Genomic DNA, 51,895 nt, shown 5'->3' with positions numbered 1-51,895 from the left:
TATTCATCACATCTAATCAACAATACTCATTCACATTTGCAAGAATTGAAAAACACTCCCAATATGTATTTAAACCACCTTATAACACCATGCAAGCCACCCGCTTGCTCCAACACAACAACCCACCACAAAACCAATCACAAACATCACAAGTATAAAGTGTTTATAAGTATTGAAATCGAATAAAGTAATATTCATCACATCTAATCAACAATACTCATTCACATTTGCAAGAATTGAAAAACACTCCCAATATGTATTTAAACCACCTTATAACACCATGCAAGCCACCCGCTTGCTCCAACATAACATACCACCACAAATCCAATTTCCAACATCACAAGTATAGAGTTTTATAAGGTTTTCAACTAAAATTTACTTACTTTGCTCAAGCTAAGCTTACAACTTTCAGAAAAAATCCAAAGTTATTGTAAACAATATGTATTTAGCCTGCAAAAGAAAAGTAAAATTTATAAGTACTTAGGGCATATAACTATTTATTTTCATTATGTAATAATAACACTACATTGTTTTATCCTCAATGTTCAAAATAACATGAATTTCTAAACTCAAAATACTGTACATTGAAAAATGTACTCAAAAAACTAGAGTTACAGTATCCACAACTTGGCATTGCAACAAAATACTATAACTATTGAGTTTCTGACATAATAGTACAATTTTGCCATTACCAAACCAATTAATAACATTGCTCAAGGACTGTAGCACACCATTCACACCACAATTACTTAAGGGGGAAAGCAAATAAGAAATTAAATGCAACTAATTGTGATTCAATAACTTATTTGTTCTTCACTATAGAAGACCAAACTTTTATCATGCAATCCAATGAACTAGAGAACAAATACTTATCCAATGAAGTAGGATATCAAAAAAGTAGGCTAGTAGGGTATTCTTAGCAATGCCTAGTAGAATGGTTAGTGTATTTTCTAGGTCTCAAATGTATCAGTCCACTCTTTCTACAATTTCATTGATTTTCTTGTTTTCTTTTACCAATTAAATAAAGACAAAAGGCCAAAGGCCAAAGATAGGGGCATGAAAAGAAATTTTCATTTATAGCCGTAGTTGTGTTAATCACACGAAAAGCTACTGTGTTTCTCTACTATCACTGTGCTTTTGGATAAAGATTGAGAGGTAGTTTATAATAAAACGAGAATTAACATACTTAAGAAGAGGTAGCTGAAATTTTTTTGCGTAATCATTCAACTAAAATTGAATTCTGTCATATCATTGAAAATCTCATTCTAATCTAACATTTGTTTATAAAATAGCCAACGATTCAATGTTCCTAGACCAATATGGTATTATGTCATAATAGCATCTTAAGAATGGTAAAAGAGGAAAAAGAAAAGAATTGTAAGAGATATCAAAGGATGCAAGTCCTAAGATATTTCATTAAACACTGCCAATTTTCATGATCCCAAACCTAGTCTAGATCACCATAAGTGGTAAAGTAAAAATCACCATTCACACCACAACGGACAATTCACATGGTGAATATGACAAAACTTCCAAAACATAAAAACAAAAACAGTAAAAATTGCTTTTAATACCAATACGCCAAAGTCCGTAACAAAGCTCAGCCAAATCTCTCAGCTGCAACGCTGCTTCCTATACTCATTTTATTTGTTACCTGAAAAGTAAAAAGCCAAACATGGAAACTCATCTCACAGTTTACACACATGGAAATTAGTCCAAACCCAAAAAAACACAATAAGCACATGAACCCAATATCTTACATATTTGCACAACTATTATATATATATTGACATAAAAACAATATTCCCGTTAATTGAATCCAAGGACCAAATACATAAAAACAAGAAGCAACCCAATTGCAGAAAATGGATGCAGTTATAGACAAGCTCCATCAAATGTGAGAAAGAGCACAGTTAGTCAGAGTGATCAAACACAAAGGCATCAATGCACAGTACATAAACACAAAAGTCTAATAAGCACCCATTTTTGCAAACTCCATAGTTGCATCAACGTCAAACCCCAAAAGAATTATAAACACAGCACCAGCATGGTAATAGCTTTCCCAATTTTTCCCAACCAAACACACTACAGATGCATTATTTGTAATTTCTACACAGCAATACACAGTTACTTTAAATTCCAGTTTACAGCTAGAGTTGCACCAATCCCAAAACATGAATTCCTTCCCTTTCTCCAACCTACAATAGCAACCAAAGACACCACAAACACCACCAAAACAACCAAAGAACACTTTCAGAAACATACGTATACATAACCAAACCCCAATAGTCATTCAATAGAACCCCCAAAATCCAATACCCAAAACTACCAATATCTTCCCATTTCCCAAAACCCATCAACACCCAAAAAAAAAAAAAAAAATAAATCATGCACAAACAGAGACTAAAAATATGCCACTACCAAATTATCCAAAGAGCAAAATTCGTTGAGTTTTCTTTATTGTTTCAATCATTTTTTTTTTCTAAGTAACCAAACACAGAACAAAGAATATAAGGAAATGGAAATATATATAAAATTATGCTATCAATCTGAGAAGGGAATCATGAAAATAAAAATAAAACATGAGCCAAAGGGAATGAAAGAAAAAGTTAAACAAAAAATAAAAATAAAAAAATAAAACCTTACTGATTCAAGATCGTCGGGAATGGTCTGAATCGGCGACGAATGGGCTGAAATAATACTTCAAAACCGTCGAGAATCGGCGACGAATGGATCGAGATTGGCAACGAATAGGAATCGTCGAGAATCGGCGCCGATAGGAGCTGAAAGGACACTTCAAAGCGTCGCCGATGTTGAAGGACGGCGAAGCGTCGCTGATGCGAAGGACGGCGAAGCGTCGTCAGTTCGAGGAAGGCGAAGTGTCGCCGTTCGAAGAAGGCGAAGCGTCGCCTGTTCGAGGAAGGCCAAGAATCTCCGTTCGAAGAAGGCGAAGCGTCGCCGGTTCGAAGAAGGCGAAGCGTCGCCGGTGATATGGAGACGGTTCGTCTTTCTCGGCCACGGTTCGTCTTTCTCAGCGATTCAGAGAATGGTGTCACCGATGAAGATTTTTGAAGACGGTGGGCTGCTTATCGGCGACGGTGGGCTGCTTATGGGCGACGGTAGGCTGCTCATCGGCGACGGTGCATCTCCATCGGCGACGGTTGGTCCACTTTCATCGGCGAAACAAGCATCGGCTGGGCTTCTTTTCTTTTTTTGGTCTGGGTTTCTCAACGTTTTTTGAGTGGGTGTGAGTTTTTTGGTCTGCTGAGTGGGTGAGGTTATTTTTTGGGTTGGGTTATTTATAGTGAGTTTTAGCGACGAAACCATTTCGTCGCTAAAGACCACTTTTAGTGACGAAACTGAAATTCGTCACTAGAAGTGGGAAACAGCGACGAAATATCAGTTTCGTCGCTAAAAGTGGTCTTTAGCGACGAAAAATTTCGTCGCTATTGCCCTCTTTTAGCGACGAATTTTTGTTTCGTCACAAGAGGATGCAGGATTTTTACACTTTTAGTGACGAATTTTATTTTCGTCACTAAAGAGACCATATTTTGTTCAGATTTTTAGCGACGAAATTCAACTTTCGTCACTGTAGCATACTTTTAGTGACGAATTATGATTTCGTCACTAAAAACATTTAAGGGCAAAACCATTGTTATTTTTAGTGACGAATAGTTTTCGTCACTAATTCTTCCTTATAGTGACGAAATGATTTTCGTCACTAATACTATCACAGCAATACCTACAGTGACGAAATATTTCGTCACTAAAAATTTCAACTTTTAGTGACGAAATATTTCGTCACTATAGTTTAATTAAAATTGCGCCAAAATTTCCCTCCACTGGCGCCTATTTTTTTGTTCACAATAGTGACGAAATTTATTTTTCGTCGCTAAATGTAATAATTTTTTTCACTTTTAGTGACGAAATATGAATTTCGTCACTAAAGCTGTATTTTTAGCGACGAAAAATATTTCCTCACTAATTTTCGTCGCTAAAAATACATTTTGTTGTAGTGAGTCAAATGCTATAAAACACCCCTTATTGGCTGAGCTTGTGCTGGATCATTGCTAAGGACACATGTATCACTCCTAGCCTCCTTGATGTCCCTTTCCTTGTCTATAGCTTGCTCCCCATGTTGTAGCAGAGTCACCCTCCATCCCACTACCTTAACATTGGTATGTCTTCTCTTTCTTCCAATCGTAATATAGTACAATAGCTGTATTAGGGTCTGAAATGGGGGAATCATGGCTTGACACCTGTCCTCATGTACCCAACAATATTCCTCATACTATAAGAGGAACATGTTACTAAGCAATTAGGGCAAGAACCTAAAAAGATAGAGAGAAAGCAACAAAAGTTTGGGTACGAAAGTGAGGTAAAAAGAGAGACTTTCTTTAGGAAGAACATCACAATTGTACAAAAACCTTGACTTTCACATAATAGAGAACATCAAGAGTGAGGGACATTCTTTCCTTCACTCACCCGTGGTTTTTATCCCTTCCAAAGGATTTTCCACATGCATTCCATGCCTTCTTTACTTTCCTTGTTCTGCTTTTACATTTCTTTGGACATTAAAATGTTAAAGTTTTCATTTTTATTGTTCTTGAGCTTTTTCACTTAAATGTATTGTTAGACTCATCACTCTTTCTCTTTTCTAAAGCTTGTTAGTCTAACTTGCACGTACAAGCTCTCTTCCGTTCACTTCTTATGGAAACCCATTATTTATATGTATTATGATTCTGCTGCTTTAACTATGGCTAACTGCTAACTATTTGGACTGACTTTTTTGCCATAACACACACACACATATATATTATATTCTCACACATATATTACTTGCTGTCTCTTTGGGGTGCTTTGTCTTGTGTATAGACTGGCCTTGAGCAAGGTTCTGTAGAGATAGTGGGCTAGGCCTAACTCTCCAACCCACAGAAAGCCTTAGCCCAAAAGCATAAAAGGTCTCCACACTCCTCAAGGGTGTTTAATTGATTTTACCCTTTATTTTTATTTTATTTTATTTTTTTCGAGACTCGTGCACAAATTTCTGTTTATTTTAGCATAATAACTTACTCTTTTTTTTCTTTACATACTTACTTTAAAAATACTTCACATCAAATTATCTACTATGTACTATATTACATTAAAAATATCAATTTTTTAATTGTTTCTCTTTCTTCACACATAATAACTATCATGGACTTTCTTTCTTCATCCTCGAAATACATAAAGAAAAAAAAAACTAAATGCAAATGAATAGTGCCAATGTAAATTTACATTTTTATTGTAACAATTATGTATATTTACACAACTTTGAATAGACTAATTTAAATGAATTTTGAACTTATTTGACTAAAATGTGATATTTTTTCTATTAAGCAATCATTTATTTAAGTGATCTTAGTTTTTACTTTTAAGTACCTCAGAGTCTTGTAATAACTTAAAAATACAATCTTATCTAAGTTTTGATAGGCATTATCATATCTATTTTGTGTTTACTCCTGCACTTACATGTACATATGAGAGTTTACAAGTTTTCTCTAAAATATACTCATTATGCATATTTTTCACTTGTAGGAGATTAAAACTAAGCATGCAAACATGAAGGCAAGAGAATCCAAAGGTTAAGATCAATTGAGAAGTGGCTTTTAACGAATTTAACAAGTCAATGATGTGAGGAACATAAATGGAAAGAGAGAAATATGTTTAAGCTAAAGTTGGAAAAAATCCTAACATGAAAGTATTTTGACCATGTCGAATTGACTTGATTCTTGCAGCCATAAAAAGAGGACTTGAAGATATAAAAACTTTTAGTTTACAAAAACTTCATAATCTACCGTTTTCAATGTTAAAATTGATCTAGAAGTTGACCCACTACTAAAAAATGGGAATTGACATTTTTATTTTCTTTTTTGGGGAGCATGTGATTTTTTAGGGTTTTAGAGTTATAAATATTAAAAGTATACAAGGGTAGCCATGTTTTTTGTTTGCTGGAAAACCTTATTTTTTATCGATTTTTTTGAGAGTATTTATTTTCTGTTGAAACTTAAGAATTTAAGCTAGGGTTAGGGGTGAATCCCCAATGCTATAAATTGTCCACTTATCTATCCAAACATTTTTTTCACGTTTTGATTATTGAAATCAATTGGTCTCTTTTCATAATTTTTTTGTTAGATTTGATGTTTAGTTGCTATTTCTTTCATGAGTATTCTTGAATTTTCCTATTGTTAGAATAGGGTTTTATAGTCTCTCTAGCAAAATGTGATACTCTTGTTAGATATTACTTTTGCCATAGTATTGTCTCTAGGGTATGCAATGTTCTTGAGCTTTTCTAGCAAAGTTGTTATTTTCTAGACTAAATTCTTGGACCAATTGATTAATATAATCAACCAAAGAGAGTTTTATTAATAAACCCTACTTTTAAATCTTCCAATCAGATAGTTTATGTGTTTACTTACCTGATTGTGTACTAAATTGGATTGATAGTGGCTGCTTAACAATATTGGTGTACAAAACCTAACACCCCAGTAATTTTATTATTAAATTTTATCAAACTTTCTTTGTCCTAGTTTCAATCATATTTTCTATATATTATTGGTGCTTTTGACATGTTAAGTGTAACACCCCATAATTTTATTACTAATTTCTTTCTTGTACATAAGTTAAAAAGGAGGCTAAGCATCTATTATTTGCGTACCTAATAGAAAATAGGTGTTGTTGTTATGGATCTAAATCTATGATTATATTATGGGAAAAAGGGTGCTTTGTGTTATTATATAATCTTATATGACCTCACTAAATTCACCACCAATCTATCATGCATCTACACCCTTGTCATTGTCCAAATACGTGTCCAGCAATATCTTATGTTTTGCGGCATCAAGGGAATTATGGTGGCAGATATAGGCAGTGACTAGAATTAGATTAGTTGTGAAAAGCTTACAAAATGAAGCCCGATCGAGAAGTTCAAGCATCAAACAGGGCATTTCAATGCTCCCATCTATCAACTTAGCAACTGCAACTCATCAGTGATGGCACAATTCAATAGCCAAAGCCCACTGACAAAGCTGAAGTGTATCTCAAAGAATCTACCATCTCCATAGGCTTTAATATTGATTGATAAAACTATTTAAGTGTGAAAACAGAGTTTTTAAGTGGGAAATTCATGTATTAATGGACCTATTTTTGGTGTTGCTAGGTTAATTCTACTGATTTATTGTGACTCAAAGGTGGTTGATTTCATTTTTGCTACTAAGAGGTAAGTGCTGTTTACTAAGTTCAGGGTTTTCCCAAAACAGTTTTGATTATCAAACTATCCTTATATCAAAGAAATATGTTGATATTCTATAAATATATTGATATCCTATAAATATTTGATGTACACATTGTATGGAAATGTTGACTATTTGTTATATGAAAAACTTGTAGAACAACTTAAACTTATTTAAATTTGTATGTGTAGAGAAATCTTTGTATTTTTTAGTATTATGACTAGATTATTTATTGTGAGTATCTTGAATTTGTTTTGAATCCTATGGCAAGTCGTGATTAAAAGCTCAGTGTTGTATTAGTCCTTAGCAAGGGACAATCTTACAATAGCTAGTCCTTAACAAGAGACAATCCCAAAAAAGGGGACAATGCACATTTGGTAGCTCCTTAGTAAGGGAGTATACCATTGAGGATCTGAAAAGGGAGCTACTTAGCAAGGGAGTGCACATTTAAGTTCCAAAGGAGCCACCTTAAGAAAGGGGATGAGGGAGTTTTAGTCCCAAAAGGAGATAGCACAGCCTTGTCAACAGAGCGTAAACGCTGACCACAAGATAAGCCTTGAAAATTGTTTGTATGATGGTGTTGGTAGTTATGATGGCTCACAATATAATGATATTTTTTATATAAAATATTTGATATTAAAATACAGATAGTTTTGCAAGTTATAACTTTGATGTATGGAATATTCATTTAAAAGGTTTATTCCCACACCCCAATGTTAGTGAATTCCACTTATTGAGTTATCTCACCCCCTTTTTATTCCCCTTACAAAAACATTAGAGGAATCATTGGAGTAGAGATTCTTGGAAGACAACAGTTACAATTATATTGTGAAACTGAGAATTTCATTATTATTTTTATGGTATTACATATTGTACTGGAGAATTATTTTGAGGATATTTTATCTTTGGTGGAATTAAAACTTTGACAATTATGATAAGATTTTAGGTTGCTGGTTGCATTTATTTAATACTTTTATGGATTATTTAGATTGAATAGATTTTTTTTAAAATGATTTTGGGTGTGTACATTAAGTCCCCACAATTGTTTTCCTTTNATAGATTCTTTTTAAAAATGATTTTGGGGTGTTACATTAAGTCCCCACAATTGTTTTCCTTTTTCTTTTTAAGTAAAAGAAGATATCAACCCCCCCCCCCCCAAATTATTAGTTTACTTAAATCCCAACATACTACCTTCTCCCAAAAATAAAATAAAAATAAAGTGCACATACGCGCTTAAAGGAAAAAAACAAAAAATTGATTGTTGCTGATGAATTTTTATTTTGTTACATATTTCCATTTCTTGTGAAATAAGTTAAATAGATAAAACTAAGCGAGAAGAAAATAAATAATATATATAAATAAACTCTTGTATTCAAGTGGTCATCCACAAGCTTTAGTTGATATCTCTTAGATTTGTACAATTATAGTAAAGCAATCTCCCCCCTCCCCCCCAACACACAAACACACATAAATAACCTTAGAATTACACACACACACACACACACAAATAACCATAGAATTATTGTAGAGTTCATGGGATAAAGTTGCAATAAAGAGTACAATTATGGATATATATCTCCCCTATAGACTTTATACATCCCAAGTAACCCTTTCATTGTCAAAACTTTACACATTCCAATCAGACTTTATTTCTATCACTCACCTTTGGATGACCACTTCCTAAGAATATGCCTCATTAAAACATTTCCAAAGAAATAGCCCATGGGAAGAAAAAAAATTGGCTAAGGAGAAAGAGTATAGTATTCTTGTATCACTTCGAGTGTCTTAGGAATGCCTCATTAAAACCTTGAAAAAGAAAACCCAGTGTGGAAAAAACTTAGTGAAGGAAAAAGACTACAATAAGCACATATCCTTTAGAAAATGTACTCCCCCTCATGAATACAAAGAATTTCCATTGTTCATGATAAAAAGATCCTTAAGTCGACGCATACCAATGTTATGCACCATATATCGGCCAAATTATCACATGATTGTATCTACTTAACATCAATATTGCCGCTCCTCTCGACCTCATTAAAACATTTCCAAAGAAATAGCTCATGGGAAGAAAAAAAAATTTGGCTAAGGAGAAGGAGTATAGTATTCTTGTATCACTTCAAGTGTCTTAGGAATGCCTCAATAAAACCTTGCAAAAGAAAACCCAGTGTGAAAAAACCTTAGCGAAGGAAAAAGACTACAATCAGCACATATCCTTTAGAAATTGCACTCCCCCTCATGAATACAAAGAACTTCCATTGTTCACGATAAAAAGATCCATAAGTCGATGCATACCAATGTTATGCACCATATATCGGCCAAATTATCACATGATCGTATCTACATAACATCAATATTGCCGCTCTTCTCGAGCTCATGTGTATAAAAGAATTTTGGTGCAATGTGCTTGGTTCTATCACATTTGACACAGTCTCCTTTAATTTGAGTGATACAAGTAGCATTATCTTCGTATAATATCATTGGGTTATTTTTTATTAATGACAATCCACATTTTTCATGAATATGTTGAATTATCTATCTCAAGCAAACACATTCACGACTCACTTCATGAATTGCAATAATCTATAAATGATTAAAGGAAGTATTTTTTTTTTTTTTTTTAATGCATGGAACTCGAGTTTACTAAACTCAAGTTCCACGTGGTTTTTTTATTTTTTTTATTCCACTTTAGACTTATATTGGTCGGACCTTGAGTGTAGTAAAGTTGATTTTGAGTTGGAACTCGAGTTTGGCAAACTCGAGTTTCAAAAATAGTCCAACTAACTAAATAAATTCAAACGCGTGCTAGTCACCGAAATTTTTCCTAAAAATGTACTATTTACCAAATTTTGCCTAGAGATGAGAGTTGAAGTGTGAGAGAGATATAGAGAGAGTAGTGTTTTGTGACCTGTCCATAATATAAACTGACAATGTGTGGGTCCCACGATTTTCACAATATTTACAATTGTGCTACTCAGAACTATTACTTAAGTGTTGAATACACCTCTTGATTGGTTTTCTAAATTCATTTTTTATAGAATATTCAATCAGAATTGTGCCACTCAGGACTGTTACAATTGTGCCACTCAGAACTGCTACAGCCACTATATATTTACCAGTAATATTGAATATCCTGTTTCATCTCTTATAGTTATACAGACAAAATAGAAGAACAAGGCATCAGCCCACAAAATGCAAAGCATAGATGTTAAGTATAGGACACACGTAACACAACGTAAATTTTACGTTAACAGCAGAATGTAAAACCCAGAATTTTCAATGTGTTAATAGAGAAAGGGGGCAAAAAGTTTAGATGATATTAGCTGAGGCAAGGTATCATTTGACTTTATGGTTGTGTAAGCAAGGAAGCTTTTGGGGCTGTCATAGGATGTAGATTCACTCTCGCGGACACGTATTCTTCCTTCTCTTTTATTTTATTTTATTTTACTAGACACCTCTTTACTCTCTCTTATAAAACATGTCTCCTCATATGTAACTATCCTCAGCAAAAGCTGAGAGAGTAATGGCTTCTTGTTGCAGCGTACTTTTGACAATTGTGTTCATCTTCACTATCATTGCATCAGGTACATTCCTTCTCCACCCTTTTGCCCAATGTTCTAAGATCTATTTGTATTTTTATGATTAGCAAAAACCACTAGACGCCTGATATATTTTCAAATTCATGGCTCAATTTGTCCCGACATTACACCATTGCATGCATCTAATATTTGACTTAGACACTTAAATTTTCGTGTCAAAGTTGGACTACAAAATTCGAAGGACATTTACTTCCATTAATATGCTTACAAATTTTTGCACACTTTGTGCGACAGTGACTAGAGTATCCAGCAGTACAAGAAATTTCACCATAGTAAATTCCTGCAAGGAGACAATATGGTTAGGAATAACACATAGCGAGAACATCAGTGGTGGTGGATTTGAACTAAAACCACAAAAATCTACTGTTTATACCGCTTCATCTGGGTGGGGTGGACGCATTTGGGCTCGAACCAGTTGCAAATTCAACAAAAATGGCAATGGCACATGCCAAACCGGTAGCTGTGGCAGCACCCTCAATTGCACTGGCCCGAGTAGCCCTCCAACCTCCATTGCCGAGTTTAACCTTGGAGAAATCGATTATTATGATGTTAGCCTTGTAGATGGTTTTAACTTGCCTGTGATAGTTAAAGCTTTTAATGGTACTGGAAATTGTAGCACTGCTGGCTGTGATGGAGATTTGAGGCAAAATTGCCCATCAGATCTTACCCTCAAGGCCAAAGGGAAGGTCATAGCTTGCCGAAGTGCATGTGATGTGTACAAGACTGATGAGTATTGTTGTAGAGGAAAGTATGGAAATCCTGACACATGTTTACCTTCAAACTATTCGAAGAGTTTCAAACAAGTATGCCCGGCTGCATACAGCTACGCATATGATGATCCTACTAGTATCATAACTTGCTCTGGAGCAAACTACGTTGTAGCCTTCTGTGCGTCAAGGTAAGACCATATTTAGCGCAATTGAAAAAAATTTTAAGCTCAATTTTTATTATAAAAAAATATTTAAAAAAAAATTTTTTTTTTTTTTTTTTTTTTTTTTTTTTTTTTTTTTTTTTTTTTTTTTTTTTTAATTCCACGTCAGACTTATATTGGTCGGACCTTGAGTGTAGTAAAGTTGATTTTGAGTTGGAAGTCGATTTTGGCAAACTTGAGTTCCAAAAACAGTCCAACTAACTAAATAAGTTCAAACATGCGCTAGTCATCGAAATTTTTTCCTAAAAATGTACTATTTACCAAATTTTGCCCAGAGATGAGAGTTGAAGTGTGAGAGAGATATAGAGAGAGTAGTGTTTTGTGACCTATCCATAATATCAACTGACAATGTGTGGGTCCCACGATTTTCACAATATTTACAATTGTGCTACTCAGAACTGTTACTTGAGTGTTGAATACACCTCTTGATTGGTTCTTAAGTGTTGAATACACCTCTTGATTGGTTTTCTAAATTCATGTTTTATTGTATATCCAATCAGAATTGTGCCACTCAGAACTGTTACAATTGTGCCACTCAGAACTGCTACAGCCACTATATATTTATCAGTAATATTGAATATCCTGTTTCATCTCTTATAGTTATACAGACAAAATAGAAGAACAAGGCATCAGCCCACAAAATGCAAAGCATAGATGTCAAGTATAGGACATACGTAACACAACGTAAATTTTACGTTAACAGTAGAATGTAAAACCCAGAATTTTCAATGTGTTAATAGAGAAAAGGGGCAAAAAATTTAGATGACATTAGCCGAGGCAAGGTATCGTTTGACTTTATGGTTGTGTAAGCAAGGAACCTTTTGGGGCTGTCATAGGATGGAGATTCACTCTCGCGTACACGTATTCTTCCTTCTCTTTTATTTTATTTTATTTTACTAGACACCTCTTTACTCTCTCTTATAAAACATATCTCCTCACATGTAACTATCCTCAGCAAAAGCAAAGAGAGTGATGGCTTCTTGTTGCAGCGTACTTCTGACAATTGTGTTCATCTTCACTATCATTGCATCAGGTACATTCCTTCTCCACCCTTTTGCCTAATGTTCTAAGATTTATTTGTATTTTTATGATTAGCAAAAACCACTAGACGCCTGATGTATTTTCAAATTCATGGCTCAATTTGTCCCGACATTACACCATTGCATGCATCTAATATTTGACTTAGACACTTAAATTTTCGTGTCAAAGTTGGACTACAAAATTCTAAGGACATTTACTTCCATTAATATGCTTACAAATTTTAGCACACTTTGTGCGACAGTGACTAGAGTATCCAGCAGTACAAGAAATTTCACCATAGTAAATTCCTGCAAGGAGACAATATGGTTAGGAATAACACATAGCGAGAACATCAGTGGTGGTGGATTTGAACTAAAACCGCGAAAATCTACTGTTTATACCGCTTCATCTGGGTGGGGTGGACGCATTTGGGCTCGAACCAGTTGCAAATTCAACAAAAATGGCAATGGCACATGCCAAACCGGTAGCTGTGGCAGCACCCTCAATTGCACTGGCCCGAGTAGCGCTCCAACCTCCATTGCCGAGTTTAACCTTGGAGAAATCGATTATTATGATGTTAGCCTTGTAGATGGTTTTAACTTGCCTGTGATAGTTAAAGCTTTTAATGGTACTGGAAATTGTAGCACTGCTGGCTGTGATGGAGATTTGAGGCAAAATTGCCCATCAGATCTTACCCTCAAGGCCAAAGGGAAGGTCATAGCTTGCCGAAGTGCATGTGATGTGTACAAGACTGATGAGTATTGTTGTAGAGGAAAGTATGGAAATCCTGACACATGTTTACCTTCAAACTATTCAAAGAGTTTCAAACAAGTATGCCCGGCTGCATACAGCTACGCATATGATGATCCTACTAGTATCATAACTTGCTCTGGAGCAAACTACGTTGTAGCCTTCTGTGCATCAAGGTAAGACCATATTTAGCGTAATTGAAAAAAATTTTAAGCTCCATTTTTATTATAAAAAAAATATTAAAAAAAAAAAAAAAAGGTTCCAAGCACTTAACATTTGTAGTTATTAGTTGAGAGTAAAAATAAGTATAAGAATGTTTATCATATTTGAATATGCCATGCGTTTCTTACAAACTTTTTTTTTTTAACCTTTTTTTTTTTGGTTGAATACAGGAATCAAACGGTATGCTCTTATCATGATAATCAACTTTTCTGTAATCAATCAAAGGGCTTAAAAGTAGTCCCTCACAGATGGTGGGTTGCGGTGCTTGCTATACCCTTGATGTTAAAATTATGCGTCATGTTCTAGCAAATTCTATATATAATGTTTCATAATCTAAAACTCTACTCAATCATACTTTTTTTTACTTCCTCCTTTTTTTCTTTTTCTTTTTTTGGGTTGAATCCCACCACACACCCTTGAAATTTATCAAAATGAAACTCCCTTGAAGTTTGTATAAATACAATCATTAAGTTTATGCCCTTTTATGCTGTGATTTCACTAAAGGAATATTTCATTTCGTAAAAGATTTTTACTCAAACTGCGGACACTTTCCTCCTTGAGGTAGTGAAAACTTAACTGTTGCATTTACACAAACCTTAAGGGAATGTGTCATTATATAAACATTAATTTGGAGAGTGTTACTTCATAATATCTCAATAAAGGTCAATGCAATTACCCCATTTTCCTTTTTGGCTGTAAGATGTCCCCCATATCATTCCGCTCTGGTTTGGGTGTATAAATTTTCTAGTTGTATAATCTTCTCTCGGCCAAAAGAATATGAAAAAAGGCAACACCTACTATTGTCTTGTGAAATTAAAGCCAAGAGAGCCCTCCCCCCCAGCAACAGCATTTTGATCCAAGAAAAAGATTAGTATGCAAGATTTATAAACCAAAAAATAAAAACAAATGCAGCTCACCAAGTCCCGTCGATTTTAAATTTCAAAACTTATTTGTAGACACATCTTACAGACAGCACTGAGAAATGTTGCATAGAATTTCATATCCTCTTCAGTATTGCAAGCACACAAGTAACAAAAGCCTTCAAACCAACATTAGTGACTAGCAATAGCTAGTGTTATAGTTTAGATGTAGTTGGATGTGGCAAAATTATGCACAACCCGTGAACCCGACACGACATGACACGAAATAAACAAAGTTATGGGTTAAAACTTAATGGGTTCGTATCATATTCTGATTGACGTGACTGACTCGTTTAATAAACGTATCGGGTTCATGTCCAAACCATGGAACTTGTTTGACTCGTCTAACTCGTTTAATTAAATGACATTTTACCAATATACTCTTCAAATCCTAGGTTTATAAACTTATTAGTTGTTGTGGTTTATTTTCTTTGACATATTATGACTGATTATTTGTGAAATGAAGATATATTTTAGTTTTGAATGATTATTTGCGATGCAATTACACGTTAGTTTAGAATTTTATAATTAAAAAAAAAAATATTTGTTTGGTTTTTCATAGTTTAGATCAATTTGGTTAATACTAACTCATATAAACAAGTCGTGTTAGGGTTGAGAAATCTTAACTTGTTTAATAAATCAGGTTAGTGTTGACCCATATTGTTGAGTACTCATGAGTTGACATGACACAAACTCGACACGTGAATACAAATTGCCACCCCTAGATGTAGTTAATGTCATAAATTGATAGCAACAACTTACCATAAGATGGAACTAGCACATGCAAATAGAGGACCACATTGAACATAAACAAAAATGCAAGTCAGCAAGCTGAGCTGAAATGCAAAACAAGATGAAAGGAAAATTGTGAAATTTTCACCTAAGTAAGCTCCAAGTCCTATCTTTGCTAGTGATTGTTGGTGCCTTTTTTGTCCTTTTGGGCTAGCTGCTATTGATAAGGAAGGAGAGCTGGGTCTGGCTCTCTTTACAGGATATGCCAAGAACCAGTCTATTCACAAAGCAAATAACACTCCAAGGGAATATATATATATATATATATATTTGTGTGTGTGTGTGTGGGGGGGGGGGGGGGGTGTTATATATATATATATATTTGTGTGTGTGTGTGGGGGGGGGGGGTGGTAGAATAGTGATTAGCTCAAGCTCAAACTAATACACATGAAAACAAAGAATAAATACTGCTTTAACAGACATAATCATGAGCAGAAAAGGTGTTCTCAATAGGATGTTTACTAAAAAGAGCTCAATCCAACTTACACAACCTTATAACCAAATAAGGCTACAAAGTTGACTGGTTAATTTGGAATGTGAGTTAAAGTAGTTATCCTTAGGAGATTGTAGAGAGTATGCATTTGGGTTTTCTGAGGAAGGAAAATGATTCCTAGTGATGCATGCTATACACTCCTGTGGTGAATACCCCACTCCTCTTTTTCTCTCGAATGCCACTTTAGCCTTTTCTCTCTTCTATCACTAACTCCTTTTTTTCTCTTAGCCTAGGTTATTGTGTCCCTCTATTTATGTTTATCGTTCCTATTTATACCCCAAAGTCATACCTATGTAATTTCCCCTTTTACCCTTATTCTTTTCTAGTTCTCTATTTACTGCAAACATTCATCCCTATTGTGTGATGTTTGCTACCCATGTCAGTCGGGCGTTCTCCTATTACCTTTTGGCCATGTTCAATAGGATGCCATCCCACTACCCCCCCTGCCCACATTCAGCCTTATACGCTCCCACTAAAGAGCCTCAGCCCATTCCCCCACCATAGAGCAACCCCTCCTATTTTGGGTAAGAGCTAGTTTGTCATGGAGTCATCAGTACTCTCTCTTCTTGAAACTGTAAAGGCTCTCATTAATTCTTTTTGTCCTCCTCTAGCATGCATTGGATGACTCTCACCTCTTCCTTCCCATTTTTGGCAAAGATGCTTTCCTAGCAAAGCATATTCCCAAAAGTGGTCTCGGTGGAATATGAAATCTTTCCCCTCCTCATGAAGCCACACCCCCAGCATTTTGTCAACAGTGGGCCTTGATTTCCCTTGCATTGGCTGGGCTACAAGACGGCAAAGACCCCAACTTTGCTACATTTGTCTCCTCTTCGGGTTTGGTTTTTTTTTCTTCTTTATACAATTACTGCCTATATCACTTGGTGTTACTCTTTGTTCCCTTTCATCTTTTTCCACCAAAGGAGGCTTTGGATTCTCTTTCTCTTTTATATGGATGTTATGGGCTTTATGGGCCTGCTGCCTTTTGTTGGGTTTTAGGCCCATTGTTCTTTACTTTCTTATTTATTGCAAAGGGCCACCTTTAGCTTTATTCATTTTTCCTATTTTGTTCTAATGCTTTACCACAGAATTTGCTTTACTAGACCCTTTTAGAATCTATACTTGGGCTTTACTCTTCCATTCTTTAATTGGGCCTTTGGGCTTTTATTCCTTAACACATTTCTCATTTGCACTCTTCCTCCTAAGGGCCTCTTGAGCCTTATTTTCCAATGGGCTTTTGGATTATGGGCAAACCTTAAAAAATGGGTATCAACATTTAGTCCCCTAAGCATGTGGGGTGTCTTGTAGCCACACGTGTGAATCCTTCTTTTCTTTCCTTCGCAAGGTTTTTTGAACAGTCCCTATATCTTTATTATTTCTCTTTCCTTCTAATCTGTTGCAAACAAACCTGTCTTTCCAAGTTTCTTCCTTTAATTGCTATCTAGACATATAGCCCCTAATTCATTTAATGGGTCGCCTATTTTATAATACGCTTCACCGTTTCCTATTATTTCTCCCACTAACCCATATATTTGTTTATTTCAACTCATCCTCTCTTCCCATTATCATTGTTATTTCTCCTACTAACCCATACTTTGTTCATTTCAACTCATCCCCTCTTTCCATTCTCTTTCTCTGTCATTTTCTTCTCCAATAAATCTATATTTTTCCTTTTTTTTTTCTCCTCTACTCATATCCATTTCCATGGCACCCCACCTCAAATGTTGGCTTTTCCTGCCGTAAAGGGAAAGAACCTTGTCATTGCTAATCCCTCTTCCTTGGGACCAAAGAAAGAATTAGAGGATGACCTAAACTAGAAGTTTCTTAACTGGGATCTATTTTTATCTAAGACCTCTAGTTAAACTTGCTAACTCCCTAGGTGTTTTGGTTCTATAGATTGATAGAGGGGAACAGTCAAAATCAAGCTCTAAGAGTCCTTTGTGTGGGGTATTTTCTTCCCTTTTTCTTTAAATTTCTTTAGTTTCTATTTTATTTTTCTACTTTTATAACCTGATTTGTAGTTTAGGTTTATAACTTAAATAGTTTAGAAGCATGATAAGTTAGATAAGATGTAGTTTCTTTGAGTGTTATTTATTGCGTATTTAGGTAGGGATGCACATGCATGCATACGCATCTCCACGAACATGAATACGCATGCTTATTCATGCGCACACATTTTCAATCCAGAACCCCAAAATTTTTGTTCTTTGACTTTTTCTCGGTCTTGATTAGTTTAAATGTATGTTTAGGTTCTATTTGAGTCAATTTTCACATGTTCAAGCTAGAGGTTAGTAGTATAAAATGTTTGTATGCTTAACCTATTAGATTGATACTTAGGGCTTATGTGCTTTGATGAACAAACACAAACATACATTTGAACATGAATATGCATGATGCATAAGGTTGTAATGCAATAAGGTAAGTGAAAGTAAGTTATGCATGATCACATTAACACACATATGAATTCGATGATGTACATGATATGTTTTATAAATATGATGAGTTTGGTGATGAACATGGTGAATATGCTTCTTGATGATGATATGATGTTGTTTTCTTTGTGATGATGTGTTGTTACTATTTTATGATGATGATGTGGTTGCTGCCCTTGGTTATGTAATGTGTTATGTCATGAGATAAAGCATGAAATGCTTAGATGAATGGTAGGATATAGCATGCCTAGATGAATGCTAATTAGGATATGCGCGTGGATGAGATAAAATGTTATGTTTAGATGCATGTTAGGACATGTATGAAATGCCATGTGATGTATGTGATATACCATGCTTATATGTTAGGGTGTATGCTAGATGCATGTTTGTTTTGTGTGTGTGTGTGTGTGTGTGTGTGTGTGTAGATAACCTATTAGAGGAACCTTTGATGGAATTAGGATGTGGAACACAATGAATGGAAGCTGACCCACGAGTCGGGTAGGGTTGGGTGCTTAACACATTCCCATCCACATACCTAAACTCTAGACACGCGCTCTAGTAAGATCAGGCCCTCCCAGGGTAGTCAAAGGTGAAAGGCGCCCTTAAGGCTCCAAAGCCTTGTATCACTCAAGGCGATAAGGGGCCAAAAAGGCGCTAGCCCGAATGAAGCGAGGCGCCAAATTCTAAATATAGTTTTTTTACATATAGGGTTCCATTCTAATGTATTTGATGTATAAGAATACTATATAAATAAATCTAAATTTGTTCCTAAGGGATAGGAGCTAGTCTATAAAACCAGTTTTTGGGTTTGAATCCCAATAGAGCCTATGTTTGTGATAAACAATTAATACATGCATTGTGCATCATACTCATAAATCACCATTAAAAATTAGTATCCATCCAAAAATCAACTAAGTCTGAATATTGAACCAAAATATTGTTCATAACTTCATATTAGAAAGATAGGGGAGTGTTGTTGTGAGATAGTGAGTTCGAGAAGAAGGGTAAAGGAAAAAAAGAAGTAGAGAAAAGATAGAGAGGAGAGAGTTGTTGGAGACACTCAGATGCCGAGAGAGAAGGGTAAAGGGGGAAAAAAAAAAGCAGAGAGTTGCTAGAGACAATGAAAGAGAACTCAGGAATAAATAAATAAATAAAAATATTACCTAAGAAGTAGAAAGAGCAATGCTTTGCTTTGAAAGTTGCTAAATAGTGTTGTTAAAGAGTGGTTCCCGAAGATTCTTTTGGATCTTTTGTTTTATGCTTTTTTTTTTATATTAATTTATTTTAACTAGCGGGTGACAGCTCATCCCCACTAAAGGATATAGGTTTAAAACCAACCTTGCAACTGCTAAAATTTATAAAAACATGCCATTAGTGGCTTTAAAAGCCAAAATTTACTAAGGCTCTCGCCTTTTGCCTAATAAAAATATATGGGTGAGTGCCTAGGCTCCAGAGGTGAGCCCTTCGCTAAAGGTGCCTCACCTCAATGCCTTTAAGGTGCTTTTATGGCGCCTCGCCTCGCCCGAGCGCCTAGGCGAGCACCCGAAACGCCTTTGACTACACTAGCCCCTCCACAAAGGGTGCTCATATTTATGATTCCTAAACCTAAGCTAGGTGGTAACTCCATTATTACCCTTCACCACGATCCACTTGGCCGAGGCGTACTCCCAAAAAATCAAACAACATATGGTATGGCCGCGTTGTAGGCGCTTATGTGGGAGCAAGCGCTCACAACAAGTGGTTTCCTCGTGGCAAATACGCCTCGACCTAGAGTGGATGGGGCGGAGGGTGAAAATGGAGTTGCCATATGGTTTAGGACCAGGAACCAAATTGGCCTTTTCTCCACATACCAAATTATGGGTACGAAGTTTGGGTATGGCTTGGGAAGGTGTTAGGCATCCAAAACCGTCTGGCTTGTGGGCTAGTCTTCATTATGTGTTGCTAGGCCATGTTTAAATAAAGAAGTTATTAAAAGAGCCACAATCCTTAACCTAAACATACATCATGCACTTAAATAAAATAACACACACAACATATTAAATATCACACAATAACTGAAAAGAAAACACATTAAAACCATGATTAAATAGATACTATTAATATGGAAAACTAATCAAACAAATAAACTCAAAAATATTACAAATAAACCAAACATGGCAAGATTGACGAAGTAAAATACGGAAAGCAAATAAACATGAATAATTAACCTAAATATTGTCAAACAAAATCAAAGAACCCATGGAAAAATGATTAAAACAATAAAAACAAGATTTTTGTCAAATCTGGGTTTAGGGGTGTGTACGCATGGTCAAAACCATGCGCACGCATACTCAATGATACATATGCATCATTTAGCACAAATTCAAAAAAATTACATTTTTATATATTTAAACAAACAAAGATATTAACAAGTATGTTAAAAACCCTAAATATTAAACTAAGAACCAAATATAACTAACCTATAATCATGTTAACACATCAAACAAGAATCAAAATCATTAAACAAAAAAAAAAACATTAATATTCAAACTAGCATCACATAATTAACATGTTAATATAACACAAGAATAAAATAAAGACACAAATAAAACAATTATAAAAACTATGTTAAGAAAACACGTGAATCATATTAAAAAAAAGAAAGAATTCAAGGAAAGAATACTCATAATTGTTTAAGATTATGAGTTTAGAGAGAACAAGAGAATTAAAGAACACAATAGTTTTTAGGAATCACAACTCAAGAATAAAGTTTAATTGAAAAGGGTTTTGAAAACAAATTGGAAAACTAGTTTCTACCTTAGAACTAACTAAAGAGAGGTTTTTGAATTTGTAAAAAATGTACAAAGGTGCTGTGTATGAGTTTTGCTTCTTTAGTCTCTCGAGCTTCTGATATGGATATAGCATGCCTGAGTCCATTTCCAAGGAAGGGCTAATTAATGAAATTTGTAAGTTTCTAAGGAAGGGCTAATTAACTGTTACTTATACTACAAAAATTTTAAACCTTTATAGAATAATTTGAAGACTTGATCTAGGATGCTTGAGGCATTACATATATCCAACTATCAAACTTTTTCCATTTAAATTTTGAAAATGAACTATCAGAAAATTAGGGTTTAAGAAAAGATGGAGGCAAAAAATAAACTCTCTCTAGCTAGAGTTTGGATTGGAGACATAATATGAGTATTTATACGTTAAAACTAGGGTTTTCAGGGCTTTTTAAAGGTTTTTGGACGTTCCCAATAGTTAGGAGTTGGCCCCCATCAAAGAATGATGCTTTGGAGGCCCAAAAATCATGTTCTGAAGGTTTGGAATTGTGGCTACGTACGCAGCTTTCATGCATGTGTATGCATGCTTCCTAAAAACCCTAATTTCGAATGCATTGTTGGCCCAACTTCAAATGGTCATAACTCACTCCATATAAACTAAAACATGCAAAATTTACGTTCAAATTGAAGCCCGAGATGTCTAATTTCCAATAAAACAAATCTAACTCAAAAATGTTTTTATGGATCAAACGTTATGGTTAAAATAGTGAACAAATGTTATCTTTTAGCATCATTTTTTAAAATAATTTGAGCACTTTTGAGTTGTGATTATTTTCACACTATTGTGAACTCTTTAAATACACTTATGGTCCATTTGGATATCGTTTATTTTGCTAAAAATTGAAAACACTATAGCAAAATAATTTTAAAATGTGTGAATAGTGTTGTGTGACCCATTTTCAATGAAAGTTTTGTTGAAAAAAAGGTGTTTATGGGTCTCGTGAATAGTGCACGGGACCCACTGAAATCTCTCAAAAATGCTGGAATGTGCTTCCAAAAAAAAAAAAAAAAAAAAGGTGAAACGCAAATGCAATAAGTTTTCAGCTATCCAAACATATACTTAGTTAACATATTTTAAGCTCATCATTGGGTTCAGGGACCAAAGATTATTAATGAGTACAAAATGAAGTTTCTACAAATTGCAGCCACACCCTTTTGTTCCACACAGGATTTATGTTCTTGTTGAGCTCATCTTAGAACAATTGCATTATCTTTTAGCAAATGTACTGCCCCAGCCATACTCCACACCTGAAAATGTCCTCCACTCAGATTGACCCACCAAGGCAAGCCTTGGGTCCCAAAATAGGACAAAGCCCCACTTCCAATTCATGAAATAAGTAAATTAACATTAAAAGTAGTGGTCTTTCACTTTCGCTTTTTGGCTCCCACTTATCCTACACCTCTCAAATCATTTCACAAGGTTCTCAATAGGGTCTTCTTTCCCCTCTGATTTTGCCAAGCCCATTCCCTTAGCTAAAGTTTCCCTAGATATTAGATAGGGATAGTGGGAATCTCATTAATCCATTCATGTGTGTCACTAATTAGATGACGAGGCATTTAACTACGTTAATAGAATCATAGTTACTCAGGCCGTTTACCCGCGCTTAGTTGAATTTCTTCACTCTAACATTTAGAGCACTGGGTAAAAATTACATTGCCAAAGCATCCGTAGGGACCATTACAATGCTTTGTTTTAATTAAACAGTAGGATTCCCTTTGTACTTTCCAATTCTAAGTCGATTGTTTGATGCTTAAGGAAGACCACTGAGGTGGTCATTCCTAGTCCATCCCCTGACCAACACACGACAACCTACTCTTGCCGTTGGAGTAGCTCGAGTAGCCCACCAATAGCCAACAGGTTTAGGACTGGGACCCTCATGCCCAGCCCTTAGAGCCAATCCTTTTCCCGAGGTGTTATAAATCTATTTTGCTGACTTCCCTTTAATACATTGTTCCATCGACCAGAGGTTTTTCACCTTGGAAACCTGAAGCGGTTATTAGTACGACCATGCGTGGAAGGCACTTGGCTTTGGAATTTCAAAGGCCGCCAAGGGCGCACTAGATACTCCATGATAATTAATGTGCTTCCTAGACCCTACCACCAGCTTGTGGACGCCCCAAAAAAGGAAAGCCTTGTTTAAGGGTTTTTTTTTTTTTTTTTTTTTTCATTTATAGCACATTAGGTCCTTGGCGACGTGGCTCTTTGTGCGTATGTATTTCTAGGGTGAATTTTGTGTGTGTGTGTGTGTGTGTGTGTGAGGTCTCTTTTTCTTATTTTATTTTATGAGTCATCACCAATTATTGATTTTGTATTAGGTGTGATTGGTCACCTATTTGTCTAATTCTTTTTTTGGTTACCTAAGTAACTAAAACCAATTCAAGGGTTATAAATTAATTAAGATAAACTAAAATCTCGAATAAAAAAATCTTGGACTTAGAAGTTTGATTACGAGTGGGAATGGTGTTAGACACCCCACACTGCCTATCCAAGGGATAGTAGCCCATTTAATTTTAATTCCAACGTTAAATTTTTAGTGAAAAAATTAGACACTTGGCATTTGGCCTTTGAAAAGGCTTTGTGTAAACAATGTGTGTGTGTGTGTGTGTGTGTGTGTGTGTGTGTGTGTACATGTAAGTTTATTTATGTAGGGTCTCGTTTCTCTACGTAAACCCAAAGACAATTAATTTGTAGAGGTGGGTTGAAGAACTAGAGTGGACAAGGGAGTTTTTCCGCAAAAGATTATCACTTCTTTTCTTATTTCTTCATCAGCTTTGCCCACATTCCATGCCCCGTTTCATACCCTCACCCTCTATTATATAGCCACTCTCACTCTCATCCCTACCGTCCACGTGCTCCCCATCCGTGGACGTGCTCAAGTACCTGTCACGTCAGGCAGCTGCTTTTCATCTCTGTGTGAGTGGCGGTAGGTCATGAAACACTGTTCAGGTGTCTTCTCCACATAAATGCGGCCAGAAAAGCTGTTGCAATGCATTGAATACGGTGGCAGCAGCCTTTCCCTCAGATATTTCTTCATCCTTATCGTTTTTGAGTGTGCTTTGAGCTTATCTTGATCAGGTGGGCTCCTCGGACGATCAACCAGGCCTTTCTCCGGCTCAATTAGTCTCCGCTATCATACCAGGGTAAAACTTCCTTCTCGGACAGGAGATGTCCTCCTCGGACTGGAGACATCCTCCTCGGAAAGCAATGATCCTCTGCCCAGAGTATTCCGCTCCAATCTGGACCTTGCATTCTACTCATCCTTCTCTTCGGATGTGAAACAGTTCTCTCGTGGGTGTTCGGCCCGTTAATTTGGGCCTGATCCTTTTATCCCCCACAACAACCAAACAATTATTAAGCTACTAATCTCCAATTCAATTACTAACATATTGCCAAAACAAAAAAAAAAAAAAATTTTGCATTATCTTTTTGAAAAAATGTATCAAATAAATCCAACAAATTCAATCAAAGATTAAAGCAGACACTAATAGACTAAATATTTGAAAACTATGCATTTTTTTATTAAAAAATAGCAATTTTAAAATATGCCATTTGAAAACACAGTTTAAAAAATCACAATTAAACATTTGACTTCGGTTTTTAGGCTAATTTGTTTGTTTGAGCAATTTTTTATAAGTGATACGTCAATAATATTTTTGCAACACTTTCACAACAAAGCTTAGGCGGTAAATTTTTACTAGTTCTAATTTGAACTTACTACTAAAATTATTTTTCTGTTTACTAATAACAACCTGTTACTTAGAATTTATTATGAAAATGTTGAAAACATAACATTTCTCGTAATTTTTTGGTTCAACAAACCAAAATTTTGGAGAGTATGAATTTTATTTTTAATAGACTCAATTGTTATTAAGGGTGTTCATTTTTTTTAGGGTGATCAATTTTTTTAAAGAATATTTAAAAAAAAAAAAAAAATTCAGGTGGTCATGCGAGCACCTGATTAACCCTTGGCGCCGCCCCTGGGTAACACACTCTCTGATGTTTACTTCAAAAGTGTGTACGATGTTTATTAAAAAATAAATATTAATAATTATTTAAAAAAAAAAAAAAAAGAGTGTACATTGTACCTAACCGTAACAGATGGGGGGGATAAGGCCGAGGATGTCAAAATCCTTCTCCCCGCCCGAGGATGCGTGCAGCAAGATTTTGAGGGGCTATTGTGGGGCCAGAAAATCGGGTAGCCTCGGCCTACTTCAACCCAGGCCCAAATGGCCCACGCTGAGGACGCATAATGGGTCCGAGGATGACCCTATCCTCGGTCGTCCGAGACCTCAGTACGAAGAAGGGGCAAGCCCTGGGCGAACTGTCACCTCGGCATTGAATACACTCACCTAACCCTTCTGGCCGCATTAATGAGGATGTAATCCCTTGACAGAGCAACATCGATCAGGTGAACCACTTGAGCACGGATATGACCTTTGATGAGATAGACGGTCAGGTGGAAAGCCAATAGATGACCAACAAGGGGAGGAAGAGAGGAATAAATAAGAAAGGTGAGCAAAATGTAAAGGAGAGGAGTTTTTTGAGAGAGGGGAAGGGAAAGCCTCCTCGGCCGTGGTCCGAGGAGCATCCCTCAGTCGTAGATTGTTTTAAGTATTTTTCAAAGAAAGAAAAGAGTTCATGCTTCGTGAACGCCGGCCAGCACTTAAACCTTCGATCCACTCTTTACAAATTCATTGTTCTGAGTTCATTGGGCCTTTGACCCATATCTTTTGGGCTTGGGCAACAAAAACAGACCCTACATTAACATATTGCCAAAACAAATAAAAAAATTTGCATTATCTTTTTGAAAAAATGTATCAAATAAATCCAACAAATTCAATCAAAGATTAAAGCAGACACTAATAGACTAAATATTTGAAAACTATGCATTTTTTTTTATTAAAAAATAGCAATTTTAAAATATGCCATTTGAAAACACAGTTTAAAAAATCACAATTAAACATTTGACTTCGGTTTTTAGGCTAATTTGTTTGTTTGAGCAATTTTTTATAAGTGATACGTCAACAATATTTTTGCAACACTTTCACAACAAAGCCTAGGCGGTAAATTTTTACTAGTTCTAACTTGAACTTACTACTAAAATTATTTTTCTGTTTACTAGTAACAACCTGTTACTTAAAATTTATTACGAAAATGTTGAAAATATAACATTTCTCGTAATTTTTTGGTTCAACAAACCAAAATTTTGGAGAGTATGAATTTTATTTTTAATAGACTCAATTGTTATTAAGGGTGTTTATTTTTTTTTAGGGTGATCAATTTTTTTTTATTAAAAAATAAATATTAATAATTATTTAAAAAAAAAAAAAAAAAGAGTGTACATTGTACCTAACCGTAACAGAAATACTAGAATTACAAGTACACCGCGTTTAGGAAAAAAAAAAACCCCAAACAAAACAATTTGGGGGCTCTGTCGCGTTTTCGACTCTGAATTCGCTTTCTCTCAGTTATGTAATTTGCGGTGTGTTGTGCAAATATGTACATATGATTATGATATATAGTACTACGTAGACGAAGACACCGTACGTGGGATTTTGCTGATGTAATCTTTAATGACAAGACACGGCTTAAACGTTTGAGATCGGCGGCTTATTCCAACATTATCTTCCTTTTCCAATCCTCCAGGTAGATATCTCTTTTGTTTGTTTTAAAAAAAATAATAATAATCTCTCTCAAATTTTGGCTCTATATCACAATTCCACCACCTTTTGTTTTTTGTTTTTACAATGGTTTCAATTTCTTATTACCTTTCTTCTATATCCGATTCGAGCTTTAAGGTGTTTGGTATGCTTGGATTTGCGGAATTTGAGTAAAATTATGTGTTCATCTTTCAAAATAGTGATTTTGATGATATGGGTATTTTGTTTTTTGTTGTTGTTGTTGGGAAATGATAGGCTGATTGTTTACTTAATGGGGATTCAAACAATGGGTACTCAAGGAAATGGGCAACAAGTACAGCAACCTCATCATTTACAGCCATCTCCATTGACAAGGCAAAGTTCATGGTATAGTCTCACCCTTGATGAAATTAAGAACCATTTGGGTGACACTGGGAAACCAGTGGGTAGTATGAACCTTGATGAGCTTCTACAGAATGTGTGGACCACTGAAATGGCCACCATTGATGGCGAAGCGAATCAAATTCAATCCAATGAGAGCACCTCTTCCTCCTCATCGTCTCTCCAACGTCAGGCCAGTTTAACATTGGCGAGGGCATTGAGTGGGAAGACGGTTGATCAAGTTTGGAGAGAGATTCAACAAGGTCAGAGGAAGAGGTGTGGTGGTGGAGACATAAAGGTTCAGGGTCTGGATGATACAAATTCAAGTGTGACACTTGGGGAAACCACTTTAGAGGACTTCCTGGTACAAGCAGGGCTTTTTGCCGAACCATCTATAGCTCCTCCCCCTCCTTCAGGGATGGGGATTGTTGAGGTTGTGACCCCTCAGAAAATGGTGTTGTCATCATCCCCTTCATTTGGCACGTTATCGGATACACCAATGCAAGGACAGAAAAGGGATGCCTCTGATGCATTTGAGAGGACTTTGGATAGGAGGCAAAGGAGAAAGATCAAGAATAGGGAATCGGCTGCACGCTCACGTGCTAGAAAACAAGTAGGCTTCTATCTAGAGATATTTGTCATGCTGGCTTATCCTGTCCTTCTTCAACTATGTGTGACCATAGCTGATTCATGTGAAATTGTGCAGGCTTACCATAACGAACTGGTGAGTAAGGTTTCACGTCTAGAAGAGGAGAATATTAAGCTCAAGAAAGAGAAAGTAAGAAACCTTTCATCAGCATCTCACGTTTTATTAGTTGTGTGTTTTTATTGTAGATGCTCTTATTTTATTTCTGTTGGCAGTTAGTTTTAATTTCTGTTGTTATTAGAAAAGTGAGTATATCAATTCAAGGCTTTCTGAAGTTGATTAGGCTTTAGCATTGCATTTTGTAAACAAGCCATAATTGGTGTGACTTGTTGGTGACCTTCTTCATCTTATAAAGATACTAACTTGTTGGCGCACAAAACTATTTATATGATTTCTAACTTAAATGGATCCTTTTCCCTTCACAAGAATAGAGTGGATAATGACATAGTGGGTTCAGGATTCACTGAGTACATGTGTAACTTATCAATAAAATAAAGTCATTTGAATTCCAATTAATTTGATAGTTTATTGTGACAAGAAATTTCATGTATGGAACAACTAAAAGAAGGAATTTTTTCACACACATATATAATGGTTGATTTTACTTATACTAATAGTTGGATTTTGACTAATAGTAACGAAAAAGAAAGGACAATTCTGTGGCAAATATGGACGGCTGTCATCTATTATTTATATGGCATTAGTTTGGATCTTAATTATCAATAAACTGTAGATGGGAAAGGGACATGTAAAATATGATTCCTACAGAATTTGAAAATGTGCTACCAAAGAAGAGTTTGAATTTCATGATGATGTAGTGTGATTATAATGAGAAACAGCATTGAACATATTCGAACCTTCTGGTTTATGTACAGCTAAATTAGTTTCTTGTATTGAGATTGTAATAAATATAACTTGATTTTGTTCCTTCTAGGAAAATGTTGCTTTTACAGCATCGTTTTTGTTCCTTTTCCTTGGTTTCTTTCCATCTCGCAATTTCCACTTCCCCTAGTATACTCTATTTTTTCAGTGTTGGTTTGAGTATGGTCAGTTCACTGGAGGGTTGCCCTGCCAATTCGAAGTTATAATTGCCAAGGCTTCATAGGAAAGAGCCTTGGACAAGGTTTTATTTATTTATTTATTTTTTATAATAATTCTTTTAGGACAGGAAATGGCCATGAAAGAGGTTTTCCTATTATCTCTGAACTAGTTGTAAGGGATGTGTGTACATTAGCTTCATGAAAGATTAACGTTGGTGACCTATGGGAAATCCTCCTGCATGGAAGTAGTTCTAATCCCAGCAGCTGAGGTGGCATAGTGACAGGGGGGAAAGAGGCCTTCGACAGGGCTTTTCTAAGACAGGCAAGGGCCGGACAAAAGGTTTTCCTATTATCTCTGAAAGAGTTGTAAGAGATGTGTGAACATTAGCTTCACAGAAGATAACATTGGTGATCCACGCGATGGGAAACCCTCCTGCACTGAAGTAGTTCTAATTCCATCTACTGAGTTGGCATAGTGACAGGTGGGAACAATAATAACAAAAGCAGCGGAAGATACTGCAGTAGTATATTCAGTTGTTTTTATAAGTATTTGAAAGGTTTCAGGACTTCCAGAAAGTTTTTTTTTTATTAATTTTGGAAATGGGTTTCTGTACTAATCGGGTTTGGGTATCTTTATTGATGATAATTTTTCTGTCAATAATGCATTGTGTGCACTTAGAAAGCTGTTAGTTATTGGCAAAAATGGTTCATTGTGGCACGAATATGATAAAAACCGGTCATCCCTACATTGTTTAATTTCTTTATAGGATCTAAAATGAAGTGAAAGCAAGATTGACAGATATCTTTCACATTTTAGAAGAAGGACTGGAATTTATGACAGTTTCTTCTCCAGGTGTTGTTCTAACATCTCATTTTGTGGACATTGACAATAGTTTAATGTTTTGTCACAGACATGGGAAGTACATGACAACTGATGCAGACAACAAAGAGATTGAGTAAAAAAAAGGTGGAATACCAAAAATTATAGAACTTTGGTCTAGTTTCAATGTGGGGCCTGATTGGCATCCTTTTAGGCTACTTTAATTACTATTGACTTAGTTTTAAATCTCCTGTTTCTTTTTTTTTTTTTGGGGGGAATAAAATGAGAGAAGTCTCTTCAGGTTAAATTGCTTCTTGTTTAGTTTTAAGTCTCCACATCCTGTATATAGTACCCATATAGAGTTTTACCCAAGAATTTCTCCTCTGCTTTCAAGAACTTGATTGTCGTTTTGGGATTGGCCTTGATTTCTGATGCAAATTCTTCCTTTGGATTTTTACCTTTCTCATATTCATTTGAATTTGCCACCGTGGTATCATGCCACTCTGCCCCTCCCACCATTACTGCTGCTGCATATGAACATTAACTCCAGTCATGTTATTCTGAATCAACACCATCACTGTAGTGATATTAGGCACAGGTGGATGAAACTTTATGCTGGGAATACATTTGCGTTTTGCTCAGGTTCAATCTGCTTTCATTACCCTAACCTGAAGTCCTGCTATCCGCTCCTCCTCTGTCCCTCCAGGATAGTGACAGTCCTACTCTGGCCACCACCCCTTAGTTCAGTCATTGCCAGAAATTGCCCAACGGCATTCAAACTGTGTTGGAAAGTGAAGGCAAGACCTCAAGTTATTTGGTTTGGTCGTCATCGAAATGGACATATTTGGTTAACTATTCCCCATTGCTTAATGTGGTGTCTTTGGAGGGAGAGAAATAGTAGGTGTTTTAAAGATAATGAGAGATCCATACCAGACCTCAAGTTATTTAAAAAAAAAAAAAAAAAAAACCTGTCTTGAGGAAAAGGAGGGGGTGGGGGGTTGGTGTTTGGTTGTATTGTTGGGAGTTGTCCTTTCTAATATTTAGGGTTCCCACAAAGAGAATACATTTGTCATTTGCTTTTATATTCTGGTGATCAACCATTCCAAGTTGAAATATGATCAATGTGGCAACAAGATTAAAATACATCAAATGCAGACTTCTTTTGTTTTTGTTTTTATCAAATAAGATTGAAGTATTTCTAAGTTGAGCTTCCAAAACCTAGTGGGAGGTTTTGGTGTAGTTTTCATAGAGGTCTTCTGGTGATTTGATTGTTGTCAACTTGATAAGGGCTTCGTCCTGACATATTGGTGGACTTCCAGCTTACATGTTTGAATCATGACATCTTTATACTGCTGGGCATCCCTAGTTCTAGAGTAAAAAAAAAAAAAAACCCAAAATGAAGCAAACTAGGGACTGTATACTCAATATTGAGGCATGAAGCAACTGGTTTCACCCTCAACACAAATCAAATCATAAAATGGAAAGGTACTAAACTGGAATGAAGTGCTACATGAAGTCTAGCACAAACTTTATTGGTTGCCTTTTCTTTGGACAATGATATACTTGCTGTGGGGATGACTTCAACAAGGAAAGTAGAACTTTGTTGATGAAGATTGAGTTGTGGTCCTTGTGAGGATGGCCTGAGAGTTGTGGGAGTTCTTTCCCATCAATTAGCACATACCATCCTCCCCTTGAAGAGTGAATAATTTCTATATTGTAGTGTAGTCATACTGCTGCTCCTTTTAAACTGTGGGTTGACCCCCGTTTTTCATTGCACATGGTTTTACTTTACATATGAATTTAAAACTCAGTTCATTCACTTTTAAGGAATTCTAGTAACAAAATTAAATTCTCATTTGATCAACTGCTACTATCATTTCCAATGAATGAATGTTTGTGTTGTCTCTCATTTGTTTACATGGTCTCATAACTAATCAGTTGTGATTGGCTGGATCATTGTTGCCTTCAACATGCATTAAGAGAAAGTAAATTTATTTTAAAAATACTTGGTAAGTGGAGTTGATTTTGTTACTTCATGTTGGTATTTGTGCATATGAATGTGAAGATTTACATTAAAATGCAGCTACAACTAGGAGTTTGTGCATCTTATTTACTTCTAATTTGTTGTGTTTGTGTTTGTGTTTGTGCATGTGTTTATATGCATAAATTCATGGATACAGATACATTATGACATGATTTAGTGGCATGTCGGTTTCTAAATACTACATTAAAAAATGTCGGTTTCTAAATACAAATATACTTGTAAATATACATGATTTAGTGGCATCTTATTATCTCTTATGATTAATACTGGATTTTCAAGCTAATGTGTCATCTTTCTTATGACTTCACCTGCTTAGTGTATATGCTTGTCCAGCAAATTGGTTGAACATATTTGGAGCCTGACGTCAGAACTGGAGCAGTGAACTGGTTGTTGGGTCATTTGACTAGTCAATTATGACAGCATAGATATGATACTACTCTCCTTAGCCTACTTTGGAATGTGATGGACATACTTATAGTATGTTTATTGTTTACAGTTTTGGATGCTATTAAATGATAGTAACAGTTTGTAGTATGTTAGATGCTTTGCTTTTTTGTCTTCAGAAAAATTGTGATGATTTACATTCCACCCTATTTTTTTTGATAAGTTACATTCCACCCTAATTATAGCAGCTAGCATGTATGGTATGTAGTTGGCTAGTAGCATTTATCCCAATTCAAATTGTTCAGAAACCAAGTAGCCAGTCATGCCATTCTAGTTTGCAAAACCACGACTTTAATTGGTTTGAGATTTCCAGTTTCACATGGTAACATGCCCCAACCGTTCGACCTTCCAACATTTACTTCAAAGACTTAAAAGTAATTCAATTCTTAGAAATGGTGGAACTCATTTTCCATAATGGAGACCTTAACATGTCTCAGTATTCAATTTCTATGATGGCTGTACTTGTTTATTTTTTACGCATGCCCCTCTAGTTTATTGACTATATTTTTCACTATGCTAATTTCTTTAGTTAGCCATCTGATATTTATTTACCAGGTGCACTTAATTTAACATTTAATGCTTTCATTCTATTCTGTTACTGAATTCCTGAGATGGAAGAGTTATTGATTGCTGTGATAAAAAAAGAAGCAGCCCCTAGACATGTTGTTATGTATATGTTCTTTTTGTCCTTGGTAGATGTTTCTATACATATTCTTTTATTTAAAGATTTTGTCATTCTTAGATTTTTTATTGTTTACTTTCATCTAATATGGTTTTCTTTTCTCTGCAGGAATTTGATCAAATGTTGTCTTGTGAACCACCACGTGAAACAAAGTATCAGCTTCGAAGAACAAGTTCAGCCTCTTTCTGACATCATCTCGGGGCTGAGGATATAGAGTTCCCCAATGTTGGGACTGATATGTTGGATTGCTGGGGCAGCTGCTTTGGGATTTCTTAATCAGACTGCTTCTTGTTGCTGCCACTGTTTATATGCATCCTCCCCATTTACCATTAGGTTTTGGCTTCATGTAAATCTATAATTAACTTATTTTGAAATATATATATATATATATACTCTGCCGCAAAAGTGCCATATCAAGTTTTGGCTCTGTTTTGCTGGAAACCATATCTAGAGAGAATTGTTTCCTTGTTAGTTGAGATGCACGTTTGGTATGATTACAACATGAATGTATTAGCTTGATCTCAGCCTATATCCTGTAAAGTTGGGTTGCGAATTTGAAAAAAATGAAGCCCCTTTAGCATTTTGAAGTTTAGGATTGTAACTAAATACTCTTTAAGAAACTTGTCTCATATCCATGGTGAGCTAGCAATTGCTTATCGGCAAAAGCAGGAACTTTTTCATTAGTTTTTCTAACTTTTCCTTTCTTCTTCTGCCTCTCTCTCTCTCTCTGTCTCTGAATTCATTAGTTGTTCAAAATCTCTTGAAATAAGTATTCTAGATCCTGAAGAATATGGCACTCACTGTTCAATACTCGCGCTGGAATATTTGGCATATCGCCAAGTGCAGAGTTTGCCAGTTTGGTGGCATTCTACATCGAAGTATCCTATATAGACAATAATTTCACAATTTATTAAAGTGATAAATTGTGATTAGTTCAATGTCACTTTCATATAGGGTCACCATTGACATCATTTCTATTGTACACCAATCACTACATATTATCTTAGTAGTTGTGAATAATATTGTAAAATTTGTCATGGCATTAGAATTATTGTTATACACCAGTGAAAATAGCCAAATACTACGTTTTGACAAAATTTGTGGCAAATTAGTATTGTTCTTGAAATATTTAGCAATCTACCACTTTTTTAGTACTCAAGTTTCACAAAATCGAGTTCTAAATAGTACTCGAGTTTAGTGAACTCAAGTTTCAAGTGAGTTGTCAGCGTCGCATTGCGAACCTGAAATTTGTGGAATTAAAAAAATAATGTGGTACTCGAAATTGCTGAAATAGAGTACTTTTTTATAGTACTCAAGCTCCATACAAAACTTTTACTTAGGAAAAAACGATATATAAAAGAGTAATATATGTCTTACACCTTAACTTGCTAAACAGAAAGTGGCCATCCCTGCCTCTGAAACTTTCTATGCAATCTTGCCATGTTCACTATCATTGTTATATAGAGCCAATCCTTCATTTTGTCCAATAACAAGAAATAGGCATGTCTCCAAGAGACGCTTAAATACCAAAGAACCACAAACACCCCCAAAAACCTATAGGAGATTTGTATCCTATTCCGATATATAACCATGTTCTGAATTCATCTTCATCCTCTTCGTTATCTTTAATACCATCTTCCGTTGGTTTGCTTCGGTTTGGTGTTTCTTCACCTGGACAAAGTTATGTAAGTGGAGGCCCACAAAGTGCCGGGTTTCCCACAAATGCAAATGGGTTGAAAATTTAGAGTTGATCACCTGAAGGAATCTTCCCAGACAAATTATTGTAGGACAAATTATATATCGTTTTTTCCTAAGTAAAAGTTCTGTACCAAAAAAGGAAAAAAAGAAAAAGAAAAAGGAAAACAAGGTACTAGCTCAAGTAATATAAAGTAGTGCTCAATTTTAGCAATATCAAGTATCACATTTTTTTTTTAATTCTACAAATTTCAGGTCAGCAGTACCACATTGGCAACTCACTTAGAACTCGAGTTCACTAAACACAAGTTCTATTTAGTACTCGATTTTGTAAAATTTGAGTACTCAACAAGTAATAATTTGTTAAATATTTTCAAAAGAGTGTTAATTTGCCACAAGTTTTGTCAAAACATGTCATTTGGCTGTTTTCACCCACGGGTACACCAGTGCATCAGCTGTATTGGTTGACACAGTTTGTATTTATTCAAAAGTTGCTATTTATCTTCTGTCTTTTATTTTTATTGAAAAATTCTCTTATACGTAGTCTTGGACTGAGGATTAGTCGATTAGGTCATATTTCTTGTTTGTTTTCATTTTTACTCTTTGGCCCTTCCCTTTTCCTTTAATTACGGGAGTGTAAAGTCCTAAAATGATGTCACTTACATATTAATATATATTATATGAGTAAGGTTTAAATTACACTGGGTATAACTCTAAACAATATATTACTCAATAACTTGTTATTGAATTCATATTTTAAAAATCTCACAAATGACGTACATGTTTTATATATTCTTAATATAAAAGTTAATCTAATATTATTTGTTATTCAATTCAATTCATAAACTACTACCTAAACTTAAATATTTAGCCGTACAACCCATAATTATATATATATATATATATATATCTTTTGTTTGTATATAATAATAAATTAGAAAACTCATCATCCTCAAGTCAAACTCATCATTTATAAAAAACAAGTTGGCCTTAAACTACTTGAACTAATTGACTAACCAACTAATTTGATTCACAACAATAAAAGATTTAGATTTTTTTTTTAATTAAGAGAATTTAACCTATCACATCTATTCTTGATAATAACTCTTTACCATCGAATCAAAGCTTTAAGATTTTAAATCTAGAGTCTCGTAAAATTTCTCATTTCTAAAAGTTAGGAAAGGAAAAAAAAAATGGCGCGTGAGAAGGAGGAATAATAAAAGAGAGCGTGAGAGAAGAGAGATAAAAAAAAAAAAAAAAAAACAGAGGGATTATCCAGTCATGAATATTCTGTCCGTAGTCTACAAAGAAATGAGTCAGACACAATGGATTTTTCTGCGCCGCGTGCGCTTGATTCGATGAGAACCGCAGGCACGGCACTGCACTAGGCACGTTTATAAAATTTTTCCCAGTGTCAATATCCGTAAATAAAACCCAAAAACCAGCCTCACTTCATAGCTCTACACAAAACCTCTAATAAATCCAATTTCCCGAGCTGCTCCAACAACAACAACCGTCCCCACCACCTCCATTAAAAACAAAGCCTTTTCCTTTCTCTTTTCGCTCTCTTATCTGTTCTATCTAAAATCGTACACTGTTTTATTTGATACCGACACAAATTAAAAATAATAATTAAACAAAGAAATATAAAATTGATTGGTGGATCTGGAGTTTCTGCAATTTTGCAAAATTTTGCAATGGGAAACGCGAACGGTAGAGAGGAAGGTGGGAACGGGATCGAAGAAGATGAACCGTTATCGTTAACGGGAACAACAAGATCCAACGGTGAGATGGGATTGAGTTACAACCACGCGCAGGTTCCAGGGCGCGTGGCATCTTCGGAGTCAATGGGAAACATGAACAACAACAACAACAACAACAACAGCAACACTAGTCCTCCTCACAGCCCAGGCCGCTCTCCTTCTCCTCTCTTATTCGCTCCTCAGGTTTCTCTTTGATTTTCAGTCAATTTGCTTTTAATTTTTCCTTTCTTATTTTGGGGGACCAATCCATTACCATTTATTACCATTTTGAGACTCTCTACTTCATTTATTTTGGATTGAAACAATAAAACCACAGGGGTTGTTTTCGTTGACATTATAGATTTCATAATGTGATTTTTTTTTTCTTTTTAATTTTATGTATTTATTTATTTAGTTTTTTTGTAACATGAGGTGAAATGGCAAGTGACTTCCACAAAAAAAAAGTGGGTTTGAGTTCGGGAATCAGTCTCTCCAAACAAAAATTAGGTGTAGGGAGTGAGATTCAGTACTACCCGAGATTCGAGGAATTAAATCAATTTGGAATTATTATTTTTTTGATAAGTAATGTAAAATTTATTCAAATCATAAAAAAAAGAATCAGCCAAGTGTGTGCACAACGTATACAGTTGGGGATCATAACAATCAAGTACATAAGTTACAAACATTTATCGAGTCATAGATTCAAAAAAAATGGAATGGTTTCCAACAATGGACATCCAATCAGTCCGTTTGGAATGTTAGATAGTATAAGGTAACCTTAATAGTCCGTTTGGATTGAAGGGGAGAGAGGGGGAGTAGAGTATAGTAGATTTGACCCAAAATTAGCTTATTTTTAGCAAACTTTACTCTACTCTTCTCCACTTTCCCTCAATCCAAACGGGCCCTAAACTTTTTGAGTTTGTTTTCTTTTTGAACTCTTGTGGCATCTGTCCTCCCCGAGTATTTTGTAAATGAAACTTTTTTGAACATTCTCTTTTATCAGCTAATTGCCCATTGGACAGAGCAATCCTATCAGGTTTCGCTACATTGTATTAAAGAGTGAAGACAAACAGTTATCTTGCTCAAAATTCAGTGAACTTAATGGCTTTATTATAAAGAGGTTGACAAATGTAATGTGACTATCAAAAGTTCACTAGGAAGTTTGTCCTTGACTTGCCAATGTGTCCTCTAATTGTTATATGCAATTAATGCTAATTATTTGTGGATGTCACGTATAGAGTTTTATATGTTGCACATTTTCCTCCTTGGGACATTATGAGTTTCTTCTTCTTCAATTTAAATTGACTCTCTCATGGGTCTTTGAAGATTTTTGTGTAAGAGGGTACAATGGTCTCTCTCCTGGTCCTTTTGTTTTGATCATTCGATAATTGAGAGAGTGAGGATTTGAACCTTGGACATATCCTAGCCCTTTAGTGCCAATGAACCATAAGAGTTTTGTTCCTAATGAACTAATGTACAATCATTTCTTTAGGGTTCCTTAAAAAAAAAAAAAAATGAAAAAAACTTTTGTCAACTGTGAGTGAGGATTGTGCATTTGTGTGTTTCATGATCTTGAGTGTATTCATTTATATCTCAATTAATTACAATCTTCAAATTCAAAATGCCATGTGGCTTGGCAAGACCCATACACCTCAGGTGTACTTGTGCTAACTAAATTGGTAGATAATCTCATAGTAGGCCTTTGATCTTTCTTATTGAAAAAAAAAATGATACTTGGTGATTGAATTTCCCGTTTGATGCATTCAAAGTCTAATTTCTATAGCATCACATAATAAAAATGTAAGATATACAAGTTGATATCAGTCTTTTCTATCTAATTAGTCTGTGTAGATCACTGAGCATGTAGAGTGATAAAAATGTTAGATATACATGCAGGTTAACTGCTTTCCTAGTGCTTTCTAGGCCATATAGAGTGATTCCCCTATTAGCTGAGAGAATATGTGTTGGCCTTGATTGGAGTCTTCTAGCATGCTTGTCCTACGCCATGCATATGTATGTGGGAGTAAGGGCACCTAATGCCAAATATGATGCTCATGCTACATATTTACTCGATATTTCTTTTTTTTTTTTACTCCCAAGCAACACCATTGTTCATTTGGGTCCTTGGTACTCAGTTGTCTCTATCCTGCACTTATTTATTTGTCTTTGTGAGTTTCTTGGGCCTCTGCATTTGAATCCCAAAGGATCTAAAAACAAAATTCCACAATTCAGCAGCAGCACTACAATGTATCAAAAGACGGTCCACCGTCTCCCCCCTACATTGACACATGCAAAACAAACTCACTATTGAATACCCCTCTTGATAAGGTTCTCACAAGTGAGAACCTTTCCTCATACCGTTGGTCAAATAGAAAAGACTAACTCCACAACTACTACATGCCTCCATAATCATGTTTCATCCTCCCCAAAACTTCACAGCCACTCTGCCAACAGAGCTTGATTAAAGGTTGTTAGCCTCCTGATTCCCAATCCTCCATTTGCAATAGGGGTATTATCCTTATCCCAACTCACCAAATGATGTTTAAATTCATCTCACAAGCCACCCAACAAGAGATTCCTTTGCAACCTTTCAATCCTATTAGCCACATTAGTGGGGATAGTGAATAAGGACAAATAATATGTTGGTAAAATCAAATGAGTACTCTTCAATAATGTCATCCTCCCCCCTTTCAACAGCTAAAGGCTCATCCAACCAGCTATCACGTTCTCAAAATGAAGTTCCCATCTGCCTCATGTCCTGCATATAGAGAGAGATGCTTAGACCTTTGCAGGTAGTGAACTCTGAGTGTTGAATTTGACACCCATCTTCCATCAATAAGATAACTCTAGGATTGAGTGTCGGAGACTAATCACTTCTCTTTCAGCTTTTCCTAAATTTCTTGGAGCTTTTAAACTCCGGGAGTTAATATTGTTTTCCTTTTATGGTTTATTATACAATTCTCTTGTACTAGGTTTACGCTTCTTTTTGCCTGTCTCTAATAAATTATCTTACTTTTCTGTGACTAGGATTGAAAAAAATTATCTTGTACCCTTCCTATACCCTCTTTCCCAGAGAGAGAGCACTTAAAATCAATGACCACATTTAAAATGTATCAGTAATAATAATAAGAATAAAAGACTACATTTAAAGTGTGAGCTTGGATGAGTCCTGTTTGTATTGTTTCACTTATTATGCATATAATATGCCATTCCTTATGCACATTCAACCTTCTATTCCCAGAGATGTAATCCAATCATATATGGCTAGAATCTCTTGTTCATAGTAAGTACTTTATTTTGGAACTAGAGATTGTTATTTAACCAAAAATATTTGTGGGACATGAACGTGGAGATTAACTAGTCCACGTAAATAATTGACTGCTTTAGCGTAAAGAATGTGAAAATATATTCTGACAACAGAGGCATCCCTTTTATTTTGCCCATGCTAAGTGATCCCATGTGTGGTCAAATTCTTCTCTTCCTGCTGAAACATTTAAAATGTTTAATCAATTTGGGAGTACATATGAGTTTGTTAAAAGCAACAGATATGCTTTTATCCTCTTTGCTGCTGCTGCTGCTAATTTCATTTTCATTCCTCAACTGAAGCAGTGTGGCTTGGCTGGGAAAATAAAAATAGTATGCTGGGGCTGGAGGGAGGGAGAGAGATTACCTGTTTGGTTAGTCATCCTTCACTCTGATTAATTGCATGGGAACCAGTGAGGAAACCGCATGCCAGTCAATCTATTTGTAGTTTGTTTTAGCAACCAATTTGGTAGTTAAATCAGTTATATGTGTTATCTATCAAACCTCTCCTTGATTAGTTGAGGGAAAAAGACTTTTAGGAAACAAAATTATGATTCTGTCAAAAAAAAAAAAATTGCAGACTTATGCTCTGATTTGGCAGTCGCACAATTTGGCTCTGACTTTATGCTTTATACTTTGGTGTATTTATCACCAAAACAGCCATGTTGAAACAAAGGAGCACTTGGAGTCCACCTAGAATATGTGTCTGCATATCATTTATAAAATCCAAAGATTGTGAAGATGTATTACTTGGTACCAGAATCCAAATGTAAAGTTGGTGGTGACAAAGGATGCTGACTTGGTTTTAAACTGATAATCCAAAATCGAATTAAAGATGGTTGACTGCATATTAAAATGTATAGGCAAAAGGTTAATGTGCAAAGCATTGAGGGGTTGAATTGCTTCCTCTATATGCAACCCAACTTTGGGATTTCTCCTGTTTTTTAGATATATGATATGTCACAAATGGTAAAATTATCTTGAGTTACTATTTTTTTTTCCTCCCTCTAATCTATGCTCTGAACCATGCAAACATTGACATCAAGATCTCTTAGGAACTCTTAAGACTGAAATAAGTGAAAATTTTATCTGGATTAATACAATTGTTCCGTGTAGATTTGCAAAAATTTGGTCAATAAAATGCACATTTTGTAGAGCCCACGAGGGTGTAGGCCAGTTAATAAGGATGATGGACAAATCCCATTCCAACTAGAGTGCCCTAGTTCAATCCTCCACAACATACCCTCATTTACCTGATACTTGTGGTCTAAGGGCAATTGCTAGTATCCGAGGTTTAATCTCTAGGGGTGGATCCAAAAGGCCCTACCTTGATGAGATTTCGTGTCAGTAAAAAAGTGCACATTCTTTAAAATTCAGGTGCTTTTAGATTATTTTAGTAATGGGGTTTGTCAAATTTCTCGTTTTATTTTTTGAACTATACCTAATGTCCAGAATATCTTTGAGCATGTGTGTGTGTGTGTGTGTGTATATATTTTATGTGTTACTTCCTTTATCCCATTTTGTTGGTCCTCTATATTCCATTTGGAGAAATCACTAAAATATGGTCATCTTGGAAAAGTCAATAGACATAATATCAATAATGTTTCTAACCTTTTCTTTGAAAGACAATTCATTGAGTTCCCTTAAAAAAGCTGAATCTTTTAAACAAGAACAACAATATGCAACTAAGGGAGAAGTATTGTGTATCTAGATAATATTGTGGTTACCAATTTCCTTTATGAACATTGAAATGCTTTGTTAAGCAAAGATTGACGCCACGACAACACCATTGGTAATGCGTGACACATCATAGATTGCTCTTCTCTTTTCATTTTTGTGGATAAGTAGGCCTTCATTGATTGCTATTATTTCCAAAGTTTTCTGAATCATGAAGTTGAGAATGTTCAAGTAATTATTGATTTGTTTGATTTGTTCTCTTGACAAAATCTCTTTTATCTAAAGTTTGCCTGACTTGCTGCCATAGTTTTTAGGGAGAATTCCAAAATGCTATTGCCTGGTGGGTTGTGACCACAGAGTTTAAGCGATTGGAATTGTAGTATGCATGTACATGGTGGATGTGTGTGTGGTGCAAAAGGCAATCCTGGTGCAATGTGGTTGGGGTTGTATTTAACTGTTTGGCTTTCCAAGGCCTTGGAATGCTACCTGGTGCTTCTAGAGCCATAGAAAGCTGCAAGAGGTTTGTAAGGTATAAATAGTGTTCACTCAAAAAGAAGGTATAAAAAATGGACTAGAGGGTGAAGATTTTAAGTCATTGGACATTTGGACCACAAACCCTGTTGAGAGCCGTCTGAAAGTTGAAACCCTTCGGTTTCACTTTACAGGAACTTTTGCTAGGAAATTTTCTTGAAAATGAGATTTACTCTCTCTCTCTCTCTCTCTCTTATATGGGGCTTTAAAGAATTAAACTATTTTGAACACCCCATTGTGCTTCACTTAGCATTTCACCACACAAGTTTGCAGCAAGATATGGAAACATCTCCTGAATCACGGAGGATAGACCTAAATGAGGTCCCTGCTTATATTTTTGGATGCTCAGATTGTGATGGTATGAATAAAGTTAAATTTATGAAAACCTCAATGAACTGGATTCAAAATCTTTGTGTAACGTCATGGGCCTGAACCATCTTAATGAGATTGGATGTCGTCATGATAAAAATTCACCTATTCTGGTTCAATATAATTGAATGGTGATTGGACTGCCCCTGTATATGCATTTCTATTAAGTTATAATCATGATTATTATACACCATATGCTGGCTTCATATTGCACGATAAACTTCTTTGTTGCAGTATGGATATTTTCACTTGATGTTTAGAAATTTTTGTAAGTTTATTGGTCTTTTGGAGGATTGTAGTTGTGCAGGAGCTAAAAGATTGAAATCCACATTTTTAATTAGATTGATAGAGATTTAAATTTCAGTTTCTGGTCAGAACATTAATCCTTCCTTATGTTTCTGTTATTTACAACGGTCTTATTTACATGATATCTTTGGATGCCTTGGATGATTATTCCAAGTTCAAATGAACACAGTAGTAAGATGGTGACCCAGATGCTTTACTGGTAGCAAAGGTAAATGCCATTGTCATAGAAGCACTAAGATATGGAAGGCGGTTCATTGTGTGATTTTTGGGCAATTTGGCGTGAGTGTAATAGTAGAATATGATGGTGTCGAAAGTCCTAATCATGTCATCAAAAAATGTGTGTAATATTTTTAGCTATCCATGCATGCCTGCTCTGGTTAATTCCTAATTGATATTTAAGGAATGCATACAAGTGTGCAATTGATCACATGCATGCCTGCTCCTGTTAATTCCTAGTATGGAGCTAGCTGCATTATATCATTAGCTATTCATGCATTTTTGTGCATGGAGAAAATCTTCAAGTTAAACTGCCTTTGTGGAATAGTCAGTTGTTTTACTGTAAAATTAAGGAGAGAATATTAAAAAATCTGAATGTTATTTTGATGTTGCGAACTAAGGAACTTCGCAACCTTATTTGGCTTTCAAAGCTGATGGGATGGTTTTCTTTGGTGCATTTGCAGCTGCCTGTAGCTCCCTTGCAAAGGGGTGATGGTTTGCCCTTTTTCAATAATATCTGGCAGAATGAATCTCAGGGAGTTGTTGATCAGCCTCCTGAACGAGCAATCCCCTCCATGATTACATGGAACTATGGTGGTAACAATGTGGCTGTGGAGGGATCTTGGGACAATTGGACATCTAGGTAAAACTTTATTCACTTTTGATTGTAATGATGTAAACACTAAACAATGACTTTTATCCCATCTGGTGAAAACTATGAACTGCTTTTTTTGGGTTAAATATCCCATATATGGACAAAGTATGCTACATGTAGTTACATCTTTTTGCAGGAAAATGCTGCAGAGATCTGGTAAAGACCACTCTATTCTTCTGGTCCTGCCAATAGGTATATACCATTACAGGTTCATTGTTGATGGTGAATGGAGATATAACCCAGATCTTGATTTTGCACCTGATGAAATGGGCCATGTTTGTAATCTTCTCAATGTTCATGTATGTATCTAGCTTACCCTTCATTTGTCATCTATATTCTTTTGGATTTTCTTTTCGTCATCTTACAGACCAAGTTATTCAGTTACTGGATGTAAAATGGAAAGTGGGTATGAGGTGTGGAGATGCTATGACATTGGCTGCTTGAAATGATCTGAGTGCCATAAGTGGAAATGGAATTTACACGCAGACACAAACATATATATAGGCAGTAGGGTAATCAAGTCCTATTATGTAAGCATAATGATAGTTGCAGTCACCAATTAATTTATGTGACACAGATCAAAGATCTGGATCACCATTTCTTGGTCCATTTTTCTATTTGCCTAGGAAAATGTGTATTTCACTTTAGTTAGTCAATTACTAAATTGTATTTAAACAGATTTTGTGGGATGATTTCAGTCTTTGGACTTCTTTCAAACAACTGTCATTTGATTGACTTCATTTTTCTTGGACTTCTTTTTTAGTTGAGCTTCCTTGAATAGTGTGAGTTAGGACATATTTGCATACGCTACTACTGCAATCATCTGTATTTTATCTGTTCACTTTTGTTGTTTTATGCAGGATAATGTGCCTGAAAACCTCGAGAGTGTAGCCGAGTTTGAGGCTCCACCATCACCAGACTACAGCTACAGTCAGGCTTTACCAACGGAGGAAGATTTTGCGAAGGAGCCGGTGGCTGTTCCACCCCAGCTGCATCTTACTGTGCTGGGTATGGAAAACTCAGATGAAGCTTCTTCTTCGAAGCCTCAGCATGTTGTGCTTAACCACCTTTTTATAGAGAAAGGATGGGCCTCTCAGTCTGTGGTTGCCTTGGGACTAACCCATAGGTACCAGTCCAAATATGTCACAGTTGTCCTCTATAAACCACTCATAAGGTAAATGTCACTTTTCAAGTCCAACTCTGTAAAGCAAAAAATTAATAATGCTTTTACAGTTAATTGTGAAGACATTTTGATTCATGACCATCATGTTTTGTTCTGTCACACAGCCGCTCGCTAATCTCAAGCATTTGCTTCTGGAACTTTTTCCTTCATGTAAATAGTGAAAAAACTTGTCAGCATTTCACATCTACATTGTTTATCTGCGCCTCCCACCTTTTTCAAAAGAAAGTGGGCCTGGTTCATTATCATGCATGTGTCAACCCTCTTTCGACCCATCTTTTTTTAATGAACTGAGAGTTTGAAAGATAACATTATACAAGACTACTACAAGTCGCAAGTAGCAAGTTTTTGAGGATCACAGAGGTAATCAAAATACATATGTTTTAGCTACACAAGATTTTACTAAACCAAAAACACTTGATAGAATAGATTTGAAATGACATCTTGCCTCTCATTATTTCAAATCCACATATTACTAATAATAAGGCTCAGTCTTAAATTTTCCTATCACCTCACACATGATCCTTAAGAAATTTTGGAGATTGTGGTGAGGCCATGTGTGAGGTGGTAAGCAAATCTATATTCTAGTGGTAATGTGAAATTGTTTTGAATTCAATAGGAAGAAAGTTTGTTATTTCATTCCCTATTCAAGTCATTTTAAACTAATGATTGAAATGCAAACCATTCTGATTTTAATTCCTTCTATTCCCGTAGTCCGATTATTAAAAGGGAAAAAATAAAATTGCATCGAATCAATTCAATACTGTTGAGATTTTATTAGTATAGGGTAGTTTTACATACAATGCCAGTTATTGTACATGCCGGAGAGAGACGTGGCAATTGTGAATCATGACATGAGCCGTGAGTAGTGTTGCTGTTAATTAAAGGATCCAACATTCGCGATTACGCCTACGACGACGTTTCTTGCCATCATTAACCTTGTCCTCCTTTGAGACACCGCCACCCTGTCCCTGGTTCTTCTCCACCATTTTCCTTTGCCTTTTTCTGAAATTAAATTGAATTTAGTAGAGACATCAAATTACCAGCCCTTTCTTTGACATGTACAAAAATCTCGTTAACTATCATTTGTTATTTTATCAAGGACTAAGCCGAAGACCATCAAAGATCAAATAAAACCATGTTTTGTTTCTGAGAGATAGTGCCATTGCTCATTACCACCAGTGACCTTTGATGCGCTCTAGCTAGTTTCTTTCTTCTTTTTATCTGATATAACAATTGACAACAAATCCTGGGACACACTCTATATAGAATTAGAGATGTTCCACTGAAATATATAGGAAAGTGACCGTTTTCAAGACACTGGGCCCAGATAATGCAGCCCGCAATGTTTAAAATATTCTTTTTAGGTTTCTTGATTTTTTGTTTTTTTGTGTCCGATGTATTCGTATTTACTATTCAGAGCACTAAAATGCCGCGACCCTTTTTAATTTTTATTAATGTTTGATACTTGCTATTATTATAAGAATATTAGCACCATCTTTTAGCACAGAGATGCGATGTGATAAACCCTCCTTTTGGGACAAAATCGACTCACTCTCACCCCATAGTATGTTATCCTCCACAGAATATATCTGGGAAAAAAAAGTTAAAAATATCCGTCCACAAGTGTCGAATACCTTATCGGCATTGACAATTAGATCTATTTTCTCCAACTTGCTTTTCGACCATCTTCCTTGGTATTCTTAAAATCTGATTTTCCCTCTTCGCACCTTTTTCATTCTGCTGGTCATACAGAAAAGGAGAACAACTTTTCCAGCTCGAATCATTTGCATTGCTATTGAGATATAGCCGGGATGGTTATAAAAGAGAGATGAATCCAAACCGGTTTGCATTCAATTTCTTACAGGGCTTCTTTGTCCAAGGCAATATTAGAACAGATTGAATTTATTATTTATTTTTAATGTTGAATTACCCAACTTGGGGCATAGGCAACCAGGCTAGATTCTTTTTCTTTTTTCTCGTCTCAATTTTTCTGGCTAGCTTCCGATTCTAATGCCCCCGCAACCACCCAAAAAAGAGTATTTGAAAAGCCAAAAAGAAAGAACATAAGATTCTAAAGCCACAGGTGTGCGGAATCACGACCAAAATACGCAATAGGTCTTTAGAGTGACAAATACACTAGGCGTCAGCAATACGATTTTCCATGAAAACGTACCAAATGAATCCATATGGGACCAAAATAGGGGTCCCCCCTTATCGAGTATAATAAATTCCTAGCACTTTCAGAGGCGAAAACACAGACACGGAACTCAACTCTTGAAAATGATTCTAGGATAAAAAAAAATTTAATTTAGGTAACTATCGAGAAATTTTCATTGGTTGAGGTTTGATTTTCCAAACCGTGGAAAGCAACAAGCTAGACAGGACAGGTAACACCATAAAAATCACAAAAATTAAACACGGGTGAAGATCCTTAGGAACCCTACTCGCAATAACATCTCCACCTTCAAGGTAGTTTAGTTTTCTCAAGCAAAAGAATAATTAATGCAAAAATGCCATTCAGCATAAATTACTCGTTCACAGCTAAGACTCTTTAAATTCTTGAGCACCATTAGTCAAAAGGAATTATGGAAACCTCTATTTTTTATTTTCATTTAGTGGTTATAAATGCACCAAGTGAGCTTTGAACTTAGACCTTACCTTTCCCTTCAACCCCTTTCTTTTGAAGAAGGAGGTGGTTTGAGTTCGAGCTTTATCGGCTCATCATGGAACCTCTATGAACACCTATGATGTATCTAGATCAAAAGGGAAGGATTTAAACACCACCTTCAAGGAAGTTTAGTTTTCTCAAGCAAAAGAATAATTAATGCAATAATGCCATTCAACATAAATTACTCGTTCATAGCTAAGACTCTTTAAATTCTTGAGCACCATTAGTCAAAAGGAATTATGGAAACCTCTATTTTTTAGTTTCATTTAGTGGTTATAAATGCACCAAGTGAGCTTTGAACTTAGACCTTACCTTTCCCTTCAACCCCTTTCTTTTGAAGAAGGAGGTGGTTTGAGTTCGAGCTTTATCGGCTCATCATGGAACCTCTATGAACATCTATGATGTATCTAGATCAAAAGGAAAGGATTTAAACATGAAGGCATGCTAGGCACATGCACACATGCATAAAGAACAGCATAATAACTGACTGGCACTAACCTTCATCGAGCAGATACAGATCATGATCTGACTTTCCCTAAGGAGACGATCTCAAAGCAAGGAAATACTATGTGAGAGTGAGAGAGAGAGAGAGAGAGAGCAAGACATATCAGATACAAAACCTGATAAAAACTCCTCTGGTTGGGCAAAGAAAACTTGAATTGAAAACCAAAATTTTCAGTTTGGATAAATAATAAAGGATCATACAATAATACACAGATGCAATGTCCCCAGAAAACAGAACATACAAAGAAAGGAAGATAACTTCGAATATTAACAAAATTAGTCACCCCATAAGCAAAACATCAGATTCATCCAATTGTTCTAGGTTCATAATATCAAAGGTAGAAAGAAAAATACCAAGAGTAGAGTAAAAGACACTACACCCAAGCTACTAAAACAAGAGACAGAACAAACAAGCAGATACTAATGAACAGTGCCACAAATAATGCAAACAAGAAGAAACAACCAACCAACCATCGAAAGCTAATGATACCAAAAGATGTCCTAGTGGGAAATAGAAATCTTGTCAAACTTATCTGCCCTGTTCCCTTTTATGTTTTTTTTAAAATGCTTTTTCAGTTTTTAGTTTTGAAAGATTGGTCCTCACTTGGCCATCATGACTTTGACAAACTCCTCGTAGTTGATCTGGCCATCACCATCCACATCAGCCTCACGAATCATCTCATCAACTTCATCATCGGTCAGCTTCTCACCAAGATTTGTCATGACATGGCGAAGTTCAGCTGCAGAAATGAAGCCATTCTGGTCCTTGTCGAACACACGGAAGGCCTCCTTGAGCTCCTCCTCTGAATCCGTGTCCTTCATCTTGCGGGCCATCAGGTTAAGGAACTCTGGGAAATCAATGGTACCATTTCCATCAGCATCAACTTCATTTATCATATCCTGCAGCTCAGCTTCTGTTGGGTTCTGCCCCAATGACCGCATTACAGTCCCAAGCTCCTTGGTAGTGATACAGCCTGTAGTAGAAAATTAAGAAATATATCACATTATCAGCATTAAATTTAACTAGGCAGATACCATTTATGTCAGCCCGTTAAGCCAAGCTTCACTTCCCAATACACAATCTAAAAAGTAAGGCAGCTACTTTTCCAATTGCTTCCATATATTATCAACAAGCCATCAGCAATTTGAGATTTTAACGTAAATACTTATAAGTCATGAAGAAGCAACCACTTGCACAACATAATTAAACAAGCCATCAGCAATCTAAGATTAACATTTTGAACACTTATATATAAATTGAAAGGAAAGGCTTGTTGTACACATCTTTCCCGTTATTTTCTGACTAATGAACTAACAGATCACGTACAAACTCTAGAACCATTCCTAATAAATCCTCAAAATCACTTTCAAAATATCTCCAGAATGCTAGCTAAAGTAAATGATCCTTTCCAAAATTACCTGCAGTTAGTTATTAGAAAGTCCTATAGAACATTAGGTATGACAAACACAAAATCTGTATCAACCTTCCTTCAATATACAATCTTCCATTTTTGTGAAGAAACTAATACTACATAGTTTATATTTCCTGCAATCCATGTTTCCTAATCTAAAGAGAGCAAGCATAGAGCCGAATATGGATAAACAGAGATACATTTCTAGCTTAATAAATTCACAAAGTCATGCATAAATAGCCATGTCTTCGCGTCTAAACGTTTGAGGCAACAGTTCAAACTCATACACGCCCACCGACTCCTACTTTAAACCGATAAAAATTGAAGTAGCAATCCTTTGAAATTGAATCGAAGACTGTTATAACAGAGATCCTAATTCGATAGACCGGTAAAAGTGCATAAAGAACACAACACAACAACGCGGTTACACAAAATAATAGAATACGAAGCAGAAAAAAACCTAATAATTTTCCTTACAAACGCAAATCACGTTCGAGATTCTATAACACCATAACAGTTCAATTTTCCAAAAAATCAAAAGCCAAAACCACACCATAACCTAGAAAAACCATCGAAACAAACAGTCTCTTTCCCTACAGATCAACAACGAAAAATTAACCAAAAACAACGAAATCTCTGCAGATCAAAACACGAATAGACAATTATCAAATCCCTAGATCAACCACAAGATATTAAATGTTAAAACGAAAAACAGAGCAATTAGATCTGAAATCAGAAAAAGAAACCGCTTTTTTTTTTTTTTTTTTTTTTTTTTGCCAATAGAGAAAGAGAGAGAGAGGGATCTGAGAAAAGATACCATCGCCGTCCTTATCGAATAGGCTGAAAGCTTCCTTGAACTCGGAGATCTGATCGTCAGTGAGTTGATCGGCCATTTTTGTTGTTTTGGGAAAACGAAGACAACAAGAACGAGAGCTAGAGAGAGAGAGAGAGAGAGAGAGCTTGTATGTGATTTTATGAGTCACGAAAATGATTTTGTGTGTGACTCTTCTGTGTGTGTGTATTATTTCCGATAGGGAAAGTAATGGAGGGCTGTATATATATGCAAAAGTAAAAAAGGAAAAGGGCCCCAATTCCAAGGCCAAGGCCCAATTATGAAAGCATCTGATTCTCTCTCTTCTTTCACGTAAACAAACGCGTGTGATCCTTTTTCTCCGACTTTGCTTTTTTACCATTTTACCATTTTTACCCTCTACTTTTTCTGCTTTTATGATTTATATTTATTTATGTTCACTTTTTCTTTGGACTTTTTCGTACTTTAGGTTTATTTTACTCTTTTTTTTTCCTTTTTTTTTTGGGCTAAGATGGTTGCATATTCCTTGGTCTCTTTGACAAGTTTTTGATGTCTGTTCTATATGTAGAAGCCTTTTCTTTTCTTTTCTTTTTTTATGAAATAGAAACCATATAGAATAATAGGATAGAGGAGACTCTTCTCTACTCTTCTTTTATTGTATTGAATATATTAGCCCTTTTAAGTTGGTTTATCTATTTCTTATGATAATTTCAAATGATTATTAGATTCAACGACAAAAAAATTATATAGGTTTATCTAATTTTATCAAATTAAAAATATGAGTCATTCTCAAAAAAAAAAAAATAAATAAATAAATATAAGTCAAATGATCTGCACAACACATTATTCGACAAAAAAATTGAAGCAGGCAAACCCATATTCTTTTAAGTCAAACTAAATTTTATTAGAGTAAATTAGGTAAGATAAATCATTTATTAGTGGCTCATTTGGTATTACCAATTTACTATAAATAGAGTTTTAATTGTAGTTTTTGGTAAGAATTAAGTTTTAACAAATAGCATTTGGCAACTAACTAATTCAAAAACAAAAACAAAAAAATTAGATGTTTGAAATGACATATATAAAACTCTTCGTATAAACAAGTTATCATCGTATTATACGGTACTTTGTCTTAGCCAATAAACCAATATTATAAGATACAAAATAAATGATGTTTTTTAGAATTATTATGATAAGTTATCGTTTAGTTGTTTAATAAAAAATAAAGGAAAATAAAAACACATAAAATATTGGTAGATGCTTGTTGATTGGGGTGCTCTAGGTGTGAAAAAGAAAGTTTGAAAAGTGATGACTTGTGGGTGGATGAAATGGGCCATGTATGGTGTCATTGGTGTGCAGTAAAAGATAAGAAAATTGCAAATTCGGGGGTAGGACATTCCTAACTAATTAGACATCGAGTACATGTGCCAAGAATCAAGTGGAAATGTAATTTAATAAACGATTTAAATAAAATATTGTACAACTATACAAAACTCTCACTTTTATGAGATTTGAAATATGCCATAATAAAAAACGTTATTCTAAATTTATTGGCAATATTCTCGGAATCGATCCAAGACTTGTTGTTTTTTGTGGAAGTTATTCATCACCGCACTAAGGCTCGACATCTTGATAGACGATTTAAATGTTAAAGTTGAGATGGTCTATTTAAGAGACTTTTTTTTTTTTTTGATAATTAGATAATTACACTAGGGATATGATATCTAAATCTTTTTTTTTTTTTTCTAGAATCATGAAATCTAAATTATAGACATTTACGTTATAAATACATGTGCTAGTTAAATTTTAAGACTCTTATTTCTTAAAAAGATAAGTTCAATATGAATCAAAATTGTCAATTCAGAAAACAATTTCAA

The 51,895-nt window shown here is 35.3% G+C and overlaps 4 protein-coding genes across 9 annotated transcripts; 3 read left to right on the top strand and 1 right to left on the bottom strand.

Annotated features, from left to right (window-relative positions):
• The first annotated feature begins 10,772 nt into the window (after positions 1-10,772).
• On the top strand, positions 10,773-14,354 carry LOC112003013 (pathogenesis-related thaumatin-like protein 3.5). 2 transcript variants are annotated; one of them, XM_065779380.1, is made up of 3 exons: positions 10,773-10,852; positions 11,102-11,765; positions 13,961-14,354. In XM_065779380.1, exons 1-3 carry the CDS (start codon positions 10,792-10,794, stop codon positions 14,094-14,096), a joined length of 861 nt encoding a protein of 286 aa, XP_065635452.1. In that variant the 5' UTR covers positions 10,773-10,791; the 3' UTR covers positions 14,097-14,354. The 2 variants fall into 2 exon arrangements, with proteins under 2 accessions (XP_065635452.1, XP_023890950.1); XM_024035182.2 differs by lacking the exons at positions 10,773-10,852; positions 11,102-11,765 and adding exons at positions 12,756-12,831; positions 13,081-13,744.
• A 12,275-nt stretch (positions 14,355-26,629) lies between these two features.
• On the top strand, positions 26,630-33,639 carry LOC112026097 (ABSCISIC ACID-INSENSITIVE 5-like protein 3). Of its 3 annotated transcripts, none has more exons than XM_065779404.1 (4): positions 26,630-26,896; positions 27,166-27,883; positions 27,977-28,048; positions 32,137-33,033. In XM_065779404.1, exons 2-4 carry the CDS (start codon positions 27,182-27,184, stop codon positions 32,200-32,202), a joined length of 840 nt encoding a protein of 279 aa, XP_065635476.1. In that variant the 5' UTR covers positions 26,630-26,896; positions 27,166-27,181; the 3' UTR covers positions 32,203-33,033. The 3 variants fall into 3 exon arrangements, with proteins under 3 accessions (XP_065635476.1, XP_065635477.1, XP_023914551.1); XM_065779405.1 differs by lacking the exon at positions 32,137-33,033 and adding an exon at positions 29,868-29,906 and having other exon boundaries at positions 26,631-26,896; XM_024058783.2 differs by lacking the exon at positions 32,137-33,033 and adding an exon at positions 33,055-33,639 and having other exon boundaries at positions 26,633-26,896.
• A 2,430-nt stretch (positions 33,640-36,069) lies between these two features.
• LOC112026057 (SNF1-related protein kinase regulatory subunit beta-1) lies at positions 36,070-44,799 on the top strand. Of its 3 annotated transcripts, none has more exons than XM_065779403.1 (5): positions 36,472-36,587; positions 39,993-40,060; positions 43,250-43,428; positions 43,577-43,739; positions 44,301-44,799. In XM_065779403.1, the coding sequence occupies exons 2-5, from the start codon at positions 40,022-40,024 to the stop codon at positions 44,616-44,618; spliced, it is 699 nt and encodes a 232-aa protein (XP_065635475.1). In that variant the 5' UTR covers positions 36,472-36,587; positions 39,993-40,021; the 3' UTR covers positions 44,619-44,799. The 3 variants fall into 3 exon arrangements, with proteins under 3 accessions (XP_023914503.2, XP_065635475.1, XP_065635474.1); XM_065779402.1 differs by having other exon boundaries at positions 36,474-36,587; positions 39,990-40,060; XM_024058735.2 differs by lacking the exon at positions 39,993-40,060 and having other exon boundaries at positions 36,070-36,587.
• A 3,235-nt stretch (positions 44,800-48,034) lies between these two features.
• On the bottom strand, positions 48,035-50,257 carry LOC112026056 (calmodulin-7). The gene is made up of 2 exons (XM_024058733.2): positions 50,025-50,257; positions 48,035-48,769 (listed from the first exon to the last, which is right to left on the bottom strand). The coding sequence occupies exons 1-2, from the start codon at positions 50,098-50,100 to the stop codon at positions 48,396-48,398; spliced, it is 450 nt and encodes a 149-aa protein (XP_023914501.1). The 5' UTR covers positions 50,101-50,257; the 3' UTR covers positions 48,035-48,395.
• Positions 50,258-51,895: the final 1,638 nt, after the last annotated feature.

Source organism: Quercus suber, unplaced genomic scaffold (assembly GCF_002906115.3).
Source record: "Quercus suber isolate HL8 unplaced genomic scaffold, Cork oak 2.0 scaffold_207, whole genome shotgun sequence".
NCBI classification, from domain to species: Eukaryota; Viridiplantae; Streptophyta; class Magnoliopsida; order Fagales; family Fagaceae; genus Quercus; species Quercus suber.
The sequence above is the reverse complement of the archived record's forward strand: the minus strand, read 5'-3'. Positions and strand labels throughout refer to the sequence as shown.

Bases quoted from the DNA above. Each gene is read 5' to 3' on its own strand.
- LOC112003013 (XM_065779380.1), top strand. From the start codon at position 10,792: ATGGCTTCTTGTTGCAGCGTACTTTTGACAATTGTGTTCATCTTCACT. The intron at 10,853-11,101 runs GTACATTCCTTC...TTTGTGCGACAG, and splicing joins CTTCACTATCATTGCATCAG to TGACTAGAGTATCCAGCAGT. The intron at 11,766-13,960 runs GTAAGACCATAT...GGTTGAATACAG, and splicing joins GTAGCCTTCTGTGCGTCAAG to GAATCAAACGGTATGCTCTT.
- LOC112026097 (XM_024058783.2), top strand. From the start codon at position 27,182: ATGGGGATTCAAACAATGGGTACTCAAGGAAATGGGCAACAAGTACAG. The intron at 27,884-27,976 runs GTAGGCTTCTAT...GAAATTGTGCAG, and splicing joins GCTCACGTGCTAGAAAACAA to GCTTACCATAACGAACTGGT. The intron at 28,049-33,054 runs GTAAGAAACCTT...TTTTCTCTGCAG, and splicing joins TTAAGCTCAAGAAAGAGAAA to GAATTTGATCAAATGTTGTC.
- LOC112026057 (XM_024058735.2), top strand. From the start codon at position 36,339: ATGGGAAACGCGAACGGTAGAGAGGAAGGTGGGAACGGGATCGAAGAA. The intron at 43,429-43,576 runs GTAAAACTTTAT...ATCTTTTTGCAG, and splicing joins TGGGACAATTGGACATCTAG to GAAAATGCTGCAGAGATCTG. The intron at 43,740-44,300 runs GTATGTATCTAG...TGTTTTATGCAG, and splicing joins GTAATCTTCTCAATGTTCAT to GATAATGTGCCTGAAAACCT.
- LOC112026056 (XM_024058733.2), bottom strand. From the start codon at position 50,100: ATGGCCGATCAACTCACTGACGATCAGATCTCCGAGTTCAAGGAAGCT. The intron at 48,770-50,024 runs GTATCTTTTCTC...TTTCTACTACAG, and splicing joins ATTCGATAAGGACGGCGATG to GCTGTATCACTACCAAGGAG.